Source organism: Lactuca sativa, chromosome 8, assembly GCF_002870075.4.
Source record: "Lactuca sativa cultivar Salinas chromosome 8, Lsat_Salinas_v11, whole genome shotgun sequence".
In the NCBI taxonomy this organism is placed as follows: Eukaryota; Viridiplantae; Streptophyta; class Magnoliopsida; order Asterales; family Asteraceae; genus Lactuca; species Lactuca sativa.
Genome location: NC_056630.2, coordinates 82,263,438 through 82,324,502, shown reverse-complemented (window position 1 = coordinate 82,324,502; position 61,065 = coordinate 82,263,438). Strand labels below are relative to the sequence as shown.

The window sequence follows — 61,065 nt, the reverse complement described above, 5'->3', positions numbered from 1 at the left end:
TGTGTTCACAAATGATTTTTTGTTGCAAACTTTCCTCCAAATATGATATATCTGTGCCAAATTTGGTGATCAACATTTACAAGATTATGAGTTGGGAAATATAGTTGTAATTGATTTGGTGAACAATATGAAATTTGCATGCTCTATCCAAAACGATCCAATGGGCAAATTGATAAGAACAAAATCAAAGAAAACAAAAGTAACCTAAATGCTTGCATTCAACCTAAGTAAACCTAAAATTCATGAGGATCTCCAAGATATGATACGGGGATCTACAAGATACGACAGTCTAAGAAAAACAAGATCATAATATTCAATACCCTTCCTAGGGCCTTGCCCCTCCTACTTATTTTATCCCTAGCCGAAAGTACTAAAGCTCACCCAAAACAAAACCAAAAACATTATTTAGCTAAAAAAGATTTAAAATAAAATACAACTATTTGAGAAAAATAGTTGATTGCCCCCTTGAGGCTTCTTTCCCTCCTCTGGTAAACCTTTGACCACTTATTCGGGTGATTCATATCAATATTCATGTCCTGAAAATTCACATTGTCCTCAAGGTGATGCTCTGGAAACTTGCGACAAATGAACTCGCACTCCTCCGAGGTGGCTTCTTTTTCTGGTAACCCTTTCCACTTGATCAACCATGTCGTAACACCCAAGTTCTCTCGACTCCATATCACCTATTCCGGAATCATCACTGACGAATCCTCCTTAGCCAGCTTCGTTGACAGGTCAGTAAGTATTGAATGATCACCCACCACCTTCTTGAGTTGCGATACATGAAAAACTGGATGAATCGAAGCTGTAGTAGGTAAATTGAGCTTATATGCCACCTTATCGATGTGTATCTGAAAGGGTCCATAATAACGTGGGGACAACTTTTCATTCTGTTTTTGCCCCACAGTGATCTGTCAATAGGGTCGGATCTTCAAGTACACACATTCCCCCACATTAAACTCCACCTCATGCCGCTTCCCATCTGCTTGAGCCTTCATGAGCTGTTGGGCTCGAAGCAAATGAATCTTCAGCTACCCAAGAACCTCATCCCAACGTCTCAAATACTCATCCACCTTAAATGTGACAACCAATCCACGATTGTAATTAACCAATTTCGGAGGATCACGCCTGTACAACACCTTACACATGGTCATTCAGATCGATGAGTGATAAGAGGTATTGTACCGCTATTCAGCCCACGGTAACCATTTCACCCACTTTTTGGGTTGCGTGGAAGAAAAACATCTCAAATAAGTCTCAAGACTTCTATTGACCACCTCCATTTGGCCATCCGTCTGCGGGTGGTACGCAGTGCTTCGCTTCAATGTGGTACCCTGAAATTTAAAATATTGCTTCCAAAACAAGCTCAAAAAAATCTTGTCTCTGTCTGACACAATAGAACGTGGAATTCCATGTAAGCGCACAATTTCCTGAATAAAAACGTTCACCACAGATGAAGACGTAAATGGATGTTTGAGAGGGATAAAGTGGGCGGATTTACTCAAGCGACCACGATGTAACATCCTGTTTCGGATCGTCCAAGATTAGGTTCGTGGGGTGCAACCTGGGCATGAGGAAGCCTCGGGGTTGCGACAAATTGCTAGAAGCATAGGGCATCTCGTCACCTTCCGTGGATATGAGCTTCATTAGCAACGGAGTTATATCGAGGAAGCTATGGAAGTTTGAAGTTTTGGCAAGATAAGTCCCTTATTTGAGAAAGGTCGCAGCTGAGTACGTTGGGCGTACGTGTGTGTACGCTTAGCGTACTCATGTGCGTGACTTTTAAGCGGAGCCACCTAGTACGATGGGTGTACTAGGCACAAAATGAAAACCCTAAATGAGGGGTGTCTCTATATAAAGAATGAGATGGCCTCATTCACCATCCTCAGACAATAAACCCTCTCAAACCCTAATCCTCTTTCTTGAGCTTGTGAGTGTCCATTTGAGAGCCCTTAAGTGATTTTGTGTGTTCTTGGAGTGAAGAAAGAGCTTTGGAGAAGAAGGAGTGAGAGTCCAGGCCTTGGATCTGAGCGTATCTGAGTTAGGAGTTTCATCTAGAGGTATAAGGCTCCAAGCTTTCTCACTCTTTTGTTTTGTGCATCATAATAGAGTATTTTAGGGTTTTGTCCCAAAAGTTGGAGACTTTATGTGATACTTGAGCTCCAAAGACTATGATCAACCCCTTTGAGTGTATTTAGTGGTGTAGTGTCATAAAAATCAAGACTTGGACGTTGGAATCAAGCCATGCATGAGATATGAGCATTTTGTGATAGAAGAGTGAGAGTTTTGTGTGTTTGTAACCTTATCATCCATGCAAAGACTTAAAGTCACCGACTTTATGGAGTAAGAGCCATTAGGGAGTCCAGATCTGTGATTTGAGCCAATGTCTTAACTGATTAAGACCAAATGAGTAGAAAGAGTGAAACTGGGAAGTGCGCTGAGTGTAATTCCAGTATGCCCTACGTACTGACCAAGTGTCCCCGATGGTCAATCTGGATTCGTGAGTACGTTGAGCGTACCAAGGGAGGTACACCCCGCGTAACCTCACTGTGGACTTTTGGGTTAAGTCTCATTTTGGGCCTTGAGATTTGTCCCTGGATTTTTAGGCTTGTGTACCAGAGATTTGGATCAGAGGAATATCATATATATGTGCCTTGGGCCCTTGTGTTGGACTTGTCATCTATACTTGAGAGTTAGGCCTCGGGAGAGACCATTTATTATTGGGCCTTGGTGGGCCCAATGGGTTTTGGGTTATGGATGGGTTGGTTAGTGGGCTACCTTTAGACCTTGAGTGAGAGTTTGGACTTAGTTCCTAATTAGGTTAATTGTGGGTTTGGCTCAGAGATAGAGGTTGGTGCGCAACAGCAGTGTTTATAGGAGTTGTTCATCATCCGAGGTGAGTCTTCTCACTATACTTGCCATGAGTGGTATCTTTGTGTGACCGTGATGTCTTATGTGCTTACCTGTGTATTGTGATATTCTGCATTATGTCTTTGTGGTTTATGTTGAGTATTATTGTTATGAGCTTATTGAGTTAGGACCGGAGGGTCCACCCAAGTTGTGGGACCGGAGGGTCTCACTTGAGACACATTGACCGTAGGGTCGTATGGAGTTAGCCTCGAGTAACTAATGTGATATGTGTGGTATTTTGGGGAACTCACTAAGCTTCGTGCTTACCGTGTTATGTGATATGTGTTTCAGGTTCTTTTCAGGATCGCGGGAAGGCGACTGCTTGATTATACACACCAGAGAAAGAGTTACGTTTCAAGGATCCTAGATTATAAATCAAACAATTATGGAGTTGCGTTTTGTAAATTAAATAAATGAGAATTTTTGTGAAATGTGTTATGAGAATTATGTGATTTTAAAAATGAAAAAAATTGTTTAAAAATTTACAGTGTTACAAGTTGGTATCAGAGCCTTGGTTTGAGGGATTCGGATGCACCTTCGGGTATGTCTGGACTAAAACTGGGGATTTGAGAAAACTTTTAAAAAGAAATGATTTTTCTAAAACGATCAAGAGTTTCTAAGAGAAAACAAGAAGGAGCAGTGTGTACAATCAGCCCGAGCCCAAATGCTGATTTCCCAAAATACCCTAACTTATTGTGTTATGAGTTATTATTAAGATATTAGTGATGCATGCTAGAGGATAGGCTAGGTATTTCATATATTAGGGCTAGAGTTGCCTGATTTGTGATGCCTTAGCCTAGGAATTGTTGCTATCTGTGATGTGTTTTTAGTATGTGCGGAGTAAGAGTATCCAACAGGAATCTTTTAGAGAGAGCTTTGAGTAGAGGAGTAATCTAGGATAGATACATAGATGAGCATTGGAGGAGCCTACTGCGGGAGTAGTTATGTGACATCCCCAAAATCTCGGCCAGAAAAGACCGATTTCATTTATGCTTTTTAAATAATTTCAGAGTAAATCCTTTTGATTTAAAAGACTTGCGGAATTTGTTCCCAAAACAAAACATGATAAAATAATATTTATCAAAGCATTTCATCAAGAGATGCATTTTCATTATATATAATCAAAACTCGGGATGTCATGTTCCGATACAGACCATAAAGCATAAAGGATAATATTACAAGTCATTCAACAAATATATACATATACAGACTTGTAAACAGAACAACTCGATAATTCATTCATCTTACGCCCTTGCGCCACTTTCTGTAATACAAATAAAACTGAGTGGGTCAGGCTTGGGAGCCTGGTGAGCATATAGGGTTTTCAACCCACAATAAATATATCATATTTAATTTCACCAACCAATCACTATCCCGATTACCCATTCCCGTTATCCTCACTTTACGTCCCTAAAATAACATCTATCTCAAGGGACCTAATCTAGGATTTTCATCGGGACGGACATTACTGCTAAGGGGTTTCCTCAACAATAGATATCCTAAAGGCAACCATGAGGGGGATAGAGTACACCGGTGAACACATCGTTCACAACACCTACAGGTTATGAACCTGCTAGCGTTCCAATGGACTGTCTAGAAAGAGTCCGTGGTCGTTATCCATACTCTGTTGAATAACTAGATCAACAACAACAACAACATCGAGGCCTCTCATCTGTTTATTACACACCAACTATCTACCCAAGTTCTACCCAACATATTAGTAGATAAAAATATATATTTTCATACATAGTTTAAAACCTGTATATCGTTTTCATTCAATACATATTCCACATAACAGATGAGGCACACCCACATAACACGTATTTCATAGAAAGTAAATTAGATCTATGAGATAGAAGAGTATGAATATACATTCACACTTATAACAACAAAATTATACACATAAACATCAATATACTTAATACACTCAAACCATACTTGTATTATTATCGTGTTTATGAAAGGTAGTATACACTCACTTGATCAGAAGACGATCAGACAGCACTACGACTTGCAGAAATAGTAATCCTCAGCAGATCTGGAAGATCTCTACAAAAATCGAACTTCACGCGGGCAGAGCTTCGGCTCGGGAACCGCACTTCTCGGGATCTTCGGGATCTCAGGACTTGCTTCGGGGCTCGAGAATAATACCGGGGCTTAGGGGTATTTCTGGCACGCAAATCGATGCAAAACGGGAGAGAGAAGAGAGAAAATGAATAAAAGAACCGGCTGCCCTCGCATCCTATTTATAGGAGGCTGGAGCCTCGGAGTACGCGGGGCGTACTACTTCGAAACGTCATGGCGTTCGTCATCCGAAGAACTCGAGTGTGAGGTGCGTCATGCTTCGCTGTACGTGGGGCGTACACGAGTACGCGGGGCGTACTTCGGATTAGATCGGTGACTCCTTCGGATATACATCCGAATTAAAGATTTAATTTAAATACAAAATATTTAATAAACTTCGGAAATTCATATCTTCTTCATACAAACTCCGTTTTCGACGTTCTTTATATCCACGCGAAGGTGAGACTACGCTCTACAACTTTCGTTTAGACTCCGTCGGCAAATTTTAAATTTATTTTTATTATTTATTTTTATAGGCCGGGACAGAAAAATTTCGTTATAAATTCATAACTTCTTCGTTTGACGTCCGTTCTCGCCTAGCTTTTTATCGCTTCGATACAAACAACGAGATCTTCAATCCTCGTTTAGATTGCTTCAGCTAAAAACCGCTCGATCTCAAATCGAGTATTTCGGGTTGCACACCGCTAAGCCGAAACTTCGATAAATCATAACTTCATCATACGAAGTCAGATTTGGGCGTTCTATATATATTCGGAAACCTCGTTTCAACTACTACAACATTAACCAAAGATATCAAGTTTATTTTACACTTAAATTTTGACGCTTATTTTTATTCTTAATTAATCAAACCACATAATTAAGCAATTAAGCACAAAACACATAATACTCAAATAATACACTTCTATTATTTCAAAACGGGTTACAAAGGTTAACCTAGACTATTATATCAACATTAATGACAGGCCCAAATACACAGGCGTTACAATTCTCTCCACCTTAGAATGATTCCGTCCCCGGAATCACACATCAACAAACAACTGCGGATAGCGACCCATCATGTCACTCTCCGTCTCCCAGGTGAGATTCGGCCCATTCATGTGTTTCCATCAGACAAGCACTAACTCGACCATCTTGCGTCGCAACTTCTTAGTCTTTCGGTCAACAATTGCCTCTGGTTCTTCAATCAACCTTTTGTTCTCATCAATTCTCAATTCAGAAATTGCAATTATGTCGGGAACTTCTCCCGTGAACTTCCTCAAATAACACACATGAAAAGTGTTATGAATTCCATTCAGTTCTTCTGGTAGTTCGAGCTTGTAAGCTTGGTTCTCAATCCTATGAAGAACTTTAAACGGTCCAATAAACCTTGGACTCAACTTTCCCCTTTTACCAAATCTTATAAGTCCCTTCCACAGCGAGACTTTAAGCAAAACCGAATCCCCAACCTCAAAAGCCATCGGTCTTCGCTTTTTGTCAGCATAGCTCTTTTGACGATCCTGAGCTGCTAACATTCTTTCCCTAATTATTTTCAACTTTTCAGCAATTTGATGAACCATCTCCGGTCCCATAAACTGCTTTTCCCCAGCCTCAAGCCAACAAGACGGCGTACGACACTTATGTCCATACAAAGCAAGTGTAAGGTGCCATCTTAATGCTCGAGTGAAAACTATTATTATAGGAAAATTCTACCAATGGTAAATGTTCATCCCAATTACCTAGGAATTCCAGGGTACATGCTCTCAGCATATCTTCAAGTGTTTGTATCGTTCGTTCGCTCTGACCATCAGTCTGCGGATGGTAAACTGTACTCAAACACAACTTGGTACCCATTTCCTCTTGTAGACATTTCCAAAATCGTGAGGTGAAACGACTATCACGATCCGATACAATTGTTAACGGAACACCGTGAAGCCTCACAACTTCCTTCACGTAAGAATTTGCAAGCTTCTCCATAGACCATTTCTCCTTGGCTGCTATGAAATGCGCACTCTTAGTGAATCGATCAACGACCACCCAAATCATGTCGTGACCATTCTTTGTTCTGGGCAGTTTAGTGACAAAATCCATAGCAATGTCTTCACACTTACCCATAGGCATAGGCAAAGGTTCTAAAATCCCGTACGGTTTCTGATGTTGTGTCTTTACTCTCGCACAAGTCACACACTTAGCCACATACTTTGCAACATCAAGCTTCATCGTCGGCCACCAATAATAGGGTTTCAGGTCCCTATACATTTTTGTGCTACCGGGATGAATCGAGTACATGGTTTTGTGAGCTTCTTCCATCAGAAGATCTCTTACTCCTCCTGTCTTATGTACCCAAATCCGATCTTGGAACACCTCCAGTCCATGACTGTTTACACCGAACACCAACGTTTTGCCCAAACGTTCCTCCTTTCGGTCATTCTTCTCAGAAGCTTCGCTTTGAGCTTTCTTTATACTTTCCACAATGGTCGAGACAACTTCAATTCTCAACGCTCTTGGCCTTTTCCTTTCAAGATTGACTTTCTGACTAAGAGCATCAACAACAACATTAGCCTTACCGGGGTGGTAAAGTATCTCGCAGTCGTAGTCCTTGAGTAACTCCAGCCAGCGTCGTTGCCTCATATTCAATTCTTTCTTATTAAAGAGATATTGGAGACTCTTATGATCAGTAAAAAGTTTGCACTTCGTGCCATAGAGGTAATGCCTCCATATTTTCAGAGCGAAAACTACCGCTGCCAACTCCAAATCATGAGTCGGGTAATTCTTTTCATGCTCCTTCAGCTGTCGAGACGCATATGCTATCACCTTTTCTCTTTGGGTCAAAACACAACCCAATCCAACCCCAGACGCATCGCTATAAACAGCGAAGTCTTCAACTCCATCGGGTAGAGAAAGTATCGGTGCCTCGCATAGTTTCTTCTTTAGCTTCTCGAATGCTTCATTATGCTTATCATTCCAAGCATAAGTAGCTCCTTTATGGGTCAAAGCTGCTAATGGAGTAGCGATCGAAGAAAAGCCTTGGATAAACCTTCGGTAATATCCGGCTAATCCCAAAAAGCTTCGGATCTCCGTGGGACTTTTCGGTTGTTCCCATTTCATCACAGCTTCGATCTTCGCTGGATCAACCATTATCCCTTCTTGGTTGACCACGTGACCCAAGAATTGGACTTCACGAATCCAAAAATCACATTTGGAGAACTTAGCATACAATTTCTCCTTCTTCAAGACTTCTAACACTTCTCGCAAGTGTCTGCCATGCTCCTCTTGGCTTTTTAAATAAATCAGAATGTCATCTATGAACACTATCACAGATTTATCTAGGAACAGATTACAAACTCTGTTCATTAAATCCATGAATGCCGCTGGAGCATTGGTTAGTCCAAACGACATAACCAAAAACTCGTAGTGTCCATATCGGGTTCTGAATGCAGTCTTCTCTATATCCTGCTCTCTTACTTTCAGCTGATGATATCCTGACCTTAGGTCGATCTTTGAGAAATAACTTGAACCTTTTAGTTGATCGAATAGGTCATCAATCCTTGGAAACGGATATCTATTCTTTATTGTTGCCTTATTCAGCTCTCTGTAATCGATGCACATTCTCATACTTCCATCTTTCTTCTTCACAAATAACACCGGAGCTCCCCAGGGCGATGAACTAGGTCTAATGAAATCTTTGTCTAATAACTCCTGAATTTGCATCATCAGCTCCTTCATCTCCGTCGGTGCTAATCGATAAGGTGCTTTTGCTATTGGTGTTGTCCCTGGAAACAAGTCTATTCTAAACTCCATTTGTCTATCAGGCGGTAATCCAGGAAGATCTTTGGGAAATACTTCCGGATAATCACACACAACAGGAATATTCTGCATCACCTTCTTTTCCTTCTTAGCATCGATCACGAATGCTAAGTATGATGTACACCCTTTGGTCAAACATTTTCTGGCTTTCATTAGGGAAATGATTCCAGAATTTACTTTGCGTTTGTCCCCATACACCATAAACGAATCTTTCCCAGGCGGGTTCACTTTAACTATCTTCTTCTTGCATAAAATTTCGGCATCATTGGCGCTAAGCCAATCCATTCCAAGCACGATGTCGAAACCATTAAGTTCGATAGGCAATAATTCCTCGTGGAACTCATTCCCATTCAGATCAATTAAGATGTTTTTCATACGATGGCTAACAGGTACAAGCTTGCCACTAGCAACTTCGACTAATAAGGCATTATCTAGTCTATCAACAGGCAAAGCTAGTTCTCTACCAAATTCATGCGATATAAAGGAGTAGTTAGCTCCAGAATCAAATAAAATTTGGGCAGGCAATGTGTTTACGAGAAAGGTACCTGAAGCGACATCAGCTTCATCTTTAGCAGCTTCCAATGTCATCTGGAATGCTCTCGCCTTTGGCTTTGGCGGAATGTTGGGTCTAGCTGCCTCCTTCTTCTTCGGGCAGTCCCTCGACATGTGTCCCTCCTCACCACAACCATAGCAAACCTTCTTAGAGAGGGTACACTCATTGGCATAGTGCCCTGGCTTTCCACACTTGTAGCATGTGGCCACCACTTCACACTTCCCATGATGCTTCTTCTTACATTTGTCGCACCATTTCGCTTCGCCTCCACTTCCCCTCGAACCAGACTTCGAGAACTTGTTTTTCTTGTTGGACCCTGAAGTTCCATCGAACTTCCTCTTTTCACCAACATCTATCCTTTCCAGACCCTTTTCCTTCTGCTGAGCCTCCACATTCTTAGCTGCACGAACAGCCGTTTTCAGAGTAGTTGCCATCTTGACTGTCGGACCAAAGTCGGCAGGCAGTCCATTAGCAAACCTCTCAATCTTGGAGAGTTCCGTTGGCACTAGGTACGGAAATAACTTCATTTTCTCAATGAATGCAGTAGCATAGTCATCTATGCTCATCCTCCCCTTCTTCAAGTTTTGGAACTCATTGTTCAGATCAATCAGGTCTATCTCTGAACAATACCACACCCTTAGTTGTTCCAAAAAACTCCTCCCATGACATTTTCAGGGCTTCTCCTCGTGGCATAGTATCTGCCAATAACTTCCAGCAACTCAATACTCCAGTCTTCAGTTGTCTAACTGCAAAGACGGTCTTCTGTTTGTTGCTATAGTCACGACTTTCAAATACCATCTCCATTTCGGAGATCCAATCCATTATCTCAACAGGCTTTGGGCTTCCAGAAAGACTTGGCGGTTTGGCGCCCAAGAACTTCTTGTATATTCGCCCATCCTTGTTGTTTCTCCTTTCCGGATCGTTCCTTCGTTCTCCTTGAGTCCCAACTTGACTCAAAATGCGACTATTGTTCCCTTCCCCCGATTGCTCGGGAATCAATTCGGGTTCCTCAATAGGTATGATAGGTTCATCCCTATTATCATGCAACATCTGTCGCATCTCATCCCTTTGTTCGGCTAGCATAGCCCGAATCATGGCTTGCACCCCAGCCATTGTTATTGGTTCTGGTGCTGCTATTACAACAGGTATTTGCTCAATCACTGGCGGTTGATTCCTGTTTTCATCTGCGTTTCCAACGCCACTCCTTGTTCTCACCATTTTTGATCTACACACCGAATAAGGTGAAACTTAGATCTTCATTCACGATAGATATTCAAATCATCCTTATTACTCCGAAACGTTTACATGCTAGTACTAATACCGTAGACATACGCTTAGAATCGTACACACATAAGGTTTCCAGATCCGGTCGGCAACAGACCGTAGATCCGAACAATTAATATCATATATGGCAACATATAACATTTAGCACATAAAAGCATTTTAGGCAACTTTCCTAAAATAAACTAGTGCTCGTGTCTATAATATATCAGACACACTTCTCACAATTCCACTTAGCATTCTAAGTTTAAGTCTAGAAATCCTATAAATTCCTAGTTCGCTTAAACTAATGCTCTGATACCAACTGTGACATCCCCAAAATCTCGGCCAGAAAAGACCGATTTCATTTATGCTTTTTAAATAATTTCAGAGTAAATCCTTTTGATTTAAAAGAGTTGCAGAGTTTGTTCCCAAAACAAAACATGATAAAATAATATTTATCAAAGCATTTCATCAAGAGATGCATTTTCATTATATATAATCAAAACTCGGGATGTCATGTTCCGATACAGACCATAAAGCATAAAGGATAATATTACAAGTCATTCAACAAATATATACATATACAGACTTGTAAACAGAACAACTCGATAATTCATTCATCTTACGCCCTTGCGCCACTTCCTGTAATACAAATAAAACTGAGTGGGTCAGGCTTGGGAGCCTGGTGAGCATATAGGGTTTTCAACCCACAATAAATATATCATATTTAATTTCACCAACCAATCACTATCCCGATTACCCATTCCCGTTATCCTCACTTTACGTCCCTAAAATAACATCTATCTCAAGGGACCTAATCTAGGATTTTCATCGGGACGGACATTACTGCTAAGGGGTTTCCTCAACAATAGATATCCTAAAGGCAACCATGAGGGGGATAGAGTACACCGGTGAACAAATCGTTCACAACACCTACAGGTTATGAACCTGCTAGCGTTCCAATGGACTGTCTAGAAAGAGTCCGTGGTCGTTATCCATACTCCGCTGAATAACTAGATCAACAACAACAACATCGAGGCCTCTGTTTATTACACACCAACTATCTACCCATGTTCTACCCAACATATTAGTAGATAAAAATATATATTTTCATACATAGTTTAAAACCTGTATATCGTTTTCATTAAATGCATATTCCACATAACAGATGAGGCACACCCACATAACATGTATTTCATAGAAAGTAAATCAAATCTATGAGATAGAAGAGTATGAATATACATTCACACTTATAACAACAAAATTATACACATAAACATCAATATACTTAATACACTCAAACCATACTTGTATTATTATCGTGTTTATGAAAGGTAGTATACACTCACTTGATCAGAAGACGATCAGACAGCACTACGACTTGCAGAAGTAGTAATCCTCAGCAGATCTGGAAGATCTCTACAAAAATCGAACTTCACGCAGGCAGAGCTTCGTCTCGGGAACCGCACTTCTCGGGATCTTCGGGATCTCAGGACTTGCTTCGGGGCTCGAGAATAATACCGGGGCTTAGGGGTATTTCTGGCACGCAAATCGATGCAAAACGGGAGAGAGAAGAGAGAAAATGAACAAAAGAACCGGTTGCCCTCGCATCCTATTTATAGGAGGCTGGAGCCTCGGAGTACGCGGGGCGTACTGCTCCGAAACGTCATGGCGTTCGTCATCCGAAGAACTCGAGTGTGAGGTGCGTCATGCTTCGCTGTACGTGGGGCGTACACGAGTACGTGGGGCGTACTTCGGATCATATCGGTGACTCCTTCGAATATACATCCGAATTAAAGATTTAATTTAAATACAAAATATTTAATAAACTTCGAAAATTCATATCTTCTTCATACGAACTCCGTTTTCGACGTTCTTTATATCCACGCGAAGGTGAGACTACGCTCTACAACTTTCGTTTAGACTCCGTCGACAAATTTTAAATTTATTTTTATTATTTATTTTTAATAGGCTGGGACAGAAAAATTTCGTTATAAATTCATAACTTCTTCGTTTGACGTCTGTTCTCGCCTAGCTTTTTATCGCTTCGATACTAACAACGAGATCTTCAATCCTCGTTTAGATTGCTTCGGCTAAAAACCGCTCGATCTCAAATCGAGTATTTCGGGCTGCACACCGCTAAGCCAAAACTTCGATAAATCATAACTTCCTCATACAAAGTCAGATTTGGGTGTTCTATATATATTCGGAAACCTCGTTTCAACTACTACAACATTAACCAAAGATATCAAGTTTATTTTACACTTAAATTTTGACGCTTATTTTTATTCTTAATTAATCAAACCATATAATTAAGCAATTAAGCACAAAACACATAATACTCAAATAATACACTTCTATTATTTCAAAACGGGTTACAAAGGTTAACCTAGACTATTATATCAACATTAATGACAAGCCCAGAAACACAGGCGTTACAAGTTAGATATATGCGAGAGGTAGGGTTGCTTGAGTTCGGTGATACCTTTTGAGTGTTAGTAGAGTAAATAGAGTTGTAACCTAGATTGGTTTTACATGTTAGTGGAGATTATTTGATGCCCGGATGTTGTTTGCTTTGTGCTTTGTGGAACTCTTCATGATGGGAGTCAGCTACTAAGTGAATATGACGATATTCATGGCATTGTAAGGAGTTCTTCAGCAGCTGATGGTAGAGATGTGTAAAAACCTAGGAAGAGCCTAAGGAGTAACTTTAGAGTATGCTGATAGAGGAGAGTATTCGCTGGGTAGCGACCGGGTATATCGGGATTGGTGATCGAGAAGGTTGAGCAGCTACTTAGGAAATTTGGGACGATCCGTGTGGAAAGTATGGGTAAATGTGGCAGGTAGTATGGGCCCGTACTACTGAAAGCAGAGGACCCGTACTCGAAACAGGGAGAATTCCAAAGATTCTAAGTAGCAGATTTAGAAGTGATATCATGGTTCGAGTACCATGGTTCGTGGCAGATTGAGAGGTGATATCATGGTTCGAGTACCATGGTTCGTGGCAGATTGAGAGGTGATAACATGGTTCGAGTACCATGATTCGTGGCAAATTGAGAGGTGATAACATGGTTTAAGTACCATGATTCGTGGCGGTTAGTGCTCCAGAGTTTACCAGTTATCCGGTTGTGATTGATTAGCTGATAGCAGATATGATAAAGTGTGGGGCCAGAGGGCCATGTCGAACGAGTTTCAATGGAGCAGACCTTGATAGGGAAATCGAGTTAGTTTCCGAGAGATTTTTGGTGAGATGCCAGTTGGAGTCGCAAGACTCAGCGATGATTAGAGATGATGCTTATTGGAGGATCGTGGTCTGAGTTGAGCAATCGACCGATAGATGAGACGTCAACTTCTGTGAAAAGAGTTGTGTTGTCCCCGTTTCCTGGGAGAAGCAAAATAGATAATGAGTTTCCGGTTTCAGAGTTGGAGGTAAAACCCGTGGGGTAGCATTGGGTGGTGACCTTTTCACCAGTGTATTTGGGCAACATGTCTGCTGTGAGGTATTTTTTTATATATATACCATGAAGGAGTCATTAGTGGGGACTAAGATGGGAAAGGATAGGGAAGGTGCCTTTATGAGTGAGGCATGCTTTTAGTAGCAGTTCCAAGTGATTACAGAGGAGTACATCAAGGCGGTGGCCCTCGTTGTCTACATTGTGTATCGACTGTGAGAGTGAGGTCTCTAGTTTTTTTTATGATTCCCGTGATGGGAGGCTGGTCGAGGGATTAGAGACAAGGTGCATGATAGTGCATTATTTCTAGATTTGGAGTCAGGACTAATTCGGAACAGTTGGGGTATCCGGCGATGTGTCGGCCTGAGGCTTCGAGATGACTAGAGGCAGTCACGTGGGAGGATTCTGAGGTTTTTGTCTGAGTCACGGGATATTTGGAGCTGCTCGGTTTCCATCGGGAAAATCATTGAGTGATTATGTGGTAAATTCTAAGAGTCAAGTGTGATGTACCTGGTGAAACAGTCTATGGAGTAGATTGTTGGTATGCCAACTGGTGATGGTTCGAACCCTGAGTGGGGGAGAACTGGGTATTCTATTGAGAGGATCAACAATCCGTTCAAGTGCGGTTAGAGAACTGGTTATGGAGATTTTCGGTGCGGACACATGAGACCTAGGTTATTTATGGATGAGGCGAGGTGCAAGGCCAAATGATGTATGTATGTGCTTAAGAAAGGATGAGTGAACCCACGGCAAGTGGTCGTTGGTCAGGGAATTTATTGTGACCAGGGATTTTTCGGGTTTGCAAATGTTGAGTTCGAGGCGGTTGGGTCGCTGAGTCAGGATGCAATAGTTGAGATTTATGGGTATAGGTATAGCTTGTGATCTATACTCCAGGAGGGGCAACAGTTGATTTGTCAACCAATTTCAGAGTCCGTATGAGTAGTTTCGTATGGGTGGTGATCAGTAGAGGATGGAGCTTCGGATTTTCATCAACGTGTTTTCAGTCATCGACGATTTCTTCGTGTTTCAATTTGTAAGATGGGAGCAATTCAAGGTTTCAAGTTGCGGGAGTGGAAGATCGGTGGTGGAGGCAAGACATCGTAAGATGTTGTGATAGTGTACCGAGGTACTCGTGCATGAAGTCCTAATTTTGGTCATGTTGGGACTCGAGTTGTGAGATGGCGAGTGGAGTACCGAGAGACTTTTGTTCCAGTTGGAATCCATCAGTTAAGTGTTGTTGGAGTGGGACTGTCTAAGGGTGTATCTGTGTTGTGAAAAGTGTCTTGCCTACGAGAACTTACATCAGGAGTGGTGGTGCATAAGTTGGGTGGGTGTAAGCACCTATCTATGTTGAGCTGCGGAGCATGAGTTGGTGAACTCAATGTAGTGATGACTTGATGATGAGATTATGGGGTGATAAGAGAGCAAGTGCATCCGGGTGGGAGTAATCGCTTGGGATTATCAGGGGAAACTATGGAGTGAGCCCATGGTGAGTCAGTGAGCGAGAGAGTGTTGTAAGACTACGGGGAACCATAGCATCCATGAGTCATTGGGAGAGGGAATCATGGTACTGCGGGGAGCCGTAGTATTCGCTAGTCAGTGAGAGAGTGTTGTGATACTGCGGGGAGCCGTAGCATTCACTGGTTAGCGGGAGAGTGTTGTGATACTGCGGGGAGCCGTAGTACTCACTAGGCAGCGAGATAATGTCGTGGTACTACGGGGAGCCGTAGTATTCACTGGTTAGCGAGAGAGTGTTGTGATACTACGGGAAGCCGTAGCATTCATGAGTCGGTGAGAGGGTGTCGTAAGTATGCGGGGAGCCGTAGCATTCATGAGTCAATAAAGGAGCGTCTTAAGACTACGGGGGGAACCGTAGCACTCAGTAGTCGATAAGAGTGAATACTGTTATGCGGGGAGCTGTAGTATTCACTAGTTAGAGTATGAAGTAGAGGAGTTCTTAGGCTTGGGTAGCCTTACCACTTGAGTCTTCGGGAACCTAGTTGTCGGAGGTCACAAGACTAGGGTCTCCGTGATGGTCGGGAATTGTTATATCCCGAGTTGAGGAGGGATTACCGTAATCGAAAGGAAGTGGGAGAGATGGTGTATGCATAAATTCGTGAATCGCGGGTATGGGTTGAGTATCAGATTGAAAATGAGTGGTTCCAATTATGTTGTTGAATCAGACTCTCGAGTTGAGTTTGGGACAATTCGTGTATTGAGTAGGCGAGATGAGGTTCCAGATTCGTAGATGGGTTTCATTTTGAGGGGTATTGATCTCCATCTGATGTCTCAGACCGAAGTGGGTCAGTTTCGTTGGTATGGGAAGAATTGTGAGACGCATGGAACCAATAAGTGGTAGACGACAAAGGTCGAAGGTGAGACGACTTCAGATGGGGTTGTAGTATTCACTTGGGGTAAAGCGAACTTCGTGACTTGTGTGTCACAATGAGCCGAGATAGTTATTGTGAGAAGGAAGTCGGTAAGTCGTTTTATTGTGTGTACATTGGGTAACCTTTGGAGGTTCAACTATTGGGTCGGAGTTGACCTAGTGCTCAGTGTTGGAAGAGACATTTGAGGTGAACTGGGGCTTATGATTAAGGGTGTCATAGGATCGTTCCGAGCTGGCTTGACTGCTTTCTTGTCTAAGGACAGAGTTTTGAGGATCATTCCTTCAGAAGAAGTTCTGATAGCTGAACAGGCGGTGGGTCTTTAGTGGGATATGACATTTCCGTTCCTTTTGAGTTACGATCAGGATCGATTAGAGAATCGGATTTGGTAGAGTGTTCTTAGAGTCTGTTATTTGATGAGCGGTTAACATGATGATATTTTGCGAGGGTGGTTTAACAGAGAGACAGACCACTAGAGTTTCCAAGTTCTGGAGAGACAGATCGAGTACCGCAGCGGCAGAGGGTCTGTCCTTCTTCAGGGTCAGGAGTTCATGTTGGGTTCAGGTGTCTTTGGAAGAGATTGTTGTATGATATGAGGTCCTAGCATTCTATCATGCAAAAACGGAGCAAATCCTTAGCCCTAACTAGCATGCGATTCACAGATTCACAGATCAAATCACACCAGATAAGATGTATGGGTATTTTGGGAGAAACTTACTTGAGTTCGGTCGATTGTACGCATCACGCCCCTTTTATCTTTACAAAGTCCTTTTTAAAAATTGATTTCCTTTTTCAAAAATCTTTTTAAAACCTATTTTCCTTTTAAGAAAATTTATCAACTCCTCAGTTTGAGTTCAATTACACTCGAGATTACGCTCGGGCGAGGGCCATCCAGGGATGGGTGACCCCCTGGGAAGTTTTCGTGCCGGGAGCCCAAAGCGGACAATATTGTGATATGTGTCGGGTATACCCGAAAATAAATATTCATACCTAAAACTCGACCTATATTATTATCGGGTTAACCTATTACCCGAATGTTCATACCTGTTACCCGTTCTACCCGACTCATTCTACCCGAATTCGGAACGGGTCGGGTGGGTAGAACGGGTTTCGGGTTTTTTCGACAGGCCTAATAAAGTATACATCCCAGGTATGTGTTCAATTCAGCAAGTTGATCAAGTTGAAGTTTAACTTCTTAATAATTTCTTTGATAAAATGTATTTGTAAATACATGAAGTAAATGAATTACCTATGTGATTATAAAGTGTAGCTGCATTTCAACAGGTTGGGGACTTGGCCTTGATACAATCATGAGAGGATTAGGACACACGGCTTTATAATAGTGTCAAGTTGTATTTCGCTAGAAAGTTCAATAAACTAGTATGTATTTTACTTTCGGGTATTCAGTTGGGGTTGAAGGGTTCAATTCTTAGAACACCTTGATTCTCGAGTATTTGAATTGTTTGATACTAAAATAGGAATTCAATCGTTTCGACAGTTTTATTTTTGTAATGGTTTGGTTTGTTTAGATAACTTTATGTTTATTCACAAGTTACACTAAAATGGGAGAGGATTGTTGGTGATTTTAATGTCACCTAACATTTTGTGTAATTGGAACTGACATGTGAGTTAAGGGGCTTATTCTTTGTACTCTATATTATATGTTGGAGAATGTGGAGTACATGTATATGTCGGCACAAAAAAAAATGGGGGTCAAGGGGGCTTGTCCCCTTGCAGGGTCCTAGGGGTAGTGCCCCTAGCGGGGTCTAAGAGGCGGAGCCCCTAACGATGGTAAGATTGACAAATCTTGATTATGTCATTAAGTTTGAGATTTACATAACTAATTTAGAAGATTAAACACTAATATGTCATGCATATATACAGCTTCTCTTTTGAGTCGTATACAGAACATTTTCTTTAGCTCTTCTTCATCTTAACAAGCTCATAACTCTCTAGCGATTTGGCTTGTGTTTCTATGCCTAGATACACAAGTGTCATTTTGAATTATCCTAGACTGGATTTCATGTAACTCAGGCATACGGTGGAAATATCAGTTCGGAAAGTGAACATACACGATCCATAAGGAATCTAGTTTCCACCATCACCATACATATATCCTCCCATACGCCTTATATATAGAGACCTACAAGAGTCAATCATGCATACCGCCCTTAGTTCAACCTTTATTGGTTGCATTAGTTGACGTGTTGTCCAAAGAAATTCCACCTAGATCACCGAGATGTATCAATTTCCTGTCCGACTCTTCTATCTCAAAAAAAACTCAAGAAAAACATAGATAAAGGGCCAACCACACAAAAAAGTGAAACCATATATATGTAGACGTTTTGATAGTTTTCCTTAACCATCTAATTATAGCAACCCACAAAGACCAAACGAATAGGTATGTCCATATTTAATTATGTGTCTATCTGCAAACAAAAAAGGTGATATAATATTTTCTTTTTTCAATTGTTCATTCATGGGGATAGGAAAAAGCCAAAACAGCAAAGGCCTCCTCTGAAGAGTAGCAAATTGCATGTATACTCCGTAAGAACATGTCCATATTTCCAATTCTATTGCCATAATCGAAACCACACTAAGGACCCACTTGAATGTTTACAAAAGAGTACATGCTTCCCTGATCAAGAGTATAAAGACGGCAGATAATATGTTGGGAATGCGCTCTTTGAAAGAGAATGTTATGAGAAATTGAGAATGTTACGCCATTCCTTTACGTGTTTATGAGGAAGAGATCAGGCTTTACAGTTAATACTTCGGAGTGGGAGAGGAGGGAAAAGGTAAGATGCAACTTACTGTTAGAAAGCAACTCAAGAGTGGCTACCTACCTTTAGGGTAGCAGTTCGCTATCTAACAAGCGGCCCTCCTTGTAGGGCTCATCGAGATTGGACTACTTTACTCTCTTGCTTGAAAAGACAACTTAATAAAAATGCCTGATCTGATCGGTCATACCAGTTATGATTTCTTATATCAAGATAAACATCTATTTATCAAATATCCATCACTTACTTCTGCAAACAAAGTCTTTTTAATTAATAGGCCCATGACAACCGATTTTGTACACATGCTTTAATTTGTAAAGGTGACCAAGACATTACATATCTTCCAAAACGATCACGACATGTAAGCAGTGAATTTCAGATCCACAACTGCCATTGCCAATTCAAGACAAGACAGTGAGCTGGAAATGGAGACCAGTTTTGGAAGAAAGCCCAAACTATCACAACTGTGACTTGGGTAATTCAGGTGGAAAAAATCAGTCAACAAATATGGCCTAAAAAGATTTGCTCAGCATTTCGATCAAAATATCAAATTTACTTCGTCCCTAAAAGATTTGAGATTTGAGATAAGAGATTTTCAATATGTCATTGTCAACTGCACATGAAGTGAAGTGATTGTCAAAGAAGAAAATATATCCACAGACCCCACCCATTCAATGCTCATGCTCACCGGGTAGTAAAAGCCAAGACAAGTAGTAATAGTAAGCACAGAGATAACAAAACGTGATTGTGATTGACTAGCTATTCCATGGACTGACTGGATCAGGCCAAATACTTGAACAGATTAGGGTTCTCCTTGTCTCTCTCCAAGTACTCCCGTGTGATCAAATCTTCAATCCTCTTCTTTATTGCCTTGAAATCAGGCTGTGCACAAATACAATCAAATCATAGCTTATTGCTTATTGCTATCTCCAGAAATGTTTTGCTTATTAATTACTATGGAAATGGAATAGACCAAACCTTGAACATGCGGCCTAGCTGCTCTACACACTCCATCACCAGCTGTTGATGACCAAGAACTTTGCGCGACTTCATGATGCGAACAATCGAAGCATCTATTGCATATCGCCTGTCCTTATCAACATCCTCCACAACTTTCTTCCTCTCATCCACAGGTGGCAAAGGAATCTGATTCACACACATCAGTCATTAACAAGAACAAATTATATTATATACACATAAATGAAATGAGATGAAACTATTCGCACCCTGATCCTCCTCATCCTATCAGTGAACTTTGAATTAAAGTGGAAGGAATCGGTTTCAGAAACGGTTCTCGAGGCTGGCTCCTTGATGAGAATCTTGTACTTGGCACATGATAGCGATTGGAGTAATCTCACCACATCTTCATCAGCAAGATTTAGCTGTGTCTTGATATCCGAGTAACTTAGTCTATCTGAAGCATTGAACAGCAGTAACGCTGCTGCCTGGAAACAAACAAACAAACAGAACATCAACCACAAACACACGCAACAAAAAATTACAAAACAACCTCCACTAAACTGTTACCTGGTATGTTCCCAAAATCAGCTCTATGGTTTTCTGATCAAATTTACCATTCACATTGCATGTCCCCAGAGAGTAAATCCAGGTCAGCTTTCTGTGTTTGGTTTTCGTCTGATAGAACTCCTTAAACACTTCAACACATTTCACCTGAAACCCAAACCCAAAAAACATATCAGATCAGATATGTATAACATGTTGATTAATTTTTATTTTTTTACCATTTCTGCAGGCAGGCTAAGATCAGAGGACTTGTAGCTTGGCCAGAAACCCGTAGTCAAAACAGTGACTGTCAAATCAATTCCGGGATTGGCAAAAGCATTACCGGAAAGGTAGTCGTTAAACTGACTGTGATTCTCCTTTGCCAATGCCAAATCCGTCACCATGCCCTCCATCTTTGATGTAAACTGTCCACCACATTGTTGTTTTAGCTTTGACAGTATCAACCTTTCGTGATCATCATTCGCACTCTTATCAAAAAGCAAACGCCGAGATAGTTTCTTTCTGCAAAAAATATATATAATTTTTTTCCTAAGCAACCACAAACAAATCTTAATCTTACTATATATATGCAGTATAACCTACCTATAAAACTCAGCAAAAAGATCTTTATCGCTGATGTAAGCAAGGAGCTTAACCACCTGTAAAATCAAAGTCCATGTCATCACAATCTCATGCCACAAACAATGTCAAATAAAAGCAAAGCAGTTAAGGCTATACCTTATCCAAGGTTTCTTCAATTGCTTCATCACTCAACTTCTCACTACCCCCCTTTTTCAGGATATTGTCACAGTATGAAGCCAGAAGCTCCGCACTCGAGCAACCAGCCACAATTTTATTACAGAAAACTTCAAATGCCTCTTTTAGGGCCTAAACAAAAACCAAAAACAGGGTAAATTTTTTCCTAAATCAATTAATACTGAAATAGACAAGATGATACTGACCTTGTGAAATAGTGTATGATTCATGAAGCAATCTGTAACATATGCCATGAACTTGTCATGCAACTCAATTATTTTCCTGACAAACACCTGAAAAATCGACAATGTTATACCATATTTCTTTTTGTGGATAATCAACGACCTCTGCATATTTTTTTCACTCAATTACCTGCTCTTGTGGACCACCAACATTCTCCGCCTGTGTAAAAAACATTTGCAAGCATTTAGTAAAGCAAACATGTAAATCAGCAACATATTTCATTTATCTGTTTATTATAAGCATTCTACTTTCAATTCTTTCCATTACAGCATTGTACTTTGAAAAATCTAGAAGATTAAATAGCATAATTGGGGGTAGATTTTTCAAAGTACAATGTCTTAATAAGAAAAAGATTAAAAGTTGGGTTGAATCTTACCTTGTTACTTGCAGCCTCTTCAGCTTGTTGGACTAGAGTCATTCCTTCAGCAGTAACATGCTATCACCCCCAAACAATAATCAAATCAAATCAAATCATCAGCACTGCATCAAAAGCTGAAATCTAGACAATCTCGTATGAGGAAAATAATACCTACCTGCTTGAACATATTAGCAACAGGATCTAATCCTTTGGGAATTTTAGAGAAGAGCCTATACATCCTCGACAGATCATCCACCTGTTTGTCAATGAACATGATAATTTATTTAGATAAGGATCATGATGCAGATGCTCCTTAAATGTGAAAACCCTTAAATACCTTATCATCTCGAAGCAAGGTACGACATCCGGAATGCTCTTTTTCAAGCAATTGACTGCTATATACCACCAACAATTCATTTTGCACTCTCTGTAAGGGTAAAAAAAGTATACATAAATATTAAGTCATTAAATTAGAAGTTTAGAACAATGAAATGCCATAAACTAACTAACTCCACATAATCATCTCGGAAAACCCAACCTCTAAGAGCTTTGATTCGCTGCTTGAATGCAGATAGTGAGCTACTCTTTCTTTTTCTCTTCTTAAACAATCCTCGGCCTGTGTTCCATACAAGAATTCAATCAAACAAATATAAATAAACACAGAGAATACTGTAACACCATGGGGCTGTTTCTTTTTAACTAAATGAGCTTAATGGGTCAGGGACTTGATCTGGACAGAATGGCTTAATGAGTTAAGCAAGCCATAAGACTTGGTTTAATGTATTTAGATAATAGATAGATCCTAACCCCTTACCTATTTGCCTTTCTTCTTTTTCCTCACAGCTCCACTCACTCCAAAATTGATTAATATTGTAAAAAATGATTTGAGAAATTTGTTTTTTGGAATGTAAGGGTAAAATGGTAACTTAGTAACAGACCTTATGTACACAACACTTTATCCAAACAAACATCATTACCAATTCAACCACTTTACCAATACAGTTCTTAATGGAAAAAAAGGAACATCCCCTACACCAACAAAAGTAATTATAACCAAGAGGAGTGGCAATAATGGAATGTACCTTCAACATGTAATCAGGACATGAATCTTCCACAATCCAGTTTGATGCTTTGCGGGAATAATAACCAGCAGAATCAACAAGCATGTAAGTTTCAAAGTCTTTTTCATAGAAATCCATCTGTCCCATTCCGATCTCAACATATATACCAAGGACATTTTTCAATAATGCTCTATCAATCTGCTCTCCTTCACGTTCTTGATCAATCTGGATCACAAGCAATGTTAACTTCAACTCTACATCACCAACAGAAATTGGTGCATGAGCAGATAAAACAACTTACAAGTGCAATAACAGCATCTTTAGCTTTACCCTTAGCCTCTTCATAAACCTGTACTCCAAAAAAATATCATTAGTTAGCAATTAAGAAACCAAAACCTGTTATTAACTATCTGTTGAAAGGAATACTAACCGATTCACGAAAACAAGTCAGACCAACTTCATTGAGTGCAGGTAGGGACCTTCGAGCAATGAAATAACGATCAAGATAGTGGAAAAAACGTGAAAGCCACCTAACCATTACTTTATGGTTTGCCCATCGCTTTACAAGCTCCCGCAACATGAACTCATCGTGTTTCTCTCTTAATGATGTCAATACCTTAAAAAAAAGATGCCAAATGCAGCTGTAAGAATCAATAGCAAAGGTATGCATGCCATGCGTCTTATGTATATTGAAATATTGTTACTGAATTTCACAAACACACGCTTGTTTTCAGTAATAAGAAAATGTGCTGTGTGTGATCTAGAATAGCATAGAGAAATCAATCTTAAGGAAGACATTGCATGTGACTTTCCATTATCTGTCAGCTGCTATATGTGTGCATGATGTCTACTAATGTTTTATTTCTTTAATTGATTAATTCAAAACCACATGCTATGTTACATACCAATAGCAATTTGTGTTGAAAGCAAAACAAAAAGAGAAGGGGGTTACCGTAGAGCCAATATAATCTTCAAATGCTTCCTTATATTTATCATACAGCTGCTGGGAATAGTCATGAGGAGGCTTTTGAGTACACATGTTATAGATGGTGCTATACAAGAGTGACAAAAATAGATTAAGTCAAAATATTAGAAAAATTACTAGCATAATGTTGTAAATCCATCCCAGGGGATGAGACTTTTACAGAGGTGGAAAAAAAAAAGATAAATTTGGAGATAAGAATACGTGTAGAGCATCATGTATTCTTCTGAGCTAAATTGTGGTTCTGGAAGCCCTTCCAAAATTTTCTTCAGCTTCTGTATGCCAGTCTGCATGAAACTCCATCCTTCCTCCAACTCGATGGTCTTCATCTGGGACATCGTCATAATCACACCAGTCCTTCAGCAAAGTAGCAGCTGAAAGAGGACACCTGTTCCACCAGAAAGTAATAACACAGGGTCATAATAGACTATATGTGTATCAGTGTATCAGAAGAAGATCACATGAAACTTCAATAGTGGCAGTTATAACACAAATGGAAAAGACTATCCATCTATGCCAACCTTTCTGGGTTTACAGATTCCTTTGCAATGCGAGGACAGCCTAATCACTAACCTTCCTAGATGTTTTTTCCTTAGTGAGGGTTGGTTTCTCTTTCTAAAGTGCACAGCAATGTATTTGCCACCTTAACTGATGGAATAAATTGATTGAGAAGCACATCAACAAGAAGATATGGTTCAAACAGATAATGAGCTGAAAAGCGGGTTTAAGATCAGACAGTTCTACTAAATGGAAGCTTGTATACCATATTAGAATGAATAAACCCCAAGTTTATACACAGATACACTTGGGTGAATGATTCAAGAAACTGCTGAAACAAAATATAGTTTCATATACGGCTTTTTTTGCCTAAAACATTGTAAAAAGAAAAAATACAAACAGTTATAGTGAGACACTGCTAGGGCACTACCTCACATATACTGTTGTTTGGCGATGAAACAACAAACAAAATAACAGAGAGGAAACGGTGTTGATGGTCTTTGAAAGGTTTATGAACAAATATATCAGAAGCTATGTAGGTGTGTGCCCCCACCATTCATACATACATAGCATCCTCAACATCCTTAATATCTGCACAGATATAAAACCCAAGCCCACAAGCAATTATTCAAGTCAAACCCTAGTTTACTACGGCACATATTTTTTCTGCAATAATATACATCTATGACAGACAAGTAGAGCAATCAACCCCCAGAAATCAGAGCGAATAAAACAAAATCTCCAACAACGAAATACAAACGCGTTTCCGATGAGGACTGTGAAATCGAATTACGACGATGCATAATGATTGCTCGGAATCATGAAGTAAGTTTACAGAGTAATGATCTCGATAAGTACCTGAGATTTTACGATACGACGGAGGGAAAAAATCTGAGATCAAAAATCTTAGTGCATCGTAAAAAGGTTTTCGTCGATTCGTCGATAGAGAAGCAAAGAGGAATCAATTTCGTAGGCGGAGTCCACCCTGCTTTGTTGTTTAATTTTTCTGGTACAAAATTGTCATTATATAACTCTAGATATTTAGCCGCCTGACGGTGGGATTTTTTTTTTTTTTTTTTAATTTCCTAATAAGCGGTATTAGAGCGTCACATACGGAAAGAAGTTTAAAAGTTCAATTATCCAACATCGAGATTTTAGGTTAGCATTTATCTCAATTATTTGTTTGGCTGATTTTTTTCCATGTATATTCGAGATTTGTTTGAATCTTATTTAAATTTTGATTTATAATTATACTTATATATTAAAAGGCATCGCGTTTACGAACAGTGCTTTTTATGCAATTTAGATTTCAACCACACTATTTTGTTGGTATTAAAGATTTGGTCCCTGTTTTCCCTACATACGTGTCGTTCCTGCAACCCTTACAACGTCTTGATTCCACAAGAGTGCCGACAACTCAGAGAATCCGTCGACACATTCCGGGCGCATTTCTTCTGCCACCACTACATTACAACGTTCGAACATCCTTTGGTCCACCACCGTCTCCACCGCCATCTTCATCTTCTGTTCCACTCTTTTCTCCCCTCATTACAGAACCGACAATATGTGTGATTGTGGTGCGATTTTCATGGATTTTTGGCCATAGTGTTTTGTTTTTGTGAAAAAACCTTTCTCTTGACTCCAACTCTTCCGATTCATATAAGGTATATCAGTTGCAATCCCTTTCTCTCTATCATATGCACACAAGAAGCAATTTGTGAAATAAGTTCACATATCTTTCTGAATTTGTGCAAAAATATCGACAACAGTTTCTTCAAATGTAAATATTTGTGATTTCAGAAATACTTCTTCAATCATGCTCCCAGTCGGCAAAAAACGCACAAGGTAAGCAATTTGTATAATAAGATCATGAATCTTTCTGAATTTGTGCAAAAATATTGACAAAAGTTCTTCAAATGTTAATTTTAGTGATTTCTAAAATACTTTTTCAATCATGCTCCTAGTCCACAAAAAATCGGCGTGTCTCTATGCTTTTTGAATTCTCCTTTTTGAATTCATATTTACAATAAATTTTGTATGTTAATTTTAACTGTTTTTGCTCTAAGTTGAAAAAAATATGATCTTTTATGGGTTATAAATATTACTGGATTTGATGTTCGGTATTCGTTAATGGAAGTCCTCACTTAATAAAGTATTTATTTTATGGTTTCTCCTTTTCTTATGGCTTGAATTGGAAAGACAATTATTACAAATTTTTGAAGAAAGTGAGGACGCACGCCTTCTATTCGATAAAATGTCTATTTGAAATATGGGTATTGGTAACTGAAAAAATTGTGAAAAACCCAGACAATTTCATTCAAACCATCTTCTCTATGAAACACCTCACCGGTCAATCCAAAGAAATGCATATCCAAGTGATTAGATGCTACAGAGGAAAAGACCATTAAGTTAGCGATTCAGAAAGACAACAAGAACTTACTTTATAAATGGAAACATAAGAAATCCTGAATTGACTTAATAGAATTATTATTATTATCTTTTTTATTATTTTCGTGATGATCTTTACTGCTTTACTCGATAATTATAGGTATAACTCCATTCTTTAAGTTTTTTAAAGTATAATGCTATTATGGACTTAATTTGGTACCATACATTTTTTTAAAGTACAATACCATTCTTTTTAGTTTGTTAAACTATAATTGCATACAATCTCTTGAATCATTTTATTAAAAGTTAGCTTTTTTAAAGTATAATGTCTATTCCGAATCACAAAATTGTAGAAAATGATTGATTGGTTGATTTGAAACTGTAAAATAATCATGTAAAATTGTAGAAAAACCATTACTTTTGCAGTTTGAGATAAGTTTCTTTCTTCAATTTTCATTGTCTATTTGGGGGTTAGATAATCAGAAAAATATTGTTACTTAATTTTTTGCTTTCCCCATGTTTTTTGATTTTTACTTTACTTTAAAATGAAGCCTTTTTCAGCATTGATTCTTAATATATTGATTTATATCACTTGTGCTTCCTAATTTTGGTTCTAATTTTAGAGGTTTCATAGATTTTAGGTCCTTATTTCAAGGTTGTAAGAATCAAATTGAATATAAATCCTTTAATTTGGGAGTCGAATTGCAAGTGGTTCCAGTTTTAAACAAAACATGGTAAGAATCATAAACAACATGGACTATTATCGTAAATTAGTTTAAAGATTGACAATTTGTGTTTCATTTGGAGTAATGACTCGAAGTTTTCGGTATCCTGAAAAGTCCAATTCACTGGATTTGTGTTTTGCAGAATTGGTATATGTTGACGCATAAGACGATAAAGGGGATGTGAAATTGCACATCAATTGACCCGGTGGTTATGTAATTTCGGGTATGCTTATGATTTCCTTTGGTTAAAGTTTTTTTTTTTTTGCTACTATTTTCAAGATGGATGCTCTTAATAGTCTTTTGCCACTTTCACAGGTTAACTCGAAAGCAAAAAACACATTACATTGTCACTTCAATATAGAAATATGAACATGCAATATCTAGCAATTGCATTTGACATCGGTTCGTCTGGTCGTTTTGTTACTTCTTGTATGCCAATGGTTTTCTTTGGTTAAGAAAGTTTCTTAATTTTTGTAGCTATTTTCTAGATTGATGTTTGTAAAAGTCTTTCATCACTTCCAAACATAACCACAAAGCAAAAAACAAATCACACTTTGTCGCTAATATAAGAGAAAATGCAATTACTATCAAGTGCATTTGAATTATTATGTTTAAGGAGCATCTATAACTATTTAAATACAATTATTTGATCCTCATTGCCATCAACCAATAAACATTTACATGAAGTGCCCAACTTCTTGCTTAAAAAGAAAGCAAAATTGGTATAAAGAGAAGGACAAAATATCCAAATGTAAAGGGGGAAATGAAAAAACCCAACCAGGAAAAGCCCGCTTCTAATTTTGAATCCACTTATTATCTATTTATCTTTTGATTTTATGCATTAAGTTGAAACTATAACTAAAATTTATATGAAACTCAAATGTCATATGATAAAAAATATTTGCTACTAAACAATTGGAAGGAGGATAAGCAAAGAGATATCATTCTTTTCAAAACAGGCACTTACCTTCTCAACCGTCATGAATCATGCGACTTAGAATTTTCACATAGAGATGACTTTCTCATTAAAAACTCCTCCGCATGATAGTTGAGGCACATTGTCACCTGTCGTGTGCTCCATCTTCAGTGTTTTTAGTTACTCCATATGATATGTCTTTTTTCAAGTTTTGTTAAAGGGAGATCATGACTTCTCCCTACAAACGTGTCAGATACACTACTTATACAACCATTCCGGTTGGTGGAAGCAGTTACCGTATATTTAATACCATTTAAAGCATGCCCTTTACTACCTTCTTAAGTGTAGAATACGCAACAAATATAATTGAGTGCATTTACTATATTGAAAAAAGCGGCAAAAGAACTACAAATAATGTAACCTGTGGTTTACCATGGGTACACACACTAGTTTCAAATAACTCTAAGACACATATCATAAATATATCTCACCAAATAAATTTATTATAAAAAAATTCATATCCCATTAAATGGACAAGAATCTCGCATACAAATATAATAGAGAAGTCTTGATGGGAATAAGAATCGAACTAAAACTCAATAAACTTACAAAACCTTTATAATGTTCCAAATAAATATTACAATTAAAAAAAAACACTTAAAATATTTTAAATAAAGTTGAAATTCTATACAACTTCCAATTTTAAAAACCCCATATTAATACTAAATCAAAAAATAATAATAAAAAAATAAAATACTAAATCAAAAATCACTATGATTTCCATACGAATCAGTTAAAATAATATATAAGATAACAGATCAATACTATATAGTATATTTTTAATTTATAAATAAAATAAAAATACCAATAAACTGATAAAGTATTTAAATTTTACATGTAATGTTATATCATTTTAAAATGACATGTCATCAAAACATTAAGATTTATTTATATAAATCAAACATGAAACAACTTTTTTTTCAAATGATTTGTCTTAACTGTCCATACTAATATTAACAACTGTCCATACTAATATTAACATCCTAGTATATGTTATTTTAATTAAAGTGAATCACGTTAAAAAAAACAATAGATTTTATAAATACTATTAAATAAAATAATATATTTTACTTTTTTATAAAATAGCAAATAACCTATATATATATAGGGTTAGGTTTATTTGAAACCATCTATATTTTGTGAGACCGTGAGACGCATGTTTTTAATTTTTTATTTTTTTTTAATTTTTTTAGTTGATTCAAGTTCCGAAAATAATACTTAAAAAAAGAATTTTTAGATTTTTTCATTTATTTTGCATTTTAAAATTATTTTTTAGAATATGTACAGTGTAATATTCTATTAGAATATTTCACTTATTTTTCTAAAAAAATGGAATTTATTTTTATTTTATTCTTTTATTTTTTTAGTTAATTCAAGTTTCGAAAATAATATTTAAAAATTTTTTTTTTATATTTTTCCATTTTTCCATTTATTCTGCATTTTAAAATTATTTTTTAGAATATGTCAGTGTAATATTCTATTAGAATATTTCACGTATTTTTCAAAAAAAAAATGGAATTTATTTTTATTTATTTTTTATTTTTTTTAGTTAATTAAAGTCCCGAAAATAATATTTAAAAAAAGAATTTTTAGATTTTTCCATTTATTCTGCATTTTAAAATTATTTTTTAGAATATGTCAGTGTAATATTCTATTAGAATATTTCACGTATTTTTAAAAAAACGGAAATTTTTTTATTTTTTTTAGTTAATTCAAGTTCCGAAAATAATATTTAAAAAAAGAATTTTTGGATTTTTCCATTTATTTTGCATTTTAAAATTATTTTTAGATTTTGTCTCACGGTCTTACAAAATTAGAATGGTCTCAAATGAACCTGAATATATATATATATATATATATATATATATATATATATATATATATATATATATATATATATATAGAGAGAGAGAGAGAGAGAGAGATGAAGGATCATTTGAGAACCTATAGTTTCACGAAAACCCGAGAACCAAACAAAGACCATTAGATCACAATAATAGAAGGTTAAGATGATTTGTGACATTAATGTAAAAACTTAAAAAAAAAAAAGAAACATGGGGGCATCTGATTTAAATTAATCGGAGCTTATTTCAGGGATAAGAACTTATTTGGACAAAACATTTCCTTATCCTCTTTCCCCTTCAACTCGTCTCTCTTATGTTCATCCAACTTTCAACTATCTCTCATCAGACCATATGTGTTCCATAATCTACAGATTATCGATGAGGAATCAAAGAATCAACTGGTCGACGTTGTCTTATGGATCAACAGATCGGTGACATTCTGATCATTCCATCTCGATTGTCTACACGTTACACCTTGATAATGGATGCCATCGTTGTAATCCTCACCTTTCCTATGCCATCGTTAGGGTTTTCGCTGATCTTTCACGCAACTATACGAATCTCATATCGAAACCTTCTTATAAAGCTTTGTTCAACTCGGATGCAGAATCAACAGACAAAGTGATGCTCCGTTAGTTCAAGAAAGAGGTGAAAGAGCGGATTAATGTAAATCATTCGGTGGTGGATCGACAAATTACTCTTCGTCACGTCATACTGAAAACGATATCCAGCAGAGACAGACGATAGCGTCATTGTCGCCTCCATCAAATGACTCTGTCGGGTGGCTTTATGTGCTATATGGTTCATACATTTAAGACAAAGGATAATTGAACATGATAGGTGCTCAAAATATTATATAATCGACCGATTTCTAGTGTTTAATCTTCAATCTATTTGTGTTGGATTTCTCTTCTTCATATGTTATTTCATTTATACATGACAGAGGATAATAGTGTTTGGAATCTCGTATAATCAACAAAATTATATTGTTTTGGTGTTTGTTGTTGGTTTGAACTTTGAATGATATCTTCACTTCCACCACATCTCCTAATCTTGACTTTGTTGATGAGCAGGAAGATGTAAACTTCTTGTTGAAGATCAGAGGTGGATCATTGGCAAGTGCAATAGCCATTAAGTTCGACAACATACTTGTGCCATAGATCACACACCTAAACATCACTCAAGCTTTCATTATAATGGCTTGCTGAAGCATGTGATGAGACTATCAATGACAAGCTTAAAAGCTACAAGTGTGACTGGTCCGCCTGCACCAGGCCTTCAGTCCACCCGGTCACGATCACGCCTTCACTTTGCCATGAAACAATACACTGAAAATATAAACCCGAAAGCTTAGTGAGTTACCCCCAAAATACCAACCACAATACCATACACATATCATATCATATCATATCATAAACAGAACAGCCATGCATATCGAGTCTACAGTGTGACTGGTCCGCCTGCACCAGGCCTTCAGTCCACCCCGTCCACTTTCTCTCCGAGTCTACAATGTGACTGGTCTACCCGCACCGGGCCTTCAGTCCACCTGGTCCACTCTCCGAGTCTACAATATGACTGGTCCGCCCGCACCGGGCCTTCAGTCTATCTGGTCCACTCTCCGAGCCTCGGCACGTCTGGTCCGCCCTCTTGGGGCCTTCAGCCTATCCGGACTGCTCGTCGGGCCTTCGGTTTAACCGGTCCGCCCTGGGTATGTTGGCCTACAACACAAACGCCTCAACCCAACCCCAGTCCAACAACCATGTGCACATAAACATATAATCATATAACATCTCACAACTACTCAAACCGATCCAGCATATCACACAGCATAGCAACATCCTAACCAGGATACCGACCTAACCGGTCACTAGCATAACATCATCCTATATACCAGAATACCGACCTTAACCAGGTCTCTAACATAGCATCATCCTATATAACAGGATACCGACCTTAACCAGGTCTCTAACATAAACCATCTTAACTACCAGGATGCAAACATAACAAAGCAATAACATAACAAACAATACCCATATTTCCATCCGATAAAGGGTCGGCCTTGGTGCCGTAGACCCTGTTGATATAGTGAGGATAACTCACCTGCAACTGCCGACTGAAGAATAAGATCACGCTGCTCCGACCACCGGCACGAACTCCTCCACTGATCATTACCAAATAACCAAACCCAATAAACACCAATAATTACCAAAATACCCTTGGAAGTCAAACTGGTCAACCTTTAGTCCAAGTCAAAGTCCTTAGTCAAAGTCAACCTTCTTGGTTGACCTTACTCGCCGAGTCAACCCGTTGACTCGTCGAGTTCCTATGCTCAGAAACTCCCATGCCACGACTCAACTCGCCAAGTCGCCCCAAGACTCGTCGAGTCCAACAAGCTTTGAGTCCCTTCCTGCTCGACTCACTGACTCACAACTCAACCAGAAAAGGTTAGGATTCCACGACCAGACTCGCCGAGTTGTTCTTCCAACTCGCCGAGTCCATACACATATTCATACAACTCGTCGAGTGCACCTATGTGACTCGCTGAGTCTCTTCAGTTCTCATTCCAAACAGATGCTTTTCAAGCCATGCAGGGACTCCAATCTACCCTCTAGAAAAACAAAACATCTAGCAAGGAGCTAAAGAGAAGAACAAATTAAGGTCGGATTGGATTTTGTAACCACATCACGAATAGATGAAAACACAGGAAGGTCCAAATGAAGCCAATACCCAACCCGACTCCAAACCTAATCAGCAACCGAAAACTACAGCAACAAATACTTCACACTTTCTTGAGAATTTATGACACACATGACACAATAAGGAATTTATCACCACCCCCATTTCCACCGGTTTAACTCTTACCAGAATGCGATCCAAAAGCACACACCATAAAAATGTTAATTTTAATAGGGTCAAAACGGTTCCACCTAGTAGACATACTACCCATAGGAAGCGTCATATCATTAACCCAAATATGTGTTGATTTAACAGTAATGATAGCCGACGATTCAAGCTTCCTCTTCTCTCTCTTCCGTCTTTCTCTTCTCTCTCTTCTTTCCGATAGCGGTGAGTATACCGGTGGTTCATGGTGCCCTGAGGTGGCTGACTTGGAAGCTCTCCACGACCGTTGTCGTGGAGAGTATACAGGATGATCTAATTATCCTCCTAAGTCATTATCTTTTCACCTTGTGGTGGGTGCTAGACTGCTAGACGGACAAAAGAGACTTCGTGCTCAGAATGCCTTATATTATTTGCAAATTTTTTGTAACCTATATTGGTAATTGATTTATAATTGATTTTTTTATTTTATTTTATTATTTTTTATGTTGATGGCATTCCATTGTACTGACCCCCGGATGGTGGGTAACTGGGTATACCCACACTTTCCGTATCCGGCCCCTCGTCTCTCTATCGCGAAGTATGCACGTTCCCAAAACAAACCGTTCTCTTCCAAACCCTAACCCTAACAAACTAAAATTCACGATACGTCTCATGATCAACATCAATCTTGCACCATAATCCAAATTATTCTCGTAATCATGTTGATCTAGCTCGGTGAATTAATAAGAGATGGCGATATCGAACGCGAATCATCAGCTCGCTCTGGTAGTACCGTCGAACACGACAACGTCGTATGAAGGGCTGTTGGAATCGCAGAAAGAACTATTGAGCAAACAGATCTGTGAGCTGCAAAACATCGTTTCAAGACAATGCAAACTTACTGGCGTCAACCCTCTCTCTCAAGAAATGGTGCGTGGGAACTCGAATTTTTGTTCATCTTTTAACAATACTTTATCTGATAGGGCTGCAATTTGTTTTAATTAGGGGTTGCATCTGTACATACATCACACATGGGTCAAAAGCACTAAATTAGGCGTCACTTGTTAGATGAATACTTTATCAAGATATGAATTATAAGTATTTCTATTTTCGGAGTTGCTTATTTATATTTTCAGATGTCGACTGATGAGTACTGTTAGTGTTAGACTTTAAAGAGGAGAGAAAACCGGTGATTGAATTTAGGAATGAACTTGAGATGATGTTTCTGTAGCACAGTGGACAGGGCGGTGGTAATGTGTGACACTTAGTTCAATTTGAGAACAAGGTTGCAGGTGAACCAAATTCACCAAATAGATGTATTTGTTTTCTTGCATGGTTAGCCTCTTGATTATACACGGAGGAGTGCTGTGCAATGGACTTTTACCTTCAAGTAGATCTGTTATGTTCATAAGGGCAGAGTCTGCACTATAGATTTCTATACAGTTTGCAACTGCAATGCAATCTTTTAGTTAGCAAAGAAATACTAGCAACCAGTTGTAAACTTATATTTACTTTTGTTGTATACATATCCCAAGCACTGAGTTATCTTTTGACAGTATATATTGTATGTGTACTGATCATGTGTCTTGCGTTATAATTGCAGGCAGCTGGTGCTCTTTCTATTAAAATTGGTAAGCTGCACAACCTTCCTAGATGCTATTGATTGTGATCCAACATTTTTTTTTTTTGTAAATTGTTGTCTTCTAAAACTTAAACCTACCTGGTCTTTCTATAATGTTTAAAAGTTATTAACTATTATAAAAGGTTGATGTATAGGCTTATAGCATACTACTAGTAGTAAGAGGTCTGCAGGAGTGTGCAATGACATTTAGTGTGCCTTTCTTTTTGTTGTATTTTCAGGGAAAAGACCCAGGGATCTACTGAACCCAAAAGCAATAAAATACATGCAATCCATTTTTTCTGTCAAAGATGAAATCAGCAAGAAGGAAATCCGAGCAATTAGTGCTCTTTTTGGTTTAACAGCAACACAGGTTTCTGTTTAGTTTATAAGTTCCCATTTAAAGTAGTTTGTATCATCCAAACCCATAATAATTAATTCTACTTATTGATAATTCTAAGGTGAGGGACTTCTTTACTAGTCAACGCTCAAGAGTTCGGAGATTTATCCGCTTATCAAGAGAGAAGGCAACCCAATCTTCTGAATGTGTGCAAGATCAAGATGGACCATCGAGCTCTAATGTGGACACACTTAATCACCCTGTTCCATTGAACTCTGTGGGCCCATCCAGTGTTGAAGCACCTTCATGTTCCACCCAAGATGAAGTGTTGCCTGATACAGATGACTCGGATAAGTATTTTATAGCCAATATTTTTAGTCTGATGCGGAAAGAAGAAACCTTTTCTGGACAAGTCAAATTGATGGAATGGATCTTGCAGATACAAAGTCCTTCAGTGCTCTTTTGGTATTCTTATATTTATCATTCTCTTTATTATCTATTCAGTACAAACTTCATGGTCTAATCATTCTTTCATGAAATTACAGGTTTCTAACAAATGGAGGTGTGATGATTCTAGCTTCGTGGCTGAGTCAAGCTGCAATCGAAGAACAAACCAGTGTTCTTCATGTCATTCTTAGGGTACATATATTGTCCAAGATCTTGTTTACAATGTAACATTTATTTCAATCTACTGATGGAGCCATGTTTAGGTTCTTTGTCATTTGCCATTACATAAAGCTCTCCCAGCACACATGTCAGCCATATTGCAAAGTGTCAATAAGCTTCGGTTTTACCGGGTATCAGGTGTGTTTTCTATAATTATTGTGTTTGTCAACAAAGTGAGACATTGTTTGTTTGCTCTTTTGTTATTTGAATCTCATTATCTGATTTGAAGACCAGATGTCTCAAACAGGGCAAAAAGTCTGTTGTCTAGATGGAGCAAAATGTTTGCAAGAAGCCAAGCCATGAGAAAGCCCAATGCCAACATTTCCGCAGTTGATGCACAAAATGAGATATTGCTGAAGCAAAGGCAAGCGTCTCTCTATGTGTTTTTTTAGGTGCCTAATTATTTTCTATGGGTTTTATATTCATTGTTGTTTTATGATCTTGTATAGCATTGGTGAAATCATGGAAAATGAATCTTTCCACTCAAGAATTGAGAACCCTGTGAGTTCAAGTCTCGAAGCTGTTTATTCTTGCTAAAAAAAAGCTTAGTTACATTGTACAGTTGTTAACCTCTTAAAACATATTTTCTTAAATAGGCAGCGATATATTCATTGCTAGAGAACTCTGAAAACTCAAGGTATGAAGCATTTTGTATGGATTCAGACTTGAGGGCTTTTCAACAATAAATCTTGATTATCCCATGTCATACAGGTCCCAGTCGATCAAATTGCTCTCATCACCATCCGATGACTCAAATATGAAGCTTCTTAAAGGCGTATCTTCATCTCGTATCCTTGTGGTTATATGCATTTTTCCATGGAGACCAACAAAATTAGCAAAAAATTACCAATTTAACTATTTAACTTTATGTGTGTAACTAAGTTATTGCCTTAACAATGTTTTAGATGGCAGAGAACGCAGGAAAGTACAGCTGGTGGAGCAGCCCGGCCAAAGAGCAGGTGGGCGGGGCCCACAGGTTACAAGGTTGTTTCCTACAGCTCAGGGACGTCCACTTTCGGCTGATGATATACAGAAAGCCAAAATGCGGGCTCAGTTCATGCGTAGTAAGTATGGGGAAAGTTACGTGGGCTCTCACCCTCACGTGAAAACTGAAGTTCCTCGGGTGTTGATGTCTGCCACCTCATCATCATCATCGTCATCATCTAAAGCTCATGTGCATCCTAAAGTTGAGGAACATGCTACTTCCTCTTCTAGCATGGTGACTCCTTTAGCACCTAAGCCTAAGACCCCTCATGTTCAGGTTCAGCCTAAAGTTGATGAGGAAAAGAAGGAGCTAGTAAAGAATGAAGTGCAGGAGGCGGAGGAACCTGTGTGGAAGAAGTGTAAGAGATTACCCATATCATGGGTGAATCCACCAGGTATAAAATCCACTTTCAGATTTGTATTTTTTTTTTATATATATGTTTTTTGGGAGCTGGCTGTGTGCAGGTTCAATCGCAAATTCGTTGTGCTTCTTTTTGTTCATGGTCGAAAGACACTTTAAAATAGAACCCAAAAAATGGACTAATTATAATGAATAAAGCAAGCCTAAATTACAAAAGTCATTTTCTGGTTATCGTTTTATTATGGATATGGTACAATAGTTTCATTGAATGCTTTTTTTTTTTTTTTTTTCTGTCCCTCTAAATCTATAAAGATGGTCATGCTTTAATCCTTGCGCTTTGTGAAATCCATAAATATGACCATTTTACCTTCAAATTTGACCAAGACCCACAAAATTTAAAACTAAACCATTAATCCAAATCCAAACTAGCAAGGATAGTTCAGTTCTTTACAATACTACCTAATTAATATAAGTAAGATTAGTAGTTTAGTGACAAGGGGAAGAACAGTTGAGGTTGAGGCCCAAGGTGGAAGGAGTTGAAAGCGGGTTGTGCAGCAATTGGGTTGGGGGCAAAATGGTCTAACTAACCCAGGGACTGAAAGCCTGATCAAGCGAATCATTACGGGACAGAAAAAGAAAGACCATACCAATAAAAAAATAATAAAACAATGGATTTTTTTTTTTTTTTTTGTAAATTAATGAATTAGTTTTAAGAGATTGCAGGAGTTGGATATTGTTTGGGTAATTTTGACAAATTAAACCTGTTTGACTTTTTGCAATGTTTTCAAACTTTGTCCATGTGACTGTAACCCGTTGGAGATAAAAAGCACCACCAAACTAAAGCCAAATTGTTTCTTAGCAAAAATGAATAAATTTTAAACTAATTATTCTTGAATAAAGTAGTTGCAAGCGCGTTTCTGTTACTGTAGCATATAACCTATAACCGAAGTTAACGAACTGGTATCTCCATCTTCCTGTTCCATGGAGGGTACAAAAGAGACTAGCACTTTATAATTCCATGAAACTGCCACAGGATTTTCATTTTATGCCCTATGAAACTTTAAAAAATGAGGATATATCCAGGTTTAGTATGATCAAAAAATGTCCAGTGCTAGTCGTTTAGTTATCATTCATGTTGTTGAGTGTATTCAAACAATCAGGGTAGGGTGTTTTTAGTTGTGTCGCTGGTAATTCATATGCCGTTTTTGCTCTTTTTATTTATTTATTATTTTAACAGAAAAAGCATAATATTAGAAATGCCATCACAGTACAAGATTTGTACAAACAACCAATTGATAAGACATGCGATTTGTAATAATCAAGGTGTACATAACAAATATTTGTTGTCCAAGTATGTACGAGGTTCTTATGTGGGATGGGGTGGTGTTTTCTGATGTCACTCTATTGGCTGTTGAATATACGGTATGGTTTTGTTAGTTGGTTTTTGATCAAAATACCCTATTAAGATTATCAATTGATCTCAGCTTGTATAATTAGACAACATTATATTCACAGTTCTCACTAAGGAACAGTATATTTAATACTTAAAGAATTTAATCTCAGACAATGAGCAGGATGTGAAATTCACGTGTGTGTGTGTGTGTGCAATGCCCATAAAACGAGTGAGGAAAATAATGGCAAACCCATCTTGAGTGAATTTGTCAAAAACGTTAGTTGTATAATTATTTCAAAAGTGCTTTCAATTTGCAAGAAAAAGACCTAGGAAAGAAAGCAGGCGTCACCTGGAGTTTAGAATCCTAAGATCATTCCATTTTTACTTGCAAATTGCAACATGGACCTCTCAAGTTTAGAATTACATTTAGTTGGCATGCAAGTGGTACAGTTGTTCCTGCAAACACGATTAAGCAAAAAATTGGCTTAATTCACGTGGATTGGAAGTCAGTAATTGTTTGTGTCCCAACCCAATCATGCCAGGGGCATATTTGTCGGTGTCAACTTCTGGTGTAATCCATATCCATGCATAACTGACTGCCCTAGTAAACAGGCTGTTGGGATGGACAAGTGGTCTGTCTCGAGTTTGATAGTATTCATGAATTTGTTATTTCTTTCATTCTTCAACTGAGCTGCCTGTTAATCACTGTTAGTTGGCCTAAAAATGTTTGAGCTGTCTTGTGTATGCTTTAATTTTCATGTAGAAACAATCCATTGGTTTTATACGATTCAAGAAAAGAAAAGACTCAAAAAATAATGTTTGTGAGTTCGTTTGTCCTTTTTTTTTTAATTATCTATGGAAAAAATTAAAATGGATAAAACACACAAATTAAAAAAGAAAGAGCAGGCAATATAATATTTTTCATTCATCAAGTCTTGAAACCTAGGAAGAGTTTTGGGAAAGTTGCTCACTATTTATTGTGTACGTATGCAGAAATGAAGATGAATAAGGAGTGGAGTGTGTGTTATGGAGAGAACAGCAAAGAAGTTGAGGTCCAAAACAAACGAATCAAACGTGAAAAAGAAGTTTTTTACGACACAAATCTTGAAATCCCAGCAAATCCCAAAGAACCATGGGACCGAGAAATGGACTACGATGATTCCCTAACACCCGAAATCCCAATTGAACAGCTTCCGGATGAAGACGATGAGAATATGAATATGGTAACCCAGGAATCCACACAAACAGAAGTTACAGTATCTGAAAATAACAAGCTGAGCAGCATCGGTCCGGATCTCGAACTGTTGGCAGTGTTGCTTAAGAACCCACAGATTGTGTTTGCATTGACGGCTGGTCAAGGTGGGAGCTTGAGCAATGCTCAAATGGTGAAGCTTCTTGATGCAATGAAGGCCAATGCGGCTTCTGGTGGCTCCATTGATAACCTTGTTAGCGGCTTATTAGTTGAACCACACAAAACCAAAACAGAGGAGAAGAGGGTGGTTGAAGTATCTCTACCATCTCCAACTCCATCAACCAACCCTGTAACGGTGCGTCAATGTCAATTATATAATAAAAAACATCATCATGTTTTGTACAAATCCATAATGGTTTATATAATTATCGACCCATTTTCTCCTTCCTCTCTCCCTCTCTCTCTTTTTTTACCTTACAATCGAGAAAGAATGCTTAATAATAATTCCGGTGAATTTGTTTAAAAAATAATGGGTTGAAATTAATTGCACAATACTTGATTTGGTGACAAAGAAAATCGATGCGTAAATAGTAAATACTAGATAGTAATAAATCATCGGGATTTGATTAAAACAAAAATATAATAAGTTTATGGTTTGCTGATTGGTTGGTTTTGTTTTGGTTTATCAGAGTGGAACTGGATGGCGGGCGGGGGCGGAAAGTGGTAAAAATCAGTTTAGTTCCCGACAAAGTGTGACGGTTAATGGTGACGCTTACCCCATTCCAGGTGTCCATTTTCAAGAAACCAGTTTGCTGACTCACCAACAATTAAATGCAAATGCTCCAATTACGCATCATCAAAGATTCACCGATGTGGTCCCTGACCAGAGAAACATTCCGGCAACAAGTAATTTGACCCAACAGCCAACTTCTTCTCACCAGAGAAACATTCATGTTCATGTTCATGGTCAAGGAGTGAACACGTCTTCTAATGCTTACCTTTTACCCGCTGTGGGTGGGTCGCATGCATGGGCGGGCCAGGAGAGTCCACATAGTAGTACAAACTACAATGCATATGGTACAAGAGAGGTGGGTCCGGGTCCGGGTCCTTCGTGGGGGAGAAACAGCAACAGCAACAGTGGAGGATATCATCCTCGTGGGTTTGATTCATGGAGCCCCGAGGATAGTCCGGTTAGGTCTCGTGAATATGATGAGAAGGAGAGGGAGGATCATAGCCGGAGGAGCTATGGTTATAATTACAATAATAATATGTTGAGAATGCAAAATGACCATTTTAGGTTTAGAGACCGTGGTGGTGGTGGTGGTGGCCGGAATGAAGCTTCAAGGTGGCGGGATAGGAGGAGATAGATCATCTCCGATTATTGTTGGGTTGATGGACGTTTTCAGTTTTGATTCTAAAAAGAAAAGAAAACAAACAAACAAAATTGACAACTAAAATCTTGTAGCTTCTTTTTTCTTAATTCTATCACGTCACGCCCAAAACACATGAAATACAAGTTAGACTCGAGAGTGTTTTGGATAAACTACCACTAAACCTTCAAAACAAAACCAAAATTAATACTTTTGGTTTAATCTTTATTTTATTTTGTTTTTAAAACAATTGCTATAACCAGCTACCAGGGATTTACAGTTTTCACAACAAAACAATATTTTGAATAATATAAAAACCAAACACCTCAATCGGATATAAAGACCTTTTCTGATTATATAGAAAAAATAGTATTTTTTTAAAATCTAATCTAAACTTAAACTACGATATAATTTTATTATGTCCATGATGGGTCTTAAACCTTCAACCTCAAAAAAAATGTAGCAAAACCTAATACCTTTAGATAGAAAGTCTTTTATTATCTAGGATAAGTCTTCAACCTAAACAAAAAAAAATGTAGCAAACCTAATATATTCGAAGTCTTTTAGAATTCGGACCTATGATAGCCCATCCAACTTTTAGATATTTCATTTTTGGCATGTTTTTTATAAGAAAAAATTCTAACTTTATTTACTTTTATATGTTTTTAAAACTAGGCTTGTTTTGAAAAAACTTCTTTTACAAATATGTTTTTACAAATTCATTTTTACAAAATTATTAATTTTACATATTTGTTTTTACGTATATTCTTATTAAAAAATTTCCTTTATAAAACCTTTTTTTTTTTAATTTTAATTTGTTATCTACTTTTATAATTATTCATTTTCATGTATGTAAGCTATGAAAACATATAAAAACTACTTTCTTTTAAAGTTGTCATTATTTTTTAGAATTTCTTAAAAATATCAAGTAACCGATTTTATATTTTAAAAGGATAACAAATTTATTTATTTTTTATATTGATATTATTATTTGCTATCCCACGTACAATAGCTCACCCCACTTCTAAATTTTACATTTTGGCTTAGATTTCAATTTTTATTGCAAATTTTGTCATAAATCAAAATTTCGTTAAGGATTCTTACAAAATTTAGTTTTCTACGTGTTTATTTTGCAACAAGTTTTTTAATACTTTTTTTTATATAGATTTATAAGTTTTTTTCTTAACTTTTTTTTAAAAAAAAATCATAATAATATTTTTTGAATTTTACATTGCTTCATACATTAACAAACAAAATTTTCTGGATAATTGTACGACACTTGGATTTAATAAAATAATAAATATGATACAAAATCAAAGGAAATAATAAAACAATGATTAATCGTATAACGTTTTTTTTTCTCAGATTGCATCAAATTCAAGTTTCCACGATCAACAAAAAAGTAGATTTATTTATTTTTGTAAACTAAATTTTGGACAAATTTTCTTTAACAAAATATTAAATTCATATCAAATTTAAAATCTAGGCAAAAAATATAAAACTTGAAAAAATGCGATCTATTCAACCTGATATAAGAGTTAACCAAAAAAAGATATAGTTCGTTACCATTTTAAAACAAATGATTACTTTGCAACCTCAAAAAATTCTAAAAATTTACTTAACGAAAAAGACTGATAAGTCTTTCTTTTAAATACTCATTTTGCACAAACCAATATATTTATTTATTATTTTTCATAATTCTACTTAAATTATGTGTTGCATATTACAATGTCCTAATTGTATGTGTTTGTCCTGTGACCATGTTTTTGCATGTGATTGTCGTTGTATATGTGTGTATGTGTGTGGCAAAAACTGAAACATAAAGTATCTATTGTTTGTGTTTTTGCCACAATGTAATTTAAAATGACTGTGGACCGGACCGGATGAGCCCTACCGACTCCATTTCCAGGGCTAGGTCTGGGTTTTCCAGTTCTTGGACCCGTTTGAACTGGTACAACTTTACATGCATATGGGTACAACTTGTTAAAACGCGTTTTTGGATGTTATACAACTCCTTAAAACGAATATGCTGTTGGGTTTGATATGTTACAATTTGTTAAAATAAATATTTTTTTAGGTTTGATACAGTACAACTTGTAAAAACAAATATGTTTCCGTTTCTTGTGTCTTTTGGATCGGAAGTTTTTAGTTTTTATTTTTTTTTTGTATTCAGTGAGAGTTTTAAAACATGCATATCTAATTCGTTTGAATTCGGATTGACATATAGTTTTTCCAACTTGTAGTTTACAGCTCGTACACGAGTTTAGATTATAATTTTTTCATTTTTTGTTTAATGATTTAAAGTGCTCCGAAATCGGGATATCAAAACTAAAAATTTTCAACTATTTGTTTTTGTACTTTGTATTCTGTGAAAATGTTAACACATGCATATCCCATTTATTTAAAGTCGGATTGAAATGCAGTTTTTTTCCAGAGTGTATATGATTTTAGACTATAATTTTATTAATTTTGATTTCATATTTAATGAGTTACAGTCTCTCAAAATCGGAATATCAATATAAAAATTTTCAAAATTCAACCTACTAAGTAGTAAGTAATTACCAAAAAAATTTGGTTTTACCAGGTTTTCTGGTTCTAAACCCACATTATCCGGTTCCAACCTATTCACTTTGATGTTTCCGGGTTTTTCAGTTCTAGACCCACTTTACCCGGTATCGTATCAGGAACCGGTTCCTATATACCAATTTGGTTTCCGGTTTCCGGTTCTACAAAATCCTGTTAACCGGTTCCAAGTTTTCTGGGTCCAGGTTTGAACCCACTTTCATCCCTAGTCAAAATGCTCACCCCTGTTCTATATGTGCAAAAATGATGTTATTTGTGATATAGTGGTACAAAGTGCTTCTCTTTCATACCTTTTCAACGTTGAGAGCAAAGCAAAGTTCCAACTAAAATCATTATGGTTAATTGGTTACATAACAATAGGTCATTACTATTAAACAGAGGTATTAAAAAAATAACTAACTGAATCAATAAGATTGGAAGAGTTGATAAGCTATGTAAACTTTCATAATTTTAAAAAACAACAAATCTTAAAAAAGGAATAGGCGCCAACTTACAAATAACTCCAAGAATACATTAAACTTTTATTAAAGCGTTGATAAGCTATGTAAACTTTCTTAATTTTTTTTCGGTTTTCTGTTGATTATTCTACAGACTTTAAAAATCAAGCAAACATCTGTTAGTTTTAATAAAGATAAAAAAACTACATCAGTAAAAAAAATGCAAACGGCAGAGAGATTAAACGAAGTTATGTGGAAAAGTATCATAACATTGATATACATAACAACAATCATAGCACAAGATTTCTTTTTACAAAAAGATGGGAAGCAAAAGCACCATTGAAATGCAAAATTTGGTGCAAAGTAGTTGAGATGAGAAGGAACTACTTTAGAAAACTAGCTTTACAGTTTTTTGTTCTTCGTTTTCTAACTTCTGATTAGATGGATTGAAAACAGAATAACATTTCATATTTTCAATATCAATATTAAATATCTGATCAGATTGAAAATAGGTTTTACTAGGTTTTCAATGTTCTATTGGGCCTGGGCCTGTTGAAAATTGGGTTGGCTACTAGCTCTTTAGCAGATGGCCTCTTAACAGGATCCGGGTCCAACATCGCCTGAACCAGATTTAAAACAAAAAAAACATTTAATCATTAATCAGAAATACCATAACAACAATGTAACATAAGCAAAATATTGTCATAAAGGGAAGAATGAATGAGTAATAATACCTTGAGTATGTTCTGAAATTGCATAGAATGTCCAGGAAGAAGAGGGAGTTTCCCTTCCCTAAGATTTTGAAAATATGGACCAGAATCTGGCAATGTGGAACCCCTTATGAGTTCATAAATAGTGGCTCCAAGTGAGAAGATATCAACTTTGTCTAAATGATCATAATTATCATTCAAGATTTCTTGTGGCATGTATCTTGCATCCCCTTCATCAATGGGTAAGCTTCCATCTAAAAGACTTGAGCAACCAAAATCACCAAGCTTGTAAACACCATTCTTCACATATATGTTTTCTGGCTTCACATCTAAATGCACTATCCCTTTCTCATGTATATACTGCAATGCTTTGGCAATCTGTAATATAATAAATCAGCATTTAGTAATATAAATAAAGAAATAAATAAATATCATAGAAGATAATAAAACCTGGTGCATTGCTTCCAACACTTCACCCTCTGGACATAGTCTAGTGAACTGGTTGATCATGGAAAGGCTGTGATCACAGAGTTCCATTTGGATGTAGAGTTTCTCATTTTCAAACCAAGAAGTATTGTATCCAACAATGTTATCATGATATCCTGCAAGTTTATTACACAGTTTTTTATAAATCTAGAAAATGTTTTTCAATATTTTGCTCTAGGGAACTATAGAGAGAAAGCTCAAGTTACTCACCTAATGCAGCTAAAGCCTGAACTTCCATTAAAGCTTTTTGCCTGTAAATTTTGTCACTTATAAGTCATTTAGAATCAAAAGAATATACATTCATATGTCTATACATATATATCCATATTGAAACCTAACATGGGAATAGAGGAGTACCTCTCATTGTCAAGATATAATTTCCTAGTGCTGCATTTCACAGCATACATGCAACCATCAATTCTCTTCAACGCTTTGAATACACAGCTGAAGTTTCCAGTACCAATTTGCTGGAAAAAGGAAAACTTGTTAAAAAATCAATAGGCACCATGCTTTTAATGAAACAAAAAAGAACATGATAGAACTATATGTTTTATTTCAACAGTCATTATACCTCTATTTCATGAAAATCTGTTCGATAGCGTGAAAGGCCATCACCACCAAATGCAGCAGGGAGGAAAACTGTGGATTAAATGAATGGTTAAGGTTAGAAGAGAGATGAACTAGACATATAAACCCCTTACTTGTTCAATAAAAGCATGCATATCATTCAAGACTGTATTCTTGAAGAATCTAGTAGTATATTGATAATATTAAACTGTTATAAGTAAACAGGAAAAAAAAAAGAGATGATGTAGTAAACAGTTAAGTTTATGAAGCACTTATGAATAGTGAACAATTATATGAACAATATCCAGAATATATGCATAAATACCAAAGCTAATAGCTATGTACCTGCACATTTTGATCTTCGGTCACCGAATGGATCAATATCATTATCTGAAGCATCCTTTAAGTAAGGATTCTTCATACAAGGAGGAGGCATTACCCTACAACGTAATGCCACAGCTGATTGGGAAACATACCCCTGCTTGCTTACATGAGGTTCTGTTACTGGTTGATTGTCTGTTTCAGTTTCTTCTGCTAGATCATCTTCAAGCTCCAGAAATGCTGTTCCAGTGCAAAATGGTTAGATTTTAATTTGCAAACAGAAAAAGAAAGTTGATGCAATAGAGATGAGAATCACATGCCACATAGAAAAGTTCATGTCAGCCAACAAACCAACCTTCTCTCTGCCTTTTGCTTCTAACAGACTTTAACTTCTCTGGCGATTTTGGGCAAGACATCTCTTCCAGCTAATAAAAAATGGAAAAGCAAATCAATTGCAATATCAAAAAACTCTGAATTGATAAATAGATTGTATGTGTACTCTTTAAAATTTACCTTATTGCATCCTACAGTGACTGGCAGCGGTGGGGCTTCTGGAGTAATGTAATCAGGTGTGCTGCGCCCAAAAATATCATCAATATATTCAGATCAACAAAAGATCACATATTTATCTTAGTATCAAATCTGATAGTTTCCAAATGAAAATGAAACGAAAAACATATATCTTGTAGCGAATGTAACAACATTAATCAGGTATTTATCCTCGTGAACTTTAATAAGGTTAATCAAACGTTTCCATTATAATCTGTGTCAGTTCTGAAGTGATGAGCGATCCATTTGCTAATCGAAATGAGAATAAGTGTTACATTTTTTAAAATGAAGGAAGGATAACTGTAGCCAATTTTACAAACCCTAGATAATTCAGAAATAGCTAGAAAACTAAAATCGAATTAGGAACTGAAATTTACCAGAAGAAATCCTGACTGAGGATGAAATCTTTCTCGTCCACATTAACATCGGCATCGAAATCTAGAACCGTTGCTGACGGAAACGACGATGTAGACGGCGTGGATTCCGATTTACCGTGAGCCTCCTTATCGAGCAGATTTTGAAACCGCGAAGGATTGTTATTGTTCTGAGGAAGCGGCGGCTTGAAAGAGATTTGACCTAGCTGAACAGATAAGTGTGTAGCCAATGAACCTTTCATCCTCATCTGTGTTTCTTTTTTGCTACTACCGCTCCTCTTCCTCTTCAAGATCGTACTCTTCATCAGTTGATCGCCGACCGTGCTCACCGTCACCGCAGCTGCTGCTACCACCGATTTCACTATCTCCCCGTCTCTCTGTATGGATTATATGAGAGACCCAACACGAATATATTGTGTTTGTTGGGGCTGGTGACTTGGGAGATATGTAAAGTGAAAATAAATTCAAACTTTGCGCGGGTGAATTACTTTTTCGAGGCGCGTGTGATGCAGATTTCTCTTTTTGATGTGCTTTCTCTTTTCAGTCAATCGAGATCGTCCGTGTGTTCCCTATACTTTTTAATCTTAGATGGAGCCCACCATGTAAGAGATAGTGTCTCTTGTAAGCTTATACTAATCGTCTCGTTTGGATCGATTGATCGGTTCCATCTTATCCAATCAAATAAATCACAAAATTGATTTTGGTATTCAAAACAAGGATCCGACTAATTTAAACTAAATTTAAATCTGATCTAATATAACCAATTTGCAATTTAGTTGAATCGGTTTTATAATAAGGATTTCAAAAAAATAAACATTTTAAAACCACATATAATAACTAGCGGAGCTTAAAGTTATGATCAGAGGGAGGGGGAGCCCTTCCTAACCCTATACAACCTCCGTCCATGGATATAATTAAAATATTAATCAATTTTATAGAAAAACCAAAAACAAATTATTTAGGTGGGTTTAAATTTTATAAACAAATATGAAATAAATATATTATAGTTTAATATTTTATATATAACAAACTTTTGAGATAAAATGTATATTAAAGTCTTTTATTAAGTGAAACTTTTTAAATTACTTGAAAAAATAAATTAATACATTAATTAATATATATATATATATATATATATATATATATATATATATATATATATATATCATACATACTTATAAAGCTAGCATTTTTTCTTGAATCTCATGCATTTGAAACTCCATTTGAAACTCCCATGACTTTTCAATTTTTTTACAATAATATTATAAATAAGTTAAATAATGTTCTATAAATAAGAAAATGATGTTTTATTACAATGTCTTCATCTCACATTGATGGTGAGAGTAAACAAGAGAATGTTTCCTCTTCTATAAATAGGAAATGTTGTGAAATGTTTCGAAGGGACCAAACCATGAGAACTTCCTCATGCCTACCTTTGTAGGATTTTGAAGGTATTATTTGGTAAGATTGTCTATATTGGCAAGTGTCCAGTTAACTTTTAGAATTCCAAAAATGGTTTTGAACTGAATTTTTTTAGGTTTAAACCGTGTTTCAGTTAGAAAAAAAAATTATGTAGTTGGGTATAATGAGTTGAACCGGAGCTGGATCGATTTAGACCGATAAAGGAATCATTTTCCTTTCACAACAAGCGTTTGAAACTCCCATGATTTTTCAAATTATTTCTAATAATATTATAAATAAGTTACATAATTTTATATAAATATAAAAAAGCATCTACCTAAACCTAAAATTATAACTGTTTGAAAAATCACTTTGATTCAAAAGCACGAAATATATACAAACTGGGTTTCACTAGAAAAAAATATGTAGTTTGGTATATTTATTAGAATCGGTCCGAGTTTGATCGATTTGGACCATAAAAGAAGCATTTTCCTTTCGCTACATACATTTGAAACTCCCATGATTTTTCAAATTGTTTCCAATTATATTTTAAAAAAGTTACATAATGTTATATAAATATAAAAAACATCTGCCTAAAAATAAAATTATAATTGTTTGAAAATTCGATTTGATCAAAAGCACGAAATATATACGCAAATTATATTTTATAAATGAATTCTTTTTATAATGAACTTTTGAATCTTGAAAATACATATAAACAAGCTTTCTATATTAAGTACCTAACTGAATTTATGATTTTAGAATTGAACAAAAAATTATTCAATAAGAACTTACTTTTTTGGATAGCAACTTACGAGATTATAGAGAAAATGGAACTATTGAACAATAAAGAAAGGGTAAACAAGAGAAATGACGTTTTACTAAATAAGCTGAATAATGTTTTATTAACAAGAAAGTGTGTTTTATTACAATGTCTTCATCCCACATCGATGGTGAGAGTAAACAAGAGAACGTTTCCTCTTCTATGAATAGGAAAGGTTGTGAAATGTTTCAAATGGACCAAACCATAAGAACTTCCTTATGCCTACCTTTTTAAGATGTTGAGGGTATTCTTTAGCAAGATTGTCTTTATTGGAAACTATCCATTTAAGTTTTAGAACCCCGAGAATGGTTTTGAACAAGATTTTTAGGTTCAAACAGAGTTTCAGTTGAAAAATCGTTATGTAGTTTGGTATATTGAGTTGAATTAGTCTGAGTTTGATCAATTTGGACCGATAAATGAAGCATTTTCCTTTCAACACATACATTTGAAACTCCCATGATTTTTCAAATTGTTTCTAATAATATTATAAATAAATTATCTAAACATAAAATTATAATTGTTTGAAAAATAAATTTGATTCAAAAACACAAAATATATACAAATCGGGTTTCAATAGAAAAAACGTTATGTTGTTTAGTATATTAAGTTGAATCGGTCTGAGTTTGATCAATTTGGACCGATAAATGAAGCATTTCACCACATACATTTGAAACTCCCATGATTATTCAATTGTTTATAATAATATTATAAGTTACGTAATCTTATATAAATATAAAAAAATCTACCTAAACATAAAATTACAATTTTTTGAAAAATCACTTTGATTCAAAAGCACAAAATATATACTCGATTATATTTTATAAATGAATTCATTTTATAATGACATTTTGAATCATGAAAAATATATATACACAAACTTTCTATATTAAGTATCTAACTGAATTTATGAGTTTAGGATTTAACAAAAAATTATTCAATAAAAACTTGATTTTTTATAGCAACTTACGAGATTACTGAAAAATGGAACTATTGAACAATAAATTTTCTAGATAACGTTTTATTTTTATTATTTAATATTTTATTTAACAAAATGAAATTATTGGCAAATAAATAAATGAGTTTAATTAAAATGTGTTCATCCCACATTGATCGTGAGAGTAAACAATAGAATATATTCTACTCTATAAATAGGAAAGATTGCGAAATATTTTAAAGGGAGTAAGCCATGAGATATTCCTTGCATCTAACTTTGTAGGACATTGAGTGTATTCTTTGTTGAGATTGTCTTTGTCGACAAGTGACCAATTAAATTTCAGAATTTCGAACATGATTTTGGATCGTATCTTTTAGATTTAGGTCGAGTTTAATAAGGATCCGAATGTCTTCTGACTAAGTTAGGCAAACTCGCTTCCATTGGAGGTCGAGTTTAAGTAACATGCCGAGTATTTGGTTGTGTTAGCCAAATTTTACAACCCTGTATGTAATACAATTTAAAGTTTTACCCTTATAAAAGACGTCACTATTATCATATGTTTTACATAATTATGGTAATATTTATGATAAAAAACATTTTTTTACTATTTAAGATAAAAAGTTGTCTTTATTATCATATGTTGTATACAATGATAAAATTTAAGATAGATAAAAAGATGTCTCTGTTATCGTATTGTCTACATAATGATAATATTTAATATAAACGTTTTAATTTAATATGAAATTAATGTTTAATAGATAACAATAACGATTTATTTATTTTTAAAAATTAATTTTTATTCTATTTTAATCATATAACTTTGTATATGCAAAACAACTTCAAGTTCCAACCTTATCTCTTATAATATAGTTCAACATAATAACAATACTAAAAATCATTTTTTATATTTTTTATGAAATCATTATTTAATTGTTAATAACAATGATTTAGTTATTTTTAATATAAAATATTTTTTTATATCCCACGCAACGCGCGGGCATTCGCCTAGTATATATATATATATATATATATATATATATATATATATATATATATATATATATATATATATATATATAGCGTCTTATTTTCACAGACAATTTTTTCATTTTTAATTAGGATAAAACATCGTTTTCATAAAATTCAAGTCAAGAAAACTCATTTTTTTTTCCAAAATACAATTGTTTGAAAAATCATAGTAATGTAATAAATGCAAAATCTCTTATACTGCTGATGAGTGTGTACATTAATGTATTCGTCTTCCTACAATCATCAATGGTACTTGAAAAATATTTAATCCACAACTGTAAGTCAAACTTAGTGAGTTCCCCCCAAAATACCAAACACCACAATACGCATATAATGCATGCACACATGAGCCTCTAGTTTGTTTGACCTGCCACACAAGGCCTACAACATGCCTAAATTGCTCTCCTGAGCCTACGATATGACTGAACCGCCTCAAAAGGCCTACAATACACATGTACCTCTCTCTCAACATACAACTGATCCACACCTGGCCTACAGCACACCATTGGCTCACCCGGGTATTTAGGCCTACAACACAAAGCATGACCGCCTCAACACACCACCCAATATGTTGACATATATATCAAACAAACGAAGAAAGAAACAAATAAGCACAAGCAACTATCTACACTAGACTACCTGTCTAATAACCCTTTACTACTACATACAGGGTATCATATAGTACTATACATCGCCATTAGCAAATCACTAATGAATGCTATATGTAATCAGCGGTGAAATAGACAGTCAAGTATGTGATCACACTCTAAAGACATAACCAAACAAGGAACATGCAATAATTTCTAAATCAATAGTTCTCATGTTATCCTGCATGACTACATATAACCCATGAGGCACTCAACTAGACGATCACAGATCCCTGGTACTCAAAACAACATACCACTATTCCTATATCCTAACATACACGAATATATATTGTAACAGTATATAACTATACTGGATGCTTATTACCTGCAATAAATAAACACTGAGAGGGATAAGAGGGTGGCGCTTAGTGAGTTCAATAACAATTACAATATAACGTTATGTCATATATATATATATATATATATATATATATATATATATATATATATATATATATATATATATCAATATGACAGAAGCAAAGAGGGACAAGGAATAACAAAGGCAAATGAGTATCATATGACAGACTTTCCATATCAACGAATAATCTGATGCAAAGATTTGCAATCAATGAGATACAACAATTTCAACATGATATACATCAATAAGACATTAGCCCAAGTGGCATAGAAAATACAATTTCGAGATATCATTTAGCTAGCAACTTATAAGCTTCCAATCCTGCCTAGCCTTCTGTCAATGCCAATGTGATGCTTAATCATTCACTTCATGGTCAAAGGCTACATACCAATACCCAAGTGATGCTTAGTCATTCACTTCGTGGTCAAAGGTATAATTCATTATCATAAAAACACGGGAAAACACATTGCACATATTACATAACATACAATTTTCCCTATATTGAACTCACCATGAAATAACTGGAGGTTAAAATGGTAATTTGAACAACACTTCGTTTCTATAATAACTTTCTTCAATGAAAACCGAGAGCTTTATTGAAAATCGTGCCTTGCGAGGGTTGACTTCAAACTGAAAATATAAATTTCCCAGGGTCTTTGGACACTTTGGGACGTTTTTCGGGTGTTAGGTATGATCCCGGGGCTTTGGGGGATGTTGGAATAGCTTAAAAATGGATTTAGGGGTAAAAAGTGTGAAATTTCCAAACAAAATTGGGAGGTTTCGCACCTCCCTTTATATAGGGTGCGAGGCTTCTGATCCGGAGGGAAGGGAGAAGGACACACGGCTCGCATGCGAGGCCGAGACACGCGTCAACAGCGAAGGCGAGGACACGCGTCGGATGCGAGGGCGAGGTGGCTCACTCCGGAGCTTCGGACGCGCCATGAGTCGGACACGCGGCAAGCTTGCGAGGGTGGTACGTGGCTGATTCCGAGCCATGCATGCGAAATTTCTCGGATTTTGTGCCCAAATCTTCAAAAAATTCATAACTTTCACATACGAGTTCCGTTTTTGACGTTCTTTATATGCACGCGTAGGCGAGATTATACTCTACAACTTTAGTTTAGACTCAATTGGCTAATTTTGACTTTATTTTTAATATTATTATTTTTAACAGACCGGGACAGGAAAATCCGTTAAAAATTCATAACTTCTTCATCCCACGTCCGTTTTCGTCTTTCTTTTTACCGTTGTACTACTATTGACGAGACCTTCAATTCTCGATTGGGTTATGTCGGCTAAAAATCACTCGATCTTTATTTTGAGTTTTTAGCCGTGTACTGTTATACCGAAACTTAGAAAAATCATAACTTCTTCATACAAAGTCAGATTTGGACGTTCTTTTTATGAAAATTCTCGGTTTAACGAATACTACGACTTTCATTTAGATCACTAAATCTAAAAAAACAGTTTATTGAAAACTCACTTTTTACGCTAAATACTTTTTTGCCGGTTTTGTCGCGGACAGGGCCGGTTCAAACGTATTTTGGGCCCGGGGCGAATGGAATGAAAGGGCCCAAAATACGTATTCAAATAATTTACAATAATATGATAATATAAAGAAAAATGTTTATTCTAGTTTTTAGATGCAAAATCATTAAAAATATTATCAAAGATGCAAATATTGAAAATATATAGTTGTATAACATAAATATTTGAAAGTATGAACGTAAGATGCAATAATAAACAAATAAACGAAGGTCTGTTGTTATTTCTAGCAATTAGTACAAAATTTGTATGCTATAATATGTACATGTCAATATGAGAAGATTACAAAATGACCAAAAAAGAAAAAAATATATACAATATCAAGGGAGAAGATGAAGATCTTATTTCTACATATAAAGTGTTTGCTTTAAGAGTATACTTTCAGTTTTTTATATACTAAAAGCTAAGCAAGATGTAGTATATTTAAATAAGAAACATTATCCATATAAATTTCTAGGTTTTTACGTATAAACTTACAACCACTACATATTTTACAACAAACCATTCTTTATAAGCTTCACAACACATTTACACTTTGCTTCAAACAAAAGCCAACAAAATGAAAAAATTCAAACAATTTATTTACTAAATTACTAATCATATTCTTTCAACTTTGAATTATGTTTTCTACCAATACCAAACAAATAGAAAATATCAGTTAGCATCATAAGGTTTTCAACTTAATAAAGTAAGCTAATAATCACTACTAGAAAATAGCCCTTTAATGACGCGCAAACAATGACACGCGCTAATAGAGGACATGTATTTGTGCGTGACCTAAAAAATAATGTCAGTTTTCAAAAATTTGAAGGATAGAGATCACGCATTTTTGCGTGACCTAAAATTAGCGTCCAAAAAAAAACACGGAGGGCACCAATCATAAAAACTGTGTCGTGTAAATGTGTAGTTTTATATTTTTGTTAAGGAAGTCGCGGTCCCAAAAAAAATTAAACACCCCGCTTCTCCTTCTAAAATCTTCTAACAAAAAAACCCTAATAATCCTTTTAGCAGTTCGTCTTCCTCTCTCTCTCTCTCTCTCTCTCTCTCCCCTTTGGAATCAAATTCTTGAAAGATCGAAACCCTAATCGTAGCCCTAAGTACGACATGTCTTACCAACCGAGATCTTCAAATCACAACGAAAGTGACGACCACCACGACAACCGTCGGCTATACAACGCTTACCAAAATCTTAGAGTCCCCGCACAAACCCTGTACAAACTTCCCACATCTCCTGAATACCTCTTTCAAGAGGAATCCATCGCTCAACGGCGTTCATGGGGCGAAAACCTGACATACTACACCGGCATCGGTTACCTCATCGACGCAGTAGTTGGCGTCGGGAAGGGTTTAGTAGAGGGCGTGAAGGCTTTTGAGGCTGGATACACCATGAAACTTAGGGTTAATCGGATCTTAAATGCTTCTGGACATACAGGTCAGACGATCGGCAACCGTGCGGGTGTAATCGGACTGTTGTACGCTGGTATGGAGAGCGGGATGGTTAAGGCTAGGGATGCATATGATATTATCAACAGCGTGGTTGCTGGATTAGCGACTGGAGCGCTTTACAAGCGACGGCAGGGCCTAGGTTGGCGGCTGTTGCCGGAGCTATTGGTGGAATAGCGATGGGATTAGCCGTGACGAGGAAGCAGATTTTGAAGAGATACATACCAATCTGAGCTTGATCTGTATTCAATTTCATCTTACTACAAGTTTTGGTCTTTTGAGATTTCCAAAGGTGATTCATGTGTAGTCTTTTACAATATTTTAGTATTTTACAATATTCTAGATGATTGACATAATTTGGCATGGAATGAAATGTGTGATTTTTTTTTGTGCACTTGATAGTTGAAACCCTTTATGTTGTGTACTTTATAAGTGTCTGGAAGGGTTTAGTCATAAATAAATCATTGTAGACTTTGATATGGGAATTGTATCAACACAGGTTTCTGTGGCTTTATTGGTTGATGAATTTTTGTTCGGGTGAGAACATAGATTGAATCATCAAATACAACACATGTAACATCTATAGGACTCCACAAAGGGGATCTAGTATTGTGGAAGATAGTAGTTCAAGTCGCATGTTTGAGACTGAAAATAAGGTTGTTGATGGTGTTCAAACATCTTTGGGTGACTGGGGTAATGCATGAATGGATCCGCAGGTGAAAAGTTTTTGATTTTTTAATTTTTAATTTTTTATGTTCATGTGAAATGTTGAACTAATTTTAATACAACATACAGGTTATTCCATTGACTCAAACTCAACTTGATGAGGCTATGAAGCCTGCAAGGTTCAATACAAACACATGTAACATCTATAGGCGATCATACCAATACCAATACTAATACCACCACCTTGGTTACTGAACCCATTTTACCATCCTCATTAATCTTGACAAAAGGAAAATCAATTTCATCATCTTTAAGCCCAATCAACTCTCTCCTTGCTGGTGAAAAAATTCAGTTTGGTAAGCTTATTTTTTATTTTAAATTTTTAAACATTATAGTTATATTATATCTTAAATTAATAAAGCTAAGCTATAATTAACAGGGGCAGTTACCTCACCAACAATACTCCCTCCTAGTAGCCATGTTGTGTTGCATGTGATTGGGGCTCCAGGGTCTTTTTTGTCCTGAAATGACTCAAAACATTTCAAAAACCAAAAATGATTGCAATATATTCGTTAAAAAACAAGATTCTGAGGCTAAAGTTGAAGTTGTTGTTGTTGCTGTTGCTGCCATTGATAGAGATGAGATCGTTGACAATGGGGTGGGACCCGAAACCGGACATGTCTCAGTTTCAAGTGGTAATGACGAGTTTATCATATTTTATTTATTTATTATTTTAGTTAGTTATTAATTTAAAATGTTTAGAAAACTGGTTTGTAGATCAACAATCTAGAATTGTGTATTTGCAATCAAATGAAGGTTGGTTTTATCATGTTGATACAGTAAAATGTATGTTTTTATGACTCTTATTGATATTGTCACATTGTTTTATTAGGAGAGCAATGGAAAAGATGCAAAGGGCCTTTGATGTCTATCCATACAGTGCAACTGCACTAAATTATCTAGCAAATCATTTCTTCTTTACTGGTCAACATTTTTTGGCTGAGCAATTGTGAGTTGACTAAAACAACCATTGTTGCAACTACTCATGGCTCAACAAGGGCACATTCCTATTATAACCTTGCACGCTCATATCATAGCAAGGTTTGGACATTTGTTCATATATTGTTTTACATTTAATTATGTTTTTATGTGGTGTAGCAATGCATTTTTGATGTGTTTAATGTCTTTTTTTTTTGTGTGGAATGCAGGGTGATTATGAGAAGGATGGATTATATATACTACATGGCATCTGTAAACGAAGTGAATAAGCCTCAAGAGTTCATTCAACCTCGCTGCTACAGGAAAGGATCTCATGGATGATGAAAATCAAGGAGATGTAACTGTAGATCTTTTTGCTGCTTTAGATATGGAAAGTGAGGCTGTTACAGAACGCTCTTCAACCTCGCTGCTACAGGAAAGGATCTCATAATAGCAGCCATCACGAGCTGTACAAATACATCAAATCCTAGTGTCATGATTCAGTCTGGTTTGTTAGCAAAGAAAGCTTGCAATTTGGGGCTTGAGGTTAGATTCCCTTTTTATATAGGGAAGTGATTCGTACACAACAGTTTTTTGCCATACACAACAATTCATGCATTATAAAGTTGTACAATACAACATTTTAAAGCACCGATTGTTGTGTATGTAGAAAAATTGTTGTGTACGAATCAACTCCCTTTTATATATTTTGACTAATAAGTATTTAATCATTTACAATAATTATTCATCCTTTATGTTTAGGTAAAACCATTGATTAAAACGAGCCTAGCCCCCGGTTCCAGAGTTGTGACGAAGTATCTGGAGAAAAGGTAAGAAGGATAAAATAGTCATTTACTCACAATTAAACCCAAAAAGGAAGCACCAACACACTTTGAGTATTGTATTTGCATTGTAGTGGATTGCTGAGTTATTTGAAGGTGTTGAGCTTCCATATTGTTGGTTATGGATGCACCACTTGTATCGGTAATTATGGTGACCTGGACAAATTGGTGGCATCTGCTATTTCTGAAAATGGTAACGTACTTACTTAATAACTTCTTCATTATTTCTCTTTAAAAAAAAAGTTTCACTTTCACCCCCAACCCACCCTTTGACTGCAGAAAGTCAAACTTTGACTTTTTCCTCAGGTTGACATTGACTTTGAAACGGAACCAATTGTTGCTGTTGTTGATGTTCTTCTTCTTATTCAACTACAATTATAAACATCTAGAAGGCAAGTACCTTTTGTTCCTTTTTCAATCTTTCTTATAAAAATAGTATCTATTCATACAGTTACATGGTCTTTTCACAATCTTTCTATATTGTTTGTCTTAACAGCAAAGGATTTAAATGGGCTTGGAGCTATCACATCAGCTGCTGCATTTGTTGTTGCTCAGAAGGTATTTTAATATTCTATTTTTATTTTATTTTTTGATGTTCATCTTTCTTAACAAACAGCTCATGTCGAGGTTCATACAGGGATTGGACCGATTGACTGTTGTGCCCAGTTATTTGGGATTTTTGCCGACTTATGAAATCCTAAATATGATATTTCAAACCCAATTGAAATTTTTTGTCTTAGGTTTTCTTACAAATATTGCGATTTCAGGTTGGATTTTTTATTGTAAGTGTTACTTCTATATTATGGCAGGTCCTTATGATATATATACTTGCTGTTGGACTACTTGAGGTCTCTGGCCCTTCGCTTTCTGATACATTTTTCCAACACCAGGTACGTAATCTAAATTTAGTTAAATTACGCTTATACCCTTTTCGAAATTAACCTGGTTTATATATGCATTTAGTTTTTTTTTACAACAATGGATATATATGAATCATGAGACAGATGAACCCACTGATTCATATCTGAAGCACAAATCTTTTCAGTCTTCTAACCCAAACACTAAACTTTTTTGGAACAGAATTGAAAAAAAAACAGCTATAGTTAGGGACCAAAAATGTAATTTACTCGAAATCAAATTTGCAGGTTTGTTTTATCAATTTGCCCTTCTTCTAAAGATTTCCCCTTTTTTGGTGAATTTTATGTTGAACTGAATCCAATAAATCAAACCATATCACTTATAATCTGATGGAAGAGATCTTATACTCTAAGGCTCAATCAATCTCATTCAAAGATTCTTGGAATTAATGTCAAACAATATCAAGGAACTTCAGCTTGTAGGAGTAGAAGCCATGCTTTTATGCTAAGCATCCAATTTAACCATGTATGTTAGATAAGGGAAAGATGGGAAACTTAGAAAAATAGAGAGCATCGTATTAGTGGGGGGTATTTTCGGTATATATGCTATTTACTTTGTTACAACATAGTGCTTAATTACAAGAGGGTAGTGGAAATGACGGTATGATTATCTTCTATCAAATCTTGTCTTAGAACCTTTGGGAGAGGCTAGGCTCTCGAATCTCTGGCAAAATCATTAGGAAACTCTCTTGTAATTGAGTATCATCTATACATTCACTGAAACTTTTATTCCTCTGCTTGTTTGCGATTTTATATTAAAGTCAGTTCTTAGTATTCTAGCTTGCAAATATGAAGAAATCTTTGTATGCCCACTGTTGAGGACTTTATTGTAATTTCAGAAAATGATGTGTATACAAGAAGTGAAGTTCTCGTTCCGATTCCATACATATCAAGCAATTTCTCAAAACTGCTCAATCTCACAGAGGTTCGCCCTTTCCTTTGATTTTGTGGAAGAATTAATGATTTTGGACAAACAATTTGGTAAATATGTTTTTTTTTCAAGCATGTTCAAGTATCGTAATCACTCTTCAATTTATTATATTATCGGATAAAAGCAAGAAGTAGCATCGTCCTACTTTTATTTCTTTCAACTAAAGCATTGTACTTTCATTTATTATTCGATTAATGCATTATATGTTTAAAGAAAATCTTGTAACGACCAAATTTTCACGTCCAAAAATTTCGTTTTAAAACATTACTTTATAAAACATTAATAATTAAAAATATTGTTTAATCAAACCATAACACAATGTGAACCAGGTCTAAAAGCCAAATCATACAACCAATCAAAATATCAGAGTATAAATCCCAGAGAAGCTCGTAAATGCAGAAACCAGTGAGTGTGTGTGTGACATGCTGCTACCGCTCCGGCTCCTTTCCCCTGGCTGAGGAGGTACCTGAAACCGAAACTGTAAACCGTAAGCGCGAAGCTTAGTGAGTTCCCTCACTGTACCACATACCATAATCTCATAACATACATATATTGTCAGGCATATCTGGGTGCCCGACCTACCCCTTCGGCCCTCTCGACCGGACATTGCCTATCATATCTGGGTGCTGGCCTCCCCTTCGGTCCTCTCGACCGGATACTGGGGAACTATTCCTCCCCTCTACTGCTACCACATAACAAGTATCATAAAATCAGAATCTATCTAACATGGTTGGGTATAACTACCCCTTCGGCCCTACCGACCGGATATCTCAGGGATTATCTCCCCCTACTGTCACTAGCACATAGCATCATATCATACTAGCACATAAACATGGCACAGGTAGCAGTAATCCCTAGATGAATATCACGGAGACAATCATCTACATACAACTCCTACTGGTGGGCCGATATTGTGGCCGTAGACCCACCGCTACTGGAAGGTAACTCACCTCAAAAAGGCTGCTGGTCTGTGTGGGAATTGACTGTCTACTGCTGCTGCTGCCGCTCCGGACGTCCTCCGGCTATAATTCCCACAAAACGATCAGTCAACACTGCTAGATGAACTTAGGGTAAAATGACCCTTTTACCCTTGACCAAGTCGAAGTCCAAGTCAAAGTCAACTTCCAGTTGACTGGACTCGCCGAGTCCGCGAGCAACTCGCCGAGTCCATCCCTCACTGATCCGGTCCCACTCACCAGGTCCCTCTCCGCACTCACTGAGTCACCCTTG

The 61,065-nt window shown here is 36.5% G+C and overlaps 3 protein-coding genes, 1 long non-coding RNA gene and 1 pseudogene across 6 annotated transcripts; 3 read left to right on the top strand and 2 right to left on the bottom strand.

Annotated features, from left to right (window-relative positions):
* Nucleotides 1-19,745: 19,745 nt before the first annotated feature.
* On the bottom strand, nt 19,746-25,623 carry LOC111896158 (cullin-1). 3 transcript variants are annotated; one of them, XM_023892183.2, is made up of 20 exons: nt 25,473-25,610; nt 25,045-25,205; nt 24,321-24,504; nt 24,087-24,186; nt 23,565-23,750; nt 23,436-23,483; nt 23,156-23,359; nt 22,612-22,689; nt 22,411-22,500; nt 22,249-22,329; nt 22,092-22,151; nt 21,845-21,874; nt 21,679-21,765; nt 21,455-21,604; nt 21,320-21,375; nt 20,956-21,238; nt 20,741-20,884; nt 20,440-20,658; nt 20,192-20,359; nt 19,746-20,095 (listed from the first exon to the last, which is right to left on the bottom strand). In XM_023892183.2, exons 3-20 carry the CDS (start codon nt 24,458-24,460, stop codon nt 19,994-19,996), a joined length of 2,226 nt encoding a protein of 741 aa, XP_023747951.1. In that variant the 5' UTR covers nt 24,461-24,504; nt 25,045-25,205; nt 25,473-25,610; the 3' UTR covers nt 19,746-19,993. The 3 variants fall into 3 exon arrangements, with proteins under 3 accessions (XP_023747951.1, XP_023747948.1, XP_023747947.1); XM_023892180.2 differs by lacking the exon at nt 25,045-25,205 and adding an exon at nt 24,638-24,764; XM_023892179.3 differs by lacking the exon at nt 25,045-25,205 and having other exon boundaries at nt 25,473-25,623.
* A 126-nt stretch (nt 25,624-25,749) lies between these two features.
* On the top strand, nt 25,750-28,273 carry LOC111896159 (uncharacterized). Its single transcript, XR_002851821.3, has 4 exons — nt 25,750-26,278; nt 26,415-26,459; nt 27,870-27,950; nt 28,043-28,273. It is a non-coding gene; the product is annotated as an uncharacterized LOC111896159 (long non-coding RNA).
* A 5,644-nt stretch (nt 28,274-33,917) lies between these two features.
* Nucleotides 33,918-41,441, top strand: LOC111896047 (homeobox protein LUMINIDEPENDENS). The gene is given in 15 exon segments (XM_023892071.3): nt 33,918-34,297; nt 34,971-34,998; nt 35,228-35,358; nt 35,447-35,790; nt 35,871-35,964; nt 36,036-36,129; nt 36,226-36,355; nt 36,441-36,492; nt 36,588-36,628; nt 36,703-36,779; nt 36,897-37,318; nt 37,320-37,350; nt 37,353-37,370; nt 39,723-40,276; nt 40,611-41,441. Coding segments are annotated over 15 exon segments (2,874 nt in total). The 5' UTR covers nt 33,918-34,117; the 3' UTR covers nt 41,289-41,441.
* A 3,108-nt stretch (nt 41,442-44,549) lies between these two features.
* On the bottom strand, nt 44,550-47,786 carry LOC111896156 (wee1-like protein kinase). Its single transcript, XM_023892175.3, has 10 exons — nt 47,322-47,786; nt 46,909-46,969; nt 46,751-46,820; nt 46,420-46,635; nt 46,079-46,146; nt 45,865-45,974; nt 45,718-45,758; nt 45,472-45,623; nt 45,046-45,399; nt 44,550-44,931 (listed from the first exon to the last, which is right to left on the bottom strand). The coding sequence occupies exons 1-10, from the start codon at nt 47,621-47,623 to the stop codon at nt 44,830-44,832; spliced, it is 1,476 nt and encodes a 491-aa protein (XP_023747943.1). The 5' UTR covers nt 47,624-47,786; the 3' UTR covers nt 44,550-44,829.
* A 7,301-nt stretch (nt 47,787-55,087) lies between these two features.
* Nucleotides 55,088-55,934, top strand: LOC111896149 (mitochondrial import inner membrane translocase subunit TIM23-2-like; annotated as a pseudogene).
* The last annotated feature ends 5,131 nt before the right edge of the window (nt 55,935-61,065 follow it).

Coding starts and splice junctions, on each gene's coding strand:
- LOC111896158 (XM_023892179.3), bottom strand. CDS start 24,460: ATGACGATGTCCCAGATGAAGACCATCGAGTTGGAGGAAGGATGGAGT. Junction 21,766..21,844: donor TTGGTGGTCCACAAGAGCAG/GTAATTGAGTGA, acceptor TCGATTTTTCAG/GTGTTTGTCAGGAAAATAAT. Junction 21,376..21,454: donor TTGAAGAAACCTTGGATAAG/GTATAGCCTTAA, acceptor TTGATTTTACAG/GTGGTTAAGCTCCTTGCTTA.
- LOC111896156 (XM_023892175.3), bottom strand. CDS start 47,623: ATGAAGAGTACGATCTTGAAGAGGAAGAGGAGCGGTAGTAGCAAAAAA. Junction 46,821..46,908: donor TCACTGTAGGATGCAATAAG/GTAAATTTTAAA, acceptor ATTTTTTATTAG/CTGGAAGAGATGTCTTGCCC. Junction 46,636..46,750: donor AAGCAAAAGGCAGAGAGAAG/GTTGGTTTGTTG, acceptor GCACTGGAACAG/CATTTCTGGAGCTTGAAGAT.